General features: G+C 36.7%; 7 protein-coding genes and 1 pseudogene across 9 annotated transcripts; 5 read left to right on the top strand and 3 right to left on the bottom strand.

Annotated features, from left to right (window-relative positions):
• Positions 1-8,691: 8,691 nt before the first annotated feature.
• Positions 8,692-19,394, top strand: LOC114517702. The gene is made up of 11 exons (XM_028537498.1): positions 8,692-9,199; positions 9,756-10,035; positions 11,416-11,686; positions 11,840-12,052; positions 12,121-12,231; positions 13,461-13,707; positions 13,781-14,126; positions 14,566-14,773; positions 16,058-16,344; positions 17,642-17,825; positions 18,471-19,394. Exons 1-11 carry the CDS (start codon positions 8,755-8,757, stop codon positions 18,861-18,863), a joined length of 2,985 nt encoding a protein of 994 aa, XP_028393299.1. The 5' UTR covers positions 8,692-8,754; the 3' UTR covers positions 18,864-19,394.
• Positions 19,395-22,187: 2,793 nt separating this feature from the next.
• On the top strand, positions 22,188-25,870 carry LOC114517588 (neurexin-4-like). The gene is made up of 3 exons (XM_028537376.1): positions 22,188-22,628; positions 23,697-23,754; positions 24,149-25,870. Exons 1-3 carry the CDS (start codon positions 22,305-22,307, stop codon positions 24,763-24,765), a joined length of 999 nt encoding a protein of 332 aa, XP_028393177.1. The 5' UTR covers positions 22,188-22,304; the 3' UTR covers positions 24,766-25,870.
• Positions 25,871-30,052: 4,182 nt separating this feature from the next.
• On the top strand, positions 30,053-30,551 carry LOC114517605 (contactin-associated protein-like 2). The gene has a single exon (XM_028537393.1). It carries the CDS (start codon positions 30,054-30,056, stop codon positions 30,549-30,551), a length of 498 nt encoding a protein of 165 aa, XP_028393194.1. The 5' UTR covers position 30,053.
• Positions 30,552-34,297: 3,746 nt separating this feature from the next.
• Positions 34,298-35,828, bottom strand: LOC114517715 (annotated as a pseudogene).
• Positions 35,829-49,197: 13,369 nt separating this feature from the next.
• Positions 49,198-53,772, top strand: LOC114517675 (TNF receptor-associated factor 3-like). 2 transcript variants are annotated; one of them, XM_028537461.1, is made up of 7 exons: positions 49,198-49,468; positions 49,615-49,663; positions 49,754-49,855; positions 50,477-50,602; positions 51,302-51,376; positions 52,298-52,330; positions 52,815-53,772. In XM_028537461.1, the coding sequence occupies exons 1-7, from the start codon at positions 49,302-49,304 to the stop codon at positions 53,376-53,378; spliced, it is 1,116 nt and encodes a 371-aa protein (XP_028393262.1). In that variant the 5' UTR covers positions 49,198-49,301; the 3' UTR covers positions 53,379-53,772. The 2 variants fall into 2 exon arrangements, with proteins under 2 accessions (XP_028393262.1, XP_028393263.1); XM_028537462.1 differs by lacking the exon at positions 52,298-52,330.
• A 7,721-nt stretch (positions 53,773-61,493) lies between these two features.
• LOC114517677 lies at positions 61,494-63,014 on the top strand. Of its 2 annotated transcripts, XM_028537467.1 has the most exons (3): positions 61,494-61,718; positions 61,921-62,454; positions 62,528-63,014. In XM_028537467.1, the coding sequence occupies exons 1-3, from the start codon at positions 61,549-61,551 to the stop codon at positions 62,571-62,573; spliced, it is 750 nt and encodes a 249-aa protein (XP_028393268.1). In that variant the 5' UTR covers positions 61,494-61,548; the 3' UTR covers positions 62,574-63,014. The 2 variants fall into 2 exon arrangements, with proteins under 2 accessions (XP_028393268.1, XP_028393267.1); XM_028537466.1 differs by having other exon boundaries at positions 61,921-63,014.
• A 118-nt stretch (positions 63,015-63,132) lies between these two features.
• On the bottom strand, positions 63,133-63,872 carry LOC114517606 (protein ALP1-like). Its single transcript, XM_028537394.1, is given in 3 exon segments — positions 63,133-63,696; positions 63,698-63,725; positions 63,727-63,872. Coding segments are annotated over 3 exon segments (738 nt in total).
• Positions 63,873-65,579: 1,707 nt separating this feature from the next.
• LOC114517607 lies at positions 65,580-66,707 on the bottom strand. Its single transcript, XM_028537395.1, has one exon. The coding sequence runs from the start codon at positions 66,705-66,707 to the stop codon at positions 65,580-65,582; it is 1,128 nt and encodes a 375-aa protein (XP_028393196.1).
• Between the last annotated feature and the right edge of the window lie 5,111 nt (positions 66,708-71,818).

Consider the following 71,818-nt stretch of genomic DNA (forward strand, 5'->3'; position numbering starts at 1 on the left):
AATATTTATAAAGGAGTGGAGTGTAATTCTTCTGCAAATCATAAAGCTACAGTACTTGGCCTTTGACTCTCAGGTTTACTACATTTCTCAATTATTCTACTTTAAATAGCACATGATGTGATTGAGCCTAATAAGCCAAAAAAGTGTTTTGTCATATTTTGCTTTGAAAACAGTAATTGCTACAACCTGCAAACAACATGCAAGTAAATGTGGGTATCATTATTCCAATTTTTTTGGGAATTATGTATATTATATGAAAACCAGTACCAGTAGCTAATCAAAATAAGTGTTTTAGTGCATTGCTGGGAAGTTTAGAAACATTTCTGCTCAGGCTCTGCATGAGTCGGCATGACTATTTACTTCAGAGCAGATCATCATTTCATTTTTATAATTTTTCAAACAAATACCTAACAAGACGCCTGTTCTGGCGTTAACTCCGGCGTCCTTTGCACGTGCCAGTTTTCAATATAAAGCTTGAAGCTTCTGAAGATAAACAATGTTCATATTCATTTAGATGCATTGCGAACCTAAAATCTAAATGTTGTTCGAAAAATGGTTCAAAAAACCATCCAACTAGGCTCTTTAAAGACTGAAATCGTAAAGAAATAAAATCTTACCAATCATAGGAATACTCCATGTCAAAGAAGAGTAAAAACTGAAATGGTAAATTTCAAATAAACACTGCATCATTGGCGTCATATTCAGCTGAACGAGCAATGTTAAGATTGTAATAGGAGATACGAGAGAAGCGACTTTATCAGTTTCAAAGTCTCAACGTGTCTTGAGGTAATTTAAAACAATTCTGATGTCCGAATTAAGTGGAGAGCTGAAACTGACTTCTCAAACTCAAACAGCAAAGACGCGCCTTCGAAATAATAACTTGTGTCATTTCAATATCTCATAACCATAGCCTACTACCTGCTAGAATTCATGGATTTTACAACATCGATTGGGGTAATTTCCTTTGTTTGGAGTCACGAATTATATTAATGCGTTAATTTAGAATACAACCTAAAATTGCCTAACTGTTTAAGAAATCAAAACGTAATAGAACTAATAAAAAGCAAACTTATTTTTCAATTGATAATGAAAAATTTTTTACCTCAGAATACTTCGATACTTGAGACGCGTTTGCGTAGTCAAATGAACACCGGACACTACCAGCACTAAAAAAGGTTTTTTGTATTAATGTATGGGACTTGAAGTGGTAAAAGTCTGTAACCTCACCAAATAAAAGAACAGGTTGATTCAGAAGGTAAATCAATTACGTTTATATAAAGTTTTATAGTACGTATAATATATTAAGTTCTACTCATGCATCCCAAATTCAAGCCAGGAATAGTCGAGAAAAAAAGTTGTCGACGTAATGTAAAATTGGGTCCGTAACGTGGCAAAAACCGGCTTCATAACCTTAGTGAATATTCTAGGACTACTAGATAAACCCATAGGTAAACAAGTAAAACAATAAAGTGTTTCCTTCCAAATAAATTTCAGGTATTTTTGACATTCAGGTGCAATCGGAATAGAATAATAAGCATCCTTTAGATCAATGGAAGTCATGAAACAACCCAGTCTCATGAGCTTAATAGCAGTGTCCAAAGTATCCATCTTAAAATGATGATAGGACACATATTCATTTAAACCTTTAAGATTGAAGATGACTCTAGAAGATCCATCTTTCTTGGGGGTAATAAAGATAGGTGAAACAACTTGGTCAGGTTCTGAAAAGGACTGCTTAATTATCCCTTTCTGTAAGAACTTGGCAATCTCAGAATCAATTAGTTCTTGCTCCGTTAAATTAAAAGTAAAATAAGGTCTAGATTTACTAATGGCTGAGTCAGGTAAAGAATAAATTCAATGTGGCAATGTGTAACAGCATCCAAAACAAATGGATCTGAAGTAATTTCTGTCCATGCCTTGACACAATGCTTTAAACCCCAGCTGAAAAAGTGGGTTGATTGGTAATGATAGAAGAAATAGAACGTTGACCTACCTGTTTTGTCACTCCTACTGACTCTTGCTGGTCTTGGACATTGAGGATGGGGGACGGGTGAGCCCCCGGCCGCCGCCTAAAAAAGACCTCGCTCTTCCGCGTCCTGCACTCTGATGAAATCGACTACGTCCACGTATACCTCGTCCACTGGACACTTTATAGGGCTCAAAACGTGGTGCGGAAGTGACTTTACTGCCAAGCTTATAAGATTTGCTCACCTCCTCTACTTCCTTGCTAAGATCATCGCCCAATAAGTTGGTAGAAATGGCGACAGATGGGTTACACAATGATCCATATTGTTTGTTCAAATCAGGGCGAATTAAATCGCGGCGCTTTAAGTTAATTTCTCGATTGGCTGCCAGCAGCAAAACAGCTGCATGAGTTAGCACGCGTATTCTTTGCGCTAAGCTGCCATATTTTAGTATGGTTTGGATTTCCACTCTTAAATCAAATATAAAAACGTCCAGTTTACTTCCTCGCTTTCGAAAGTGAACTAAATTCTCTTCCTTCCAAAACACAAGCAGAACTGTGGAAACACGTTTCTCCCTTTATATTTTATATATTAAGCCACTTAATAATACGCAAAATAAACTAAGACAAAAAAATATATGTAATAAACCACAGTGTTTTTACCCGAAATCGTAAAATCTTAAAATATACTTACATATTTTCTCGATAATTTCAATATAGAATATTCAACCACAATATAACAACGCGCTTTTGAAAACAATTTGCAACGAACTATTCGCGAAATGTGAGCCTCTCGAAAAATTTCGACAAGTGAGCGGTCTTTTGTTGACGTGGATAATTAATACTTTTGCGCACGCGAGTTTTGGTGAGCAAGCGAGACATTGAGTCAGCGACCTGGTTTGGGGGTGCAAGGACTAATCATGATTATAACAGTTTAGATATTGACAGTTTAGACATTCATTATTTAAGAAAATGAGACTGAAAAGTCACGTTTTCACTGAAGACGTCCCTCCCACAAAATATTAAAAGTTTAATTTACCCTGAAGCAGTCAACGGATATGGGTAGCCTTATTTTGCTCAATAGAAATACAAGCTGTTTACATGTTTTATAATAAAAATCTTGTTCGCCCCAACAGGTCAAAGTCTGACTACTGGAAACGCATTTTAGATGTGAAGTCCGATGGAAATTCGTTGAACAAAATAAGGCTACTGTACCCGTAGACCAGAAGCTGGGTATCAGATTAGAACGGATATGCAGGGTCATTTGGCAGAGTTTTCGGTAATGGACCACTTGCATAATAGACTAACTTCAGATCTAGGTGACAAGCAGGAAATAAATAACCACAGCTAAAAAGAGCATACCAAAGTTAGTTAAATTGCCAAGTTTGGTTGCAAAATCTCAAGTAGTACGAAATATATAGCCATCCGAAGTTGCCAATTTTGTATACATTTCTACTACGGCCGGAAGCGTGTAACTAATTTAGTTACACACGTTCGGTCGTAATACAAAAGTATACAAAATTCACCAACTTCGCATGGCTATATCTTCGGTACTTTACAATATTTCACAGCCAAACTTGGCAATCTTACTAAGTTTTGTATGCACTTTTCGGAAATTCCTTTTTTGTCACATAAATCAAAAGTTGGTCTATTATGTAATTGGTCCATTCTCATCCAAAGTTTGTTGGACCATGTTAAAGTTTAAGAAACACACCTCTCGTCACAAAAGAGTATGGCTCCATAATCTTCTTTATGACGTAATGCACGACCGATGGCTTGATCGACAGCTCGAGATGCCTGCTGACCATACCATTGTTGACCATTTAATCCCTGAAAATACAAGATTATGAGTGAAATAGTACCTACATTTGTTCCTGACTCAGAAGAAGTTTATCAAACTATTGTGGTAGTGATGGTATAAACAATGATATATGACTTTGAGATTACAAGCACGATTTGAATTGATAGAGCTTCAGATAAAATTCTCAGCACAAAAGTTTCCTTATTTGAATACGGGCTAAATTGAATTATGGAGTCCGGAATTGCCACTTATCCTCGTTTCGTATAGGATTGTAAAGCCACAAAGCAATTTTAATAGTTTATTTCTTAAATAAATTATGATGATTAGAACCACTTTATAACCAACCTTAAATTCTCTTTTGTTTACCACCTCATCATCCGTTCAAGCATCAAATTTTATACAGTGAACGTGAAACACATACGGCAAAGCTGAATAGCTGCTTTTCTAAATACATCAGAAATAGCCTATTGCGCGCGAAATTGTTGCACACTTAAATATAGTCGAGTTAAAACACGAACTTTGGCTTTTGCCGTTAATAACGTCAAACTAAAGGCCGGTCTCTAATAATTGTGTTTAGTTTCGTTCAGAAAATAAAAAAAACAAAAAAACTTTACGGGGTCTACTTAAAAACGTCTCAAATTTATAAATCTCAACTTACTGAATACAAATATGCTTGTTGGCACCTCTGAAACTCTGCTGTTATTTTGTTCATCCATTACTTTTGGTTTGTTGTGGCACTCTGAGCAGGAACACACTTCTGTACATTTGAGTTCAGATTTTAAACAAGAGCATCTTTTGGTCTTACATCCCATCTTACATTCGCTCTGCACAAATTCTAGTGAGTCTGGAGCAGATGGTCGGGTCATTCATAAAACTTGTAATTGCCCATCTGATTCTAATTGCCATCCGTTGCCTACAGCAGGAGGAAGCAGCAACATTGGCGATAAACAACGATTCCAAAAAGCAGCTTGGTAGTTCGATCTTGCAATATGATGGTCTAGGCAGTCACTATTTGGTGGAAGGTCTTCATCAGAGCACTTGCCCGCTTTGAAAAGGTTGTACCTACACTCATCAACACTGTTTGAGACGTCATCGCCATATGGTAAGCATACAAATTTATTAAATAGTTTTACCAGGTCACCATCGATGGGCAGGTGACCACGCCTAGAGAATGCTGCACTAAATTCTAGATGTTCCATGAGAATCTTTCATGGTTTCAGCTTCCCTTTGCCAAGGAACGCACTTGTTGTGTCACACCTGCGTATACAAAAAATATTTTTTAAAAGCTCTCTTCGCTCATATCAATAAAGATAAAATACCTGAAAATGCGTGGAATCCCAGCAGGGATGTACGTAAGTCCTCTCCAAGTGAGTCTGAGATAACAGTAATATCTATAACACGAAATGTGTTCGCATTTCCTGTCATCAGGTAGAGCTTCTTGTCAATAGTTTTTTGCATTGCTACACAGAGTACAATTACATCAGTATTTGGCGACTTGATTCTAATGTGATTATGTGCGTCGGCTGCATGCCTTGAGTGAAGTAGTAGTCGTGTATCGGCTTCCTCGTGATCAGATGTAAGGTCTGCAACCTCTTTTCTTTGAATGGTATCGCTTTAGGATGGGCCAGAGAGAAGCAAATAACATTTGTCTGTTAAAGTTACGTAAAAGGACTCCAAACTCTTCATTAGGGACGAGCAGTAGGTACTCCAGTCAGTCCAGTGCTCGCGCAAAAACACGACCAATGACTCCTTATTGTCCCCACAGCTCAAGAACTTTTTCCATTGCTTTGGAATACTCTGGTCTTTACTGTAGATGTGAACTTTTTGAACACCCTGAGTTGCTCTTTTCACTCTCTCTGCGTTTTTGATACTTAATGTTGGAAAGCCCCGCTGTGGGTAGCTCCATATCTCGTATTTACACACACTTCGAGCTACTTTGTAAACTCATTCCTGTTTTTAAAAAACAAGGGAAGTTTGTCAGATTTTTCCCCCAAAATGACGCGGATATGGAGGACAAATATCATTTATGTGCAAATGAGGGAAAAAAGAGAAATTCTAGGTATTTTGTCTTGCTGCATGGAGGGCCAAATAAGAAGTCTTGCACAAATAGTGGCGACACACGAGGTATTAGCATGCATTGTTTTTCTAAAGATCCGTCAGCACGAAAACAGCGGGTCCGATTTGTTCGAGTACATCGGTCTGACTTCGAAGTATTTTATGTACTACCACACTGAAAAAAGGCTACATACTAGAAATCGACTTTATCATTTTGATCATATCTAGCCTCTTTTAACTCAATTTTGAATGACGAGGATCACTGATAAACTTCGTAATTGACTACCTCCTAAGGTGACATCGAAATATAATCTTAGAAACGACATTCTTTTTAACACTCCAAAATACCGTATACTAATAGATTTAGAGATACATTTATAATATCTAGTCTGATAAATTTATACGTAGTTGATATTTTTTACTTGTATGTACTAATTGTTATTGAAAAACCTGTAACGTTTAATAATGTTGTAAATAGTTGTTAGAATATCTTTTGTGTACATAATCATGCAATTCAGCCTTATGGCTGCTAGATGATTTTAACCGGTTTCAAGCCATCGCCATCGACATCCCTCGTTAATATCAACCATTATGTCGCCTCCCTGGTTCGCCTTCATAGGGCATGTACTGTATTGAGAATAGAATACATACTCGCTTGAATCGCTTGCATTTGAATTAGCGTCAGAATTACACTTTTGCGTAACCGAAATTATCTTTCGTACTAACTTACATTATTATCAATCCATTCTTTGAAGACGAACAAAACAATCGTATAACCTAACATTAGCATTGTTCACCATGAAAACCTAAGAAAAACTTAAATGAATTACATAACTGCAAATATTGCAGATGTATAAAGTTACGGGTATAACACAACGATTAACATGCATACAAACTCTAACAATTACATTGTTACGGTTGATTTCAATAGTTTTCGTTTTTTTTGAGACACCCTGTATAGCCTATAATATTATGTAGAATTAAAAGTCTCCAGTCTCATCTATAAGACCGGTGTCCCAGGAAATCCCCCCCCTAAAATTTGCCCCCCCCTGGCCATATTTCCTAGGAAATTTCCCCCCCCCGGGGGTAATATTTCCTAGGAAATATGAGAATCGCGAAGCTTCTTCTAAAAGCAAGATCGTAAAATAATGCTTGTTTGTATTCATACTTAGTTTGCTTCATTTATTTGTGTAAAAGCTTTTCATCTCAGCGAAGAGCTATGACTAATAATGGTTAATCAGTTTAAACGTCAGTACAATGAGTAAATCACAGTTAAAACATAGATTAAATAAAAATATATTGAAAATAAAGTGCCTCTAAGAAATTTTGCTAATGCATAACCTACCACTGGCGTAAAATCGTTCTTCTAGGTAAGTTGATAAGAGTTTTTATTTTCATGTCTGTCGTTTTAAGGACTTAAGGGCCTCTGAAGAACTTGGTGACAGACATGTCTCAAGGGCCCAATGAGTTTGGCTAATTGTCGTATGAAAATTCGTGCGTCTTGGGTAAAGTACTGTAGTGCACGTTTGTGCACGTATGTAAGAAAATTTCGGTATTAAGTCGCTGATCATCGTCGACTCGTAAAGTTTTCTGCTTTAAGACATATTATTTACATTAGATTTCTAGTAAGTTGCTCAGAATGATTGCTATAGGGAAAAATTGAAGAAGTTTAGAAAAATTCTCATTAAGCCGAATTTTTTTTAAAATAAAAAACGTGATTTTTCGTGTTATTAAAATATTTCGAATAACTCGTTCAAAAAAAAGGTTGTAAGAAAACGTTTAATAAAATGAAAATACGGGTAACCTAACTTGAGTAAAATGCGTGAATAATTAAAATGTCGGCTAAATTGAATCGGCATTTATATATATATATATATACAGCCCGAGGCCGAAGGCCTAGAGGGATGTCTATGAGACCGAGGGTAAGCGTTCTGAACAGTCCTTCAGTTTCTATCGCAAAAAATCTACTAGCTTAATCCAAGACACGGAAAGAGCTCACTAGACGAAATATAATTTAGCGGTTCAGCCCTTAGGTATACCAATTTGCTGTGATACCACAAAAACTTTCTGCCGGTATTCGATGATTTCATCTCAATGATTCACGTAAATTCTTTGACATGGTACCATTCTACAAACCACGTCATGAACTTGTAAAGAATAGTCTATTGATAAAGATTTCAACAGCGGCTGAGAAACAAGTTCAATCAACAATTTGTCATTTCTTGCCACTTCTTGAAAGACAACCACCTTGTACAGGGACTTTTTCATTACTGTAAACCAGTAGTTAGACCAGGTTTACACTATCAAATTTTCTGTGATCACAGTAGTAATTTTCAAACAACAAACCCCAAGTTTTAAAGGATTTATTGAAATTACTGGAGGGAACTGTAACACTAATTAACACTAACTTGTTAATATTCAGTACAAAATTTGGTATTCAGTATTAAAACTTTGGACCTAACGATGCAAAATTGCAACTGTGATCACAGAACTTTGACGCGTGCGGCGTGTAAACTGTAAACCGGGCCGTAGTAAAAGTCACGGTGAAAATCTACATGTTTTTCCTGTAGCAAGTCGATCTTGCTGTTACAAGTCTTGCATCTGTCCTGTTTATTATCGTGTAGTTGTCATATAACATTCCAGCCACTGTGTGTTCTTTGTATGTCTCTACACTGTATGCCCTTAGTTTTTGTATTATGTCACATGTTTGTGACAAAGTTAAATGAATGAATAGGTGTTGTTGATCTCACTTAAAGACCATAATTATTAACTCTTGGAAATATGATACTCCAAATATCCAAAAAGTATTCTCAATTAACAACGATGCCTTTTAAGATAAATGCTATCTGCAATTTTCGTCCACGACCTTACCCACGACGCACGACATTTTACCACGAAACGACAACCAGAAGTGGCAGGACAGAAAATCGAAAAGATGAAAGTTTATATCGGAATTGATGTTGGTGGCACAAATACTGACGCAGTCGTAATTTGTGATCGAAAAATTATCGCAAAAAGCAAACAACCTACGACATCTTCGATCACGGATGGCGTTAAAAAAGCCCTGAGTACCGTTCTTCAACAGTTATCTTACAACTTCAAAGGCGGAAGTATTCGAGTTTGTCGTGTTAATATTGGCACAACGCACTTTTTAAACGCCGTGTTACAACGCAAAAATTTGGCCGCCGTTGCAGTCGTAAGACTGTGTGGCCCAGCAACAAGAGCGCTGCCTCCGTTTTGTGATTTTCCAGACGATCTACGCACTGTTGTTGATGGCGGTTATTATTATATTGACGGTGGATACGAATTCAGCGGCGAGGAAATAAGGCCAATAAATCGCGATGAAGTGCGAGAAATTGTAACTCGCATAAAACAAACAGGTACGCACATATCAGTCGTATTAATGCCAAAATAATGTTTATGCAGAATAATCCTCAAAAATGCATAGAAATGCTAATCTTCGGTACTGTTGTTCCTTCAGGGTTGTGCTTAGACATACCTCAATGAATTATCACATGACTCTATAGTCTACATATATAAACAAACCATTATTAATTAACAACATGTTGTTCCAGGCTTTGTGGGTAACTTAACACTCTTAACATAAGCATGGTATGCCCAAAAAGCTTGGTCTGGCATCGCATGAAGATATTCTATGAATTACAAGCAATGATTGTATACAGGTTCTAAAAATCAATCTGATGTTAAATATGATAATCCTATTAATTGAATCTGCAACTGAATACCAATATTTACCCCCCCCCCCCTTTCACTACATACAAATATTTTACTTAGCAATTTTATATGGTAATGGCAATTATTGTAGCTATAGCTAGAACCCTCCATATGGATAAGCTCTGATGGTCAAGAATTAATTGCATGGTCTTCAATAGTGCTGATGCACAACTGAATGTTTTAATTTATATACACTTATAGGCAGTAAGAACATTGTGGTATCTGGAGTATTTTCTTCAATTTGTGAAGACCAAGAGGTTGCTGTTGGCGAGCTTATCAAAAGTGAATATCCTCAGGCAAGTCTTACCTTATCTCATCAGGTTGCCAACTTTGGACTTTTGGAGAGGGAGAATTCTTCAATTTTGAACGAAAGTTTAAAGCCATTGAGTAAAACAGCCATCGCAGCTTTCACTCAAGCAATTCAGGATGCTGGTCTCAACTGTCCAATATTTTTTACCCAGAATGATGGGACAATTATAAGGTAATTAAAAGAGTGTAGATTTCCATTTGATCACTCTTACACTTCCTCTCTTACACTTCATAAGATATAATGTCATTTTCCCAATCTCACTGAGCACTGCATGATCTGCAAGTCTGCAATCAAATGGAAGATTACACATATTCCCAAATGAATATATCTTTGAAATGGAAATTTAGTACCATATACATTTGTATATACATATTCAGTGCAATGAATAAGAGGATAGACTATTACACATATTGCAAATGAATATATCTTTCAAGTTTGAAATAAAAAGTTAGTTCTATATACATTAGAATATGGATTTGTCAAACTTGCACCGGCCATCACTCTGCAAATACAGTATTGTATACTCAATGCAAATAATAAAAGAATACACTATTACACATATATTGCCCAATGAATATATCTTTGAAACTTGAAATAGGAATTTAGTACTATATATATTTGTATATATTTATATGGACATTTGCCAAACTCACTCTGTAAGATTAAAGGATGATTATACAGCTTTAGAGTAATTGTCACTTAAAAATACAAGGCCTAAATTTCTTGATTACTGATATGCTACTGAGTTAAAAAGAAACATGTTCATATACAGACATATACAGGCATTCAAACAATGATGGGTTGTTGCAGTTAAAGTCACTAAATCCTCTTTGGAGCAAGTAGGATCCCTGCTGTGAGTCCTAGATATTATTCTAGGGATTATATTGCCAAGCAAAATTCCTAAACTGGGAGATTATTGCCAAGCAAAATTCCTAAACTGCGGAGTTTAGTTTAGGAATTTTGCTTATCAATATAATCCCAGAATAATATCTAGGACTCACTGCAGGGATCCTACTTGCTCCACTCATATATTCATGTTGATCTACCGCAGGAACAATAGCGTAGAGACGATTTTCAGTGATTTACCGTGATTGACTATCAGACTGCTCATGCAACCTCTAAAGCCCTAATTCCACGGGCTAAATTTTCAAGCGAAATGCGAAATATTTCGCCTGCTTCTTTTGAATTGTGAGCAATGAAGCAGAATTAATTTATTCAAGTGGTCGAAATTCAAAAGAAACAGGCGAAATATTTCGCATTTCGCCGAGAAAAAGCGCATGTGGAATTAGGCCCTAATGCGAAATTCTTGTTCAGTTAAACTCTCACGTAATTAACTTATGTATAGCCTACGGCTACACTGTAAAGAGTACCAATGGGTAGCTACATCAGATTCATTTATTGGACGTTTTTGTTAAAATAACTAAAAACCTTTTTAACCAATTTTTAGATTGTTTTTCCAAATAGAATTCATCAAAAAGTGATGAATAGCCAATTTAAAATTGGTCCTTTTAACAATTGTTTTCACATAAAGTGTGCTTCTTTATGTTATAGTGCGGAGAAAAGTTCTCAATTTCCAGTTTTGACATTCTCTTCTGGCCCGACGAACAGTATGCGTGGTGCTGCGTTCTTATCTGGAAACGAAGACGCCATTGTTGTTGATATAGGCGGTACCACTACAGATGTCGGCGTTTTGATGAACGGTTTTCCAAGACCTGCTTCGACCAGAGTGAGATGTGGTGGTGTTGTGACTAATTTTCGCATGCCCGATGTGTTTAGTTTCGCGCTTGGTGGTGGATCAATTGTTTCGGGTGAAAAACTGAAGGTAGGATCCTTCCTACAATTTTGGTATTCGTCCACAGTAAGTTTTAATGCAGAATGAAGCGAAGTGAAGTGAAAGTGGGGGTTGAAGTGAAGTGGAAGTGAAGTGAAATGAAGACTTCACTCAGTCATGATTGCTACTTAACATTTTTCACAGCCTAAAATTGGGCCTGAAAGTGTCGGTTATGAACTGCTAACAAAATCGTTGGTGTATGGTGGGACGACCTGCACAACAACTGACTTTGCAGTCGCTGCAGGGTTGTGTTGTATCGGAGACTCCAGTAAAGTGGCTCATCTTGATAGTTCCTCGGTTACAGCTGTTGTTGCTGCCATAAGGGAACTGTTGGAGGACAGTATTGACCAAGTCAAGGTACACAGCAATGTAATCTTAATGCCCTCCCGACAGTGCTTTTTGTTGAGGGTGATTTTGCTCCTTAGGTAAAAGCAGAAAGTCAGCCGGTGATTCTTGTCGGAGGTGGCAGTGTGCTCGTTGATGTCAGTAAGTCACTGGAAGGATCGTCAACTGTAGCGAAGCCGCAACATTTTGAGGTACGTTTTTAGTCGAATGTGCGATAGGAAAAGATAGCTCTTTTAAACTACCAACATCATCAGTTTATCGTGTATGCAAGATCAAATTTGTGTGTCCTGGACTTTTTGTTACAATCGAAAAAAAATCCTTCGTATATACAAAGGCGGTTTTCTACAAGATGAATTTCTCGAAAGAAGATTTTTTTCGGCTAATCCAATTATTAATTATGAGAATTCGACCGAATCTCTCATCATAGTGACGTTATGACTTAATCTTATAGGGTTGCTTTCACTGGGCTATACTAAAATTCCTTTAGGGAGTGCTCCTCGAATTTCAGTAACTTCGCCGCCATCTTTTTCAAGCAAAAAACACGGCGGACTTCGCCTTCTGCGCAGTGCGCAGAAGCTCTGCTAACGTCACATGGTCCTAAACATTGGTCCTAAATGGCCATGGTAGTTACCACTGGCCAGGCTCAAATCTGAGCCCGTTTCGAAAACATTCCCTCCTGGATTTTTGGGACTTCAATGTTTAGTACATATTGAGTCTTGTATTTCAGAAATTATAGTTGCTAAGTTACCAACTGGTGTAGGTTTTCTTTTACTGCAGTTACAATGATTTCATGTTCCAAAGGAACTTTCACAACGGGACTTATTCACTCTCAATTATAAATCCTGAATTATCCCCATTAAACAGCCCTTTTGGGGGAATGGTTTTAGAAATTAACAAAGGCTGTTATCGATTTGAGACACAATGTTTAGTCACTATTTGTATTCATTTATTTGAATAACTATTAAACCGTAAGAAAAAAAGGTTAAAATCAAGTCAATATGGCATAATCGATAATCAATGAGCAGCTCATGTGTATGATGCATTGCATTTTGCTCTAATTCAATATTTCAGAACAAAGGAATGAAAGGATGCAAGCCATCTCTTGCTTTTTTCCAATTGGCATCTTATTCCTGCAAAATAAGAGAATCGGATAAGTCTCACTGTACTATATAACACAGTGTAACATTGTAACTAATGCATTAGGTTCTAAAGTCTTGGTTCGATTCGGCACATGAAAAGTTCGACGTCTGAAACGGGCCTTAATTAAACCCTTAAATCGTTTGAAAGAAATCCCACTTTGAGTGCCACGAAATACTAACTGATTCACCCTCAGTTTTTTCGCTGTTTGCATTTTTCCATATCTGAAGGCCAAAATTAAGTGTTGAATTTGATTGTGGAATCGTTATATTATTTTTTTCAGGTTGCCAATGCTGTTGGTGCAGCATTAAGTCAGGTAAGTGGTGTAGTCGACCATGTTGTTGACATAACCAAAAAAACTCGTGAAAAGGCTTTGGAGGAAGCGCAATCTCTTGCCATCGCTAGAGCAATCGAGAACGGCGCCTTAGCTGAAACTGTCGAAATAGTAGAGAAATCTGAAAGTCAGTTAACGTACCTCAAAGGTGGAGCAGCTCGTGTCCAAGTCAAGGCTGTGGGAGATTTAGCTGCAGGTAAAAAAAAAAATTCTGTCTTTGTTGATTTTCTGCATACGTAATTTAAATTTCATAAATTTCTGTTTTTTAGACTCTGTTGATGATAACTTAAGTTCCGACCTGTTAGTGTGTTCTGGCGATACTGATTTCAAGCACGTTGCTGCAGAAGGCGATCCTGTCCAACCTCTTTTGGGAGACATAGTTGAGAAGGGAGAAGGTGCCAGTGCCGCACCATCTTCAAGCGCAGCTGATACCGATGTGAATCCGTTTATCGAATCTAGTGGGGCGTGGTTATTGAATGAGTTTGATGTTGATTGCATCGCAACAGGAGCGGGTATACTGGGTTGTGGTGGCGGTGGGAATCCCTATCTTGGAAAATTGAGCGCCACTTCGATATTAAAATCTGGAAAGGAAATTCGAGTGATTCATCCAGACAGGTATGAAGCTGTTGCACTAATATCTTATATAAAGATGTAATGATAACCCAAACGTTAGTGTATTTATGTTCTAAAATAATTCCTTCGAACAAGGTGGAATTTCGTTTTAAACTAGTTGGATAGTTCCAAACTGAACTAATGTACCTTTTTCCGGAAGTAGTCAAAATTTATGCTTACTGGTTGGGTAACTGAAAATGTAAACAACCTTGTGATTGGTTAAAACGAAACCTTCCTTGTTGTTCCTTGGTATAATTTTCCTGATATAGTTACATGCAGGTAATTAAAAAAATAAAGGTCGTGAAACGAATAAGCCGTTATAATCAGGGAGCAATGCTCCTATTCTGCTCATGCCTGATGACGTTTTCGCTCAATGTATATTTTTAATGTACCCATACTTATCTCTGCGTTAAATCAACTAATTATTTTTTTCTTTTTCGAGTTTACCAAAGAATGCCCTGATACTGCCAGTGGCTTTCATGGGAGCTCCATCGGTTGTGATTGAAAAATTAATTAGCGGTTGTGAACTGGAAACAGCCGCCGAAAAAGTGCAAGCTTTAGTCATTTCTGATGAAAAGGATGTCGAGGTTTCAACTTCAAAACGGGGAGTAAAGTACGTGAAGCACATGCCTGAGTTTAGTTCACAAGCGGTAAGAGACGTATGCTTAATTTAAAACCTGGGAGACTCAGTCACGCACGCTATTTAGCCTAGAAGGCTACAATTAGAAAACAAATAGTGCTCTCCCCTACAATTGAAAAAAAAATAGTGCTCTCCCCTCCTCTATTGCTCCTGATTCTGATTGTTTTTAGCACTGACAGGGGGGAGCGCTGTTACTAAGCGACGTCGAGTGCCCATATAAGTACCATCAAAATGTGGGAAATCCTGTTTCATATATATAACAGTCCTAAATAATATAGGGTATTAAAATTTCTTAACTTCGAGTGGTATTATACACACTTCAAATTCGAGCCAGGAACAGCAGTTGATGCAAAAATAAGTCAATTATCGGTCCTCCGGCAGGAATCGAACCTACGCTTTTGCGATGCCGCTACAATGCTCTTGCCACTGAGCTACAGAGGTAACTGACAAGATGGTAATGCTGGGAATAGGTGAGGGTAAATTGAGAAGAGAAAATTTAATTGATTTTGAAATTAATAAGACGTCTCCAGACAGTTTAGGTAAACTAAATAATTCAATATTTTGTTTTTGTCTTATCAAATCCGTACCAGGCTACTAATACGAATTCATGCATTTCTTGTTTGTTTCAAGCGCAAATAGGCTACATGCCTTATACCATATAATAAACACGCTTATCGAGCTCGGTCTGTACAAAAAGACCTTGGTCCGATATTTCTCGGAAAAGACCTCGCGCTCGGTTGATAAAAAGTTATTAATTTCGAGTAGAATTATACACACTTCAAATTCAAGCCAGGAACTGTTGAAGGAAAAATGAGTCATCTATAGGTTCGATTCCTGCCGAAGGACCTATAGTGGAAGTGACGCTTGCCATCATTTTTCCTTCGACAGTTCCTGGCTTGAATTTGAAGTGTCAAGTGTGTATAATTCCACTCAAAATTTAAGACCCTTTAAACCTCTAGAGTTTACCAACATCGAGTGAAGTGCCAAAAATCATAGTCGATTTACCCTTACCTATTAAAATTTCTATTTATTTCTCTCGATTCAGTATATATCTCGAAATTAAGTATATGTCTGCTTTTAAACGGGATGTGAATTAGGAATTCCCAAGGGGGAAAAAATGGTCCCAAGGGGGCTTTATTTTGGATGAAATTGAGCATATTATTTGCCTGGGGGTTCTTTTGCGAAAATTCTGTCCTGATTATAAGCTTACATTTAGAGCTGACGTGATCTTTTTGTCATCTGATGAAGCACCTGGTTATAAGAGAAGCTTGAGCATTTTTTCATTTGTTTTAAGATCCCGGCCGATAAGAAAATTGTTGCAGTCATGAGTGCGGAAATTGGTGGCATGAATTCGATCGAGCCTCTTATACTTGGAGCAAAACTTGGGTTACCTGTTGTGGATTGTGATGGCATGGGTCGGGCTTTTCCTGAGTTGGATATGTTTATTCCGTACATCCACGGTTTGCAGGCTTGTCCTTCCGCGATTGTTGGGTCCAGTACTTCATTTGATGCAATGACGTATGCCCCGACAGCAAAAGATCTGGAAAACGATTTAAGAGAGTTACTCGTAACGAAAATGGGGTAAGTTTCTCTGGGGTAAGTGTTAAGGTTATACCATGCATCATCACAGTTTTCGAAATCAGCCAATTTGTCATTTTGATCGAATTATTTTTAAAAGGGTTTCTTGGCAGAGCTAGTAAACAATGTATTCCATTTATATTTAGTAATAATAATAATATCACTAAATATAATCCAACTTTGCTGTTATTAAGGCATGGATTATAATCTCAACTTGGTCTTTCGTCAAGTATTTCCGGATTCTAGAGACGTTCCGCAAATGAAAGAACGATGATTTGCAAATTTGTTTGATATGCTCATCAAAAGAGAATGTTTCATCTAGCATGACACCAAGACTATAGTAGCAGTAACAACACAGGGAATCAATTCATCTCCAACTTTGATTTGATCAAGTAGAGGGCGTTGTTATTACAATATTTTAGTTTTTGTCTGGTGATGAATAGTTGTTTCTAGTTCAATACCTAGACAAATATAAATACGGCTAATTAAAAGTATTTCCATTTTTTTTATCATCGAGATTTCGAAGTTATCATGTTTTGAAACCAGCCGTTTTCTATATAGTTGGGTGTGCCTTTCACTGGTAACTATGGTAATAAAACCCACTGTTCTTTTTTCGCTCAGAATAACTTGCGTATCATGAAAACGTTTTGATCGAATTCAAATAAGTGAAAAGCAAGTGACTATTTTGTATAAGACAACCTTTAAGATAATAATTGAAAAGTAAATCAACTCAGTGTCTTCAAGAGGCGGAAGTTTTTATTGTGAAATCAAGCGACATGGCAACTATAGTGATGTACGATTACGTTTATAAGAAACGGAAATTAATAACTTCGTATTAACCGATCGCGAGGTCTTTACCGCGAAATATCGGACCGAGGTCTTTTTGAACAGACCGAGGTCAAAGAGCGAGGTTTATACAAGAAGATCGAGGTCCGATATTTCTCGTTAAAGACCGAGCAAGCGAGGTTAATAAAAGGTTTATTATATGGTATAAGGCATGTATTTACACTTGAAACAAACACGAAATGCATTAATTCGTGGTAGCCTGGTACGCATTTGATAAAAACAAAAACAAAATATTTAATTCTTTAGTTTTCCCAAACTGTCTGGAGACGTCTTATTAATTTCAAAAGCAATCAAATCTTCTCTTGAGCACTTATTTGTGCCTTTTTCATTCAGAATATCCCCGCTGAAATTGGGCCACTGAAAATTCGTCTCAGCCAATCACTGCACGAGCTCCATTTCACCGGAAGTGACGCTTGCCATATAATAATAACCAATATTATTGCTATATTTGTAGCTGCTTTGCAGGTCTAGCAGTTGCGCCACTAAAAGCTGAAGATCTACCGGAAAATACTGTTAGGTTCTCAATGAGTCGTGCATGGCGTCTTGGGAAAGCTGTAAAGCAGGCTCGGAGGGATAAGCGGTGTCCGATCGAAGCTGTTCTGGAAGCACAAAACGGAAAAATGCTCATATCTGGAAAGGTGAGCTAAATTGATCACGGCAAACTTATAAATAAATGCCCGTACTTTATATGCTTAAAAAGCTTAGCTTCGCTTGGCTTTTTTGTGATATTCATCGGGTGATAGAACAAGTTTTGCAATATTTAAATTAGTATGTGTTATATATACCTTAAATTTATGTGCTTTTTAATCGCAATGAAAAATTATATAAGCAAGAAACTTATATACGTGAGTTTTAAATTTTAAAAGGTGAGGGTGGGGGGGGGGGGGGGTGATCGGGGAGTGAAGACGTCAAATTGTTCTGGACCCAAGATAATGAAGGTAGATTTGCGAATTTGAATGACAGGTAAAAACTGTGCCCAGATACTCCCTCCTAAACTGATTTGGGTAAAGTTTGCCTTCTCGAAGTTCACCATTCTTATTTGTATAGTAGTATCTACTGGCCTTATTTTTAATGTCAGCTATATTTTTTCACCCATCGATTATATTGAAATGTATTCCTAACAATATTATATTTAAAAAATATAATATTTTTAGAAAATATTTTTAGAAATAATGAAGTACAAAAAGTAGTCTCCTCCATGCTGTAGCTATAGTCTCATCTTGGCAATTTTTCATGGATTCATCATTTTTTATCATATGACTCATCGTTATGACATTTCGTAGGTAGTTGATGTTGAAAGGAAAACGGATGGTGGATTTAATAAAGGGACAGTTCGTGTGGAAGGTCTATCTCAATATACTGGCTTATCCGCGCGCGTCTTTGTTCAAAATGAAAATATCATAGTAGAGAATATATCGTCTGGTGATAAGAAAGAAATATTAGCCACAGTCCCGGATCTTATTTCCATCCTTGATACGGAAACTGGCGAAAGCATACCTACCGAAGAAATACGTTATGGTCTTCGAGTTTCTGTTGTGGTTTTGCCCAGTCCGCCATTGCTTTGCAGTGAAAGAGCTCTAAAAGTTGTTGGACCTGAAGCCTTTGGCTATGCCGGTTATCGTTATCAACCGTGTCTAGCTTACGAGGAAACAGACCCCATTCCTTTAATACCCTGATTATACATGGATCTTTTTCCCATTAAGGATTGAAATTGACTCATTGAAATAGATAGGTGCATGTAATTTTATTAAGCTTTTAGCTTTTAGATTTTCAGACTTGCCTTGCACACTTCGAGCTGAAATCTTTAAAAATGTTAATTAAAACTGTTAAATTAAAGATTATTATCGATGATTAAACTATATGTCAGCATGGGTTGATTGCTTGATTAAATGGATCTAGGACACATAGTAATGACAGTAATTATGAATGTATAAGGATACATTATTGAAATCTTCGCTTTCGCAAATGCTTTTAGACTTGCCTCTGGAAATTTGAGGTGAAAAACAACAACTTTAGTAAATGCTGTAAAACAGTACCAAAGATTAAGTTATAGTATATATGGTTATTTAATGAAGGAATATATAGATTATTTAGTAGCTAGGTTTAATTAAACATAGAACACATATTGACAACAGTAAATTACTGAAATGATTATCCTCGGTAACGATTTTAAGATACAAATGTAATAGAATACAAATACACCTCTTCACGATGCGAGTTTGAGATTTCATTCATATACTGTATTAAATCAACATTGCGACTTCTTTTTAGCGATAATTCACTGGCCCATTTTAATTATCGTAATGCACTGTGCGTCGACATACCTCAAAGAAATAAAGTGGGTGGGTATAGACTATAGTTGGTTTTTTTTCCGAATGAAGGAAAACTGCGGAAGGAAAACTAAGCATAAGAGAAAACATACTCCGAAAATAAACATCTTGTAAACTCAAGATATGAGTTGTTAAAAAACAAGACACAATATTCAAGGTTGTTTTTTAACAACTCATATCTTGAGTTTACAAGATGTTTATTTTCGGAGTATGTTTTCTCTTATATTTCGCTAAATTGTCTGCTGGAAAAGGTTCTTAAAACTAAGCATGCAGTGACGGCTTTACGCAATTGATTTTGCACAAGAATCAAAGGAAATGGATGAGACAGGCCTAGCGCAAACATTTAAAAATATATACATACAATTACAAGTTCTTGGGTCCAACTATATATGTTTGCAAAACAACCAGTCAATCAGCAATGCAAAAACGATAGATTAACAGGTGGCCATGCATCACTGCACGCACATTCTTGAAGGTTGGCAAAGCTTGGGGTAGAATTTTTTTTGTCCTGGACCTAGAGCAAGATATAAATGAGCCAGGCCTAGCGCAAAAATTTAAAAATATAAAATTACAAGTTTTTGACCAGAATTATACGTTTGCAGAGAACCCAGTCAATCAGCTGCAGCAATGCAAAAAACAAACACCGTTCTCCATTATGTTGTAGATTAACAGGTGGCCATGCATCACTGCACGCACATTCTCGCAGGTTGGAAAAGCTTTGGGTGGATTTTTTTTATCGTCAACTTTTGAGGGAAATTTTATTCGCAGAAGGAATATATATCGTAGTATGTTCGTAAATACAATTATTTCATGCCCGATGTTACAATTTTTCGATGGCAGGCGCCTTTCCTTTGTCTTTGATCATACATTGACATAAATTATGAATTGTTGTCAGTCAACCATATGCATGTCCTAGTCAGATGATTTTTCATGCTGCATGCTGTAAAAATGAATTAATCTTTTAGTTAGGGTTTTTTTATTAATTTTTGTTAGGGCCTGTTTCAAACGTCGTATTTTGCATGCGTCGAATACAATTCCCATTAGATTCGACCCTAAAACAATAATCCGTCCGTCTTTTCAAGTGTCGCATGTCGCATGTGCTGAATTCAAATAGTTGCGGGCTCTATTCCTTATGATCAGCGATAAAAAATGTCATATTTAATTCTAGAAATCCCTTTCTTGCTATAATTTTTCTCATATTCTTGCCTAAATATATTGCACTTCATTCAATATCAAACTGCTTCCCAGCCGCATCCAGCAAGCCAGCCTTGGGGTTCTTCGTTTTGTTCGTGTACTGCGCAACGATTACAAACAGACGCGGTAGGCAACTGTATTTTGTTAACTTTCTTGTACACGTAACACAATACGATTGTTCTGGCTCATTTCTTTTGTCTACGGCCCGCATATTTCCATACGAGTGCCTCTCAATATCATAACATGCATGACGTTCTTTGCCTTTCTCTTCAAGCGAATTGAATTCGACACGTGCAAAATGCGACGTTTAAAACAGGCCTTCATCTGCATAAATTAAAATATCATGTAACATACATATTTTTCTTCTTCATATTAGTACTCAATTTCAAAAGTATAAAATGAAACGATAAATTATCAATTATGAATAGATTAAACTACAGAAAATACTGGCCGATAAATTATCAAGAAAGTTAGCTCACGAATAGATGAAATTACAGAAAATATATTATAGTCTATCAAGAAAGATAGCTCATGAATTTAACTTAAACTTATTATTATTATTATTATTATTATTATTTTCTAAAAGTAGATAAAAACTTCAGTTTCTACATAATATTTATACATGCAATAAAATACAGTGCGACAACTGTTATCAACGTTTGTCCTGTACACCTAGCTATATCTCTAATTATAATAAACTAATAAAAAAGTATAAAATATCAGTAGTACAATATAACAAATTAATTTATAGAGTTGAAATGTTCCTTCAAACTTTCCCTAAATTTTCCCAGAGTTCCCACAAATCTTAAATTTAATGGCAAGGCATTGTATAATTTTGCTCCACCAAAATAAAAACTTTGTTTCGCTACCTCTAGTTTTACCCAAGGTAATCTCAACATGCATGTTATTGTTATTTCTGGTTCTCTTCTCATGACTCATGATTGTAAAATACTCGTCAAATATTGGGTTGTGTAGTTCCTTCTCTAAACACTTCCTCACGAGCGGGCAAGATCTAGATTCGCTTCTGCTGACGTCAATGATGTTTGGTACACTTTTACCTATGACGCTTTTTGCGCGATTTTGAAGGGATGTTATCGCGCAAATAGCGTCATAGGTAAAAGTGTACCAAACATCATTGACGTCTTAAATCTCAACTAAATGGTTCTTCAACGTTCGCTCAACGTTTTTCCGCACATAAAGTCACAAACCAAAACTTGATGTAATATAAAATGTAATATATGCTGTTTAATATTCCGTTTACCGGCTAGCTTCTCCGCATAAGCAAAGATATCTTAACTCAAAATTTGGGTTATGAGACAAGACGCAATTATTCAATTAGTGATATTTCGATTCTATTTCAGCCGAGTCATTGTCGAACAAGCCTGCCATCATGTCTGGTGAAATTTTAGCTCTGTATACTTGGCAGTTATATTGTTTTGTTAAATGTGCATTATAGTGCATATACAGGTGGTCCGGGCGTCTCTGCACGTCATAATGTACAAATATATGCGTGGGTCGGTCACGATATGCCGAATGATTTAATGGACGGTCAATTTAAAACCCGTCTCAACTATCTATACTGTCAGTGTCAGAATGGCCGTCTTGCTGTACTTTTGTGTAATAGTTTTCATTTTGAAATTGCCTCAGTCAGGCAAATGCCTAACTGTGCAAGCCTTTTTTCGGATCCAAGATGGCAAATATTTGGCGAATCATGTCTTCGAAACAAAACACGCAGGAACTGCGTTAGAATGCAGTAGGCACTGCGTTGCTCATGGATCATGTGTGTCGGTTAACTACAAAACCTCTGGAGTCGGTAAAGGTCGATGTGAGCTCAACAACAAGACTCTTCAAGACACAACTGACGATCATGAAAATACGAGTAACTTTGAGTTCAAACACATTTCTGTTGTCAAAAAGGTAGGGTAAAAATTCTGAAAACGTACACTCTTCTGTTAGTAAATATCGATTCTTTTTTGTTTAACTGAGACTTTTCAGATCTATGAATTTTTATTCCTCTAAGGGCTGTTTTCCAGGCACTGTTGCGTTTTTTTTGTACCTAACTCACGTAAAAGCTTAAAATAATTTAAATGTACTATGTAATCAACGATTGAATAGATGCATATAAGATTGGATTCTGTTGATGATTTGGTGTGTTGTTTCTATGGGGCTCAAAATTAAATGGACAACAACTTGGGAGGTCCAAGCTTTTACGTGCGTGTACTTAAGTGCAAAAAACGCGACAGCTGAAACACATATCGTTCAGATGCCTTCCTTCTTGTTTCACGAATTGCCGAGTAACGATTGCTTTATTCCACAATCATAATAGCCTTTCTCAGGGGTGGATCTAGCACTAGTGCACTAATATTCATGACACAAGAAAACCACTCAAAATAGCTATTTTGTTTTCTAACAATTAAATAATACGAATTGCGCGTACGTAGCGAAATTTTGATTTGATTTAAAAACGAGGGCTAAATAGTACGTATAAGAACGCACTCCATACGCTCGAGTGAAAAGGCAAAAATCATTGGGAGTATGTGACCTAGTTTCGATGTTGCCGATCTCTTTGGGGGCCCCATGCACAACGCACACACACACACACCCACGTACGCACGCACGCACGCACGCACGCACGCACGCACGCACGCACGCACGCACGCACGCACGCACGCACGCACGCACGCACAAAGGTCTATATGAGAGTCACCTGTGTAGCAAGCACTGCTTGTTGTACGAAACAAATTCGTAGTGAATAAAATCATATAGTTAATTGGTAAAATATTAGGACAAATAGGAAAGGCAATCCGGCAAAAAAGGGCAATTTTTTATTCTCTCGTTCAGTACATAATATCTATTTCTAAAAACGAGAGTGCACATTAGCAATATTTTCTTTAGAAACTCCACAAATGCAATTTAAAGTATTTGTTTTGGAAAGAAAAATCGTATCAAAGACAATGTTAAGGACATACATTATTCTTCTTATAGTTTCCTCCGAAATCAAACCCACCAAGCAGCAAAGAAATAACAGGAGAAACTTCTACAGGTAAATTTTAGGAAACTATAGGTAAATCTTAAAGCTTAATAATTGAAGATAAAGCTGAGAAGAAGATGTTTATAGAAACCTTCAGCAAAATCATAATAGGCAGCCTTGCAAGCAATGTGGCATATTATATTATATATTATATTATATCGGTGTATTATAACTGATATATACTGGAATAATTGGGTTGGTATTTGGTGGAATAATTGGGTTGCGGGGGCACCCCTACTACCAATGACGTAACCTTACGAACCAACATCGTTTGCCTATATATAGCAAAATTGTGCCAGAAGCTATCGTTTGTGCCAAAAGCTAAAATCTGATATGTTGCATAAATGTCATAATTAAAATCACTCTTAATCGACATGCTGTTTAACAAAGAACGTTATTTTTGCAGGTGATTTGAATCATGATGAATCTTGCACGAGTTTGCGGAGAAAAAACCCTTCATCTGACAGTCGTGTGTATTTTATAAAACCAAAAGGGATTAACGTCTCGGTTCAAGTTTTTTGTGATATGACTTCAAAGAATGGTGTTGGTGTGACAGTGATTGGACACAACAGTGAAACGAGAACATATGTGACAGGTTATGGTCCTCCAGGTTCTTACCAGAGAAAGATAAGTTATGAAACTTCCATGGAAGCTATTGTTGCAATTATCAATCAGTCCAAGAATTGTGAGCAGTTCATAAAATACGAATGTCATCATAGCGTCTTTCGGTACGGCTCAAAAGGTACGTACTATAGTTGGTGGGTATCAAGACAAGGTGCAAAGATGAATTACTGGGGAGGAGCGGCAATCGATAGTGAAAAATGTGCCTGTGGAATGACCAACAGCTGTGCAGGTGGATACAAATGTAATTGTGACAAGAATGATGCAACATGGCGTGAAGACAGTGGATACCTGACAGACAAGAACACACTTCCTGTTACTGAACTGAGATTCGGAGATACTGCGACCTCTACAACGGAGAAGGGGTATCATACATTGGGAAAGTTGCTCTGTTGGGATTGATATCAAGCAGAAAACTACTAAAACTGGCATTAATATTTTCATTACCAGAAATTCAGGACATTAATTATCATAATGCCAGGATTTCGCAATCAAAGATGGCTGCCTTGTTATAATGGAATTATAGGAACGAAAAAAAATTTGAAATTAAAGCAACTTCTATCTTACATATTGCAGTTGCGGACTTCGATATAAAACGAGCAGTAACTCAGTACTTTTATGAATTTTTTTTACATATTTTTACATTACTTTTAACAGGTTCCCCAGTAACATCATTTCAGCAACTAACCATTATATCGCAAGTATATAATTATAATTGTTAGTTGTTAAATGACATTACTTGGGAACATGTTAAAAGGTAATATAGCTAAATATAAGAAAAAATTTTCATAAAAGTACTTAATTTCTGCCCGTCTTAAATTAAAGTCCGCAACTGCAATATGTAAGATAGAAGTTGCTTTAATCTCAAATTTTGTCTCGTGCCTTAAATATATAATTCTATATATTATGACGAGGCAGCCATCTTTGATTGCGAAATCCTGGCATTATGAACTTTTAATTAATGGCCTGAATTCCTGGTTATGTGTTTATTGTGACTGGACAATATGTTTTCGCATGCTCTTACTTATCTCCAGTTTGACGTCAATCTGTGACTCTCTCCTATATCCCTTTACAATTTAACATAGATCCTGCCGTGTACTGCTTGCAAACCTCATTCATAGAAACCTGTGAAGTGCAATGGAAGCGAAATATGAACAGTTTACATTGACTGCCAGAAAAAAACACATTATTAGCATGAAATGCATGAAAGAAAATTAAGAGCATAAAATGCATGCATCATTGAATACTGTAAATAATTTTGAGGAAAGTAATCCTCAAGCTAACTGATAATATTCTAACACAGGATAACGCAAGCATCTACTATAGTAATTAAAACACCCACGACGTCCATGTTAGATTGCACTTCCTGTAAAACTTCTATTTAATACGTCATCAGACATCAGGAATAGTTTAGTTCTTTTTCTTTCTTAAATGTATATTTAGTAGGTTATAGGGGGTGTGCACAACTATTGCACGCGGTATAATATTAGGATTTACTTTTTTGACACTGACTGGAAATTAATTTAATAAATTATTTAACATGCCTACTATGTTAGGCAATGTTCTATAGGGCAATAATATCGATTTCTCCACACATTTAAATATTAGAGCAGAGCCTCTCGGTCAGTTCACTTAATATTTTAAATATTTCATCATCATCATCATCTAGGCCTATTGCGCCAATGAGGCGCATATAGGGCCTGATTTTTTTATTTGTTTTTATTAATTATTTTAAATATTTGCCATTTTGCCTAACCTTTTTTTGCGTCATTAAAGATTTGTTAATGAATAGACATTAACTGCACGATACATGAGGTCTGTACTGTGAAATATCAGACTGGGAGTTTTTAGATATGCGCGGAACGACGAAGGAGCGAGGTACATGCAAAAACCTGGGTCTGATATTTCACAGTACAGACAGAACAAGCGAGGTCTGTTTATTATAATTATGGCTGAACTGCAATAGACACCTGGGATACTGGTCCAGATACGGAATATACGGGCCACGGTCCGGGAACGGAATATACAGACCGCTCGTCGACCAATCAGAATACAAGATTTTTAGAAGCTATATAATAAATATATGTCATTTACCTGCTGCGAGGTCCGGAGAGACGTGAAGCCGAGGGACGTTTTTGAGCCAGAGGAAATGTTTTTCTATCCGGACCGACGAAAACGGTAAATAACGTATTTATTTTTTTACAAAAAGCTGCGTTTAGTCGTATTATTATTGTGTAGTCAGATGCAGCAATGGCGACAAAAACATAAACAATCAAAACCTCATTTATTTAATTAATTTACTAAAATTCACTTCAATTTGTCGTGATAATAATTCTGTCCAAATATTTTAAAATAATTTTAAAATAAAAAAGTCAAAGGTTTGCGATCAGTCCGCTGGTTGTAAAATTAAAATTATCTTGACTTATGGTCTTTTAAGCTGTGTAAATTTTACAGGTCATCACGCGCTACAGTTTACCTAAAAACGACAGCTCAAACAAAATGCTTGTCACTAAAGCAAATACAACTCTCTAATTCTTCGCTAAAGCCGTCATGCTTGAAAGGAAAAGTAATTATTAATTGCAAATGGCCGAAATTTATATTTACCCATATATTTTTGTGGATGAAATCAATTACTTATCCACGTCATGCATGCAAAGTAATGTTCCTCTATTCCATTTTATAGACTTTTCTATTTTTATATAATTCTATTATGAATAATGTAGCTATAACTTATACAAGAAGTGTTGGGTAAAAAAAATATATAATCTTATTTTTCCTCATGAACTCCGTGTTATTAGCGCGTGGTCTGCATTTCGAATAATATATATCTATATACGCCCATGCATGATGATGAGAAGGTAATGTTGTAGGAATACTCGTTCATACTACGAGTTTCATACCAAATCAATTATATGCAGTGTGTCCATAATTGATTCATGCCAGCAATTTTTGACACGCGTAAATACTTTCGTAGCGTTTATATCTTGCATCTTTTTGTACACAAAATCTAAGAAAAAATTATTAAATATACTGCCATTTGTTTATTTTTCCTCACGCTGCGCCGTCCATGTGATTTAGGTGCGTTCTGGGTATATTGTCATATAATAATATGAAAAAGCAAAATGGAGGGTTTTACGCCTGCGTAGAAAGAGTGCTATCATCCTAAATTTCTAAACTTGACAATTGTTAGGGCTGGACTTTTCAAGGCGTCTGAAAATATTGCCATTATCATATTTCGAGTTTACATATAAGCGGTGATGCTGCACGAACAAATACAGTCACACCCATGCAGGTGGGTGTTTGACGGGCAATAAATATCTATGTCAAAGTTCTGTGTATTCAGTGTTACAATGGTCGTCTCACTATGCATTGGTGCGCTATTTTTCATCACAGGTTTCGTCAAGCAGGGAAAATGCTTAACCGTGCAAGCGTTTTTTCGCAACCGAAATGGCAAATACTTGGCGAATCATGTCATCGAAACAAAACACGCTGAAACTGAGTTAGAATGCAGTAGGTATTGCATTCGACATGGATCATGTTGGTCGGTTAATTTCAAAACCTCTGGAATCGGTAAAGGTCGATGTGAGCTCAACAACAAGACCCTTCAAGACACATCTGACAAGGAAAAAAGCATGGATAACCCGGAGTTCAAGCACATGTATGTAATCCAAAAGGTAAAAAAACATTTTTGTGGTACTGAAGGAGACTTATCTCTAGATCTCTCGAAGCAGAATTTTCATAGCTCTATACAACTGATACGCATATATAATCCCACAAAGGGATTACCCTTGTTATATGATTGGGGTCCTCGAGAAAGGTGGACATTTGGTCCCCACCATTCCAGTCCCCAAATTCGAGATTCGCCAGTCTTTGTGTGGTTTTGTCACTGTCGTGTAATATGTAGTCAGTATGTTGGACTATGAAACGATTTGCTTGACTATAGAGACCGTAGCTAAATACGTAAACACACTCGCTCAGGTGATGTCATGCATGAATACCCCAAAAGGATATGAAACAGTTTTTTAGACTTCATGATCACGATCAGTGGCGTATATAGCCACCCAACGATTCAGTCTCGCTATGTTAATATTTTAGTGTTTATTGACTTTGAAAACGATGAATTAATATATAAAAAAAGGAGTAATTATACTAACCTGATATTTGCATGGCAGGGCTAAATTGTTAGGCTGGGCTACGCTACTGCTTACGATTATTCCCTCAAATTATACATCTATATAATAATTATAGCCTTACTTGAGACATCTGTATAATATAGCCTCACTTCTATAGGCAGTGCAAAGTTCTCGGGTCGATCGTTTGAACACTTAGTATTCTTTAATTGCGGATTTTTTTTCACTATAATTTTTAGTTTACAATATCCAGTTTTCATTTCTTTTCAAGCATTTTACAATTGTTGAAAAAACCGCTCAAAAGCGCGATGCAGCTTTCATACAACCGGCGAGTGTTATCTGAGTAAATAATTTTTTCTTTTATCCTACGAGGATGTCATGAAATGCGTAACAAACTAAAATCAGGGACGTTCTACATGGGAGAATCAGCAAAGATTTATTGAATTTTTTCTCTCGTTTATGTTATTTTGACTGTAGCTGTGATGTTTAAAGTTGGAGTAACCGTATTTTAAGATATATTTAAAAAAAGGATACTTTTCAAATTTCATGCAGATTTTAACGACTCAAACCTTTTAAGAGAATCACTCAAATACTAATAATTATATAACCAGTAATTAACATGGGCTCCTAAAGACGCCTGCATGCTAATTTTTTATACACTCAGACACTGCAAATGAGAGGGGTCTGTTTTTCCGGACGACATTAGAGTTGTTGTCCAACTTATAACTTCTCCAGGTGGCATTTAATTTACTGAAATGTAATTTATACAAAAAAAATTTCTGATTAAGAAATTAATTAAAAGTGACAATCATAGAACCCAATGAATGGGAGATGCTTTGGAGAGGCAAATTTGGGAACAAAGAGTTGCATTCAGTATTTTCGCGACATGATTTTTCTTAATTCTTTTTATATAGTTACCTTTTAAACCATATCCAATAAGTAATCCCCTGATGTCGAGAAAAACTTCTACAGTAACTAAATATTTTATGCTGAGATGTTTTCCTTTTGTGTTTTGTTGTAAAGTCTCCTTTCGCGGTTAAAGTTGTAGCGGAAATGCACTTTACCCATGCACTAATAGACTTTCGTATAGCCAGAAGGACGGTCGCTAAAAGCTTAATTTGGGGGGGGGGGGTATATTCATAATTATATTCATGTTCCAACAACCGTATAGAAACAATAGCTAATAAAAGAAATCAGTCGGGCATAAAGGCGGATTTCAGTCACTGCAAAATGTCTGTCTAAGGGTAAAACGCGGAAGCGGAATAGCGAAGACGGAAAAGGGGTAAAACGCGGCAAAAAGCCTTGTCCTACGAATGGACCTGTATGAAACTCGATAGTAGAAATCTGTCCTTATTAGCAAAACTAATTAAAAGCTGCAAAGATTTCCTTTTTTGTCAACACTAATCTTTTTTAATAAAGATGACTGTATTTTTTGCAGGCATTTCACGTCACACCTACAAATCCTGCACCAGTTTACGAGCAGCAAATTCTTCAGCAAATAGCGGTATATATTCAATAAAACCTCAAAGTCTTGACTACTCGGTTCAAGTATTGTGTGATATGACACTAAAAGGACGTTCTGGTGTGACAGTGATTGGACATGATAGTGAATCGAGAACTCGTGTTAAGGGATATAACCCTGCTGGATCATACAAGAGAAAAATCACGTATGAAATTCCCATGGAATCGATTGTTGCCATTGCGAAGCAGTCAAAGCGTTGTGAACAATACATAAAATACGAATGTCATCATAGCGTGTTTAGGTTCAGCTCGAAAGGGTTATATTATGGATGGTGGGTATCACGTCAAGGTTCAAAGATGAATTACCGGGGTGGAGCGGCAGTCGACAGCGGAAAATGTGCCTGTGGAATGATCAACAGCTGTGCAGGTGGAAAAAAGTGTAATTGTGACATGAATGACAAAACATGGCGCGAAGACAGTGGATACCTGACAGACAAGACTGCACTTCCAGTAATTGAACTAAGATTTGGAGATACTTCTAATGGAACAAGTGAGGAAGGATATCATACATTGCGAAAGTTGCGCTGTTGGGGCTAAAATCAAGGAAAAGAACTATATCTATATTCTGGCGTGAACATACAAACTGACAAGATTAAAAAATTTTGCACTTGCACACTCTTTAGTAGACGTATATCGAAGAAGATAATAGACGAAGGTTGTCAGTGCTTTCAAGAGAAAACATTGCAATATACGACGAATATTCACAATGTTGTGTAGTAGTAAAGTAGAATGAATAGTGGAATGTATGTAATGTGCAATGTAACTATGAGCAATAGTATTGCTATATAAAATCTGAATAAACGTTCCAATTCCGTCGAAATTTGCTCAATTTGCCAGCTTTTACACTATATATAGGATAATATTTGATTCGCCGAGCACGAAAACATACTTTTAAAATCTGAAAACAGATTTCAAAATGAATCAAGAACCTTAAGAGTTCTGCCAGGTCATTTGGCATATGTAATGTAGTGGTCAAGAATTGATCCTATTACATATATGTATAACTAAAATTTTTCCATCCCGTTTTTGATCATAAGATTATTATTGTAACCATTATGGCGGCGTGTTGTTTTTACCAAAGTGATAGATTAAGAAATACGTTATTTCAACGAAAAATACTGTACCTGCGAAAAATTGTTAAATGATTTACAGTCTGCTTTCACTGCGGTTATCATCAATTCAATAATAGGGAGGTTAAGATCTACTTCCACCACCAGCACCAATACGAAAAGACATAACGAATTACTGTTTGGCAGCGCGGAAATTTTCCGTAACGTGTAAATAAACAGGACGGAGTATAGCGGCTATATAGCTACTCACATCAAAAACGTCAATCACAATCCTTAAGTCTCACCAAACAAAGCAGAAACATTATACAATTTTGAAAACTAAATAATATTATTAGAAAACTACCGCAGAAAATGACAATATTACAATAAATATGATTCGGTATTCGCCTACCTATCCACTTCCATTTTCATCCCCAAAATGGCACTCGCGACTTACAACGTTCATCACATTTTGGACGATTGTCACGTCTGCGCATGCGGTATCGTCTGCGCATGAGGCATATTGGTAACGGTACTCGTAGGCGGAAGTCGATCTTAACCTTCCTAATGCTGCCATGACGGATCTTAAGCTATAAGGCTTAGAGTGCGGTATTTTTGGCTTTTTAACGATGGAACGATGAAGTCAAAATTTAAAATATTTATGTTATTCAATCGTATTATTCAAATTAAAGATGCTTTAAGTGTCGTCGAGTAATCACCGGAAACATTAATTACAAATGAATGAATTTCACCTTGAAGAGTCAACTATGTTTAAACGAGTTTAAGCAAATGCAGAAAATGTACTTCTGCCAGACGACATTCTGTATATCTACTCATTACCAGAAATTTGCGACATGATAATTTGCATTTATACTAATTTGCATTTAACTTTCAGCATAATGGCCTTCAACTTTTACTATTAAATACATATAGTAAATACACAAAACCTTAAAATGTCGTTGCCCTAGACCTTGCCCACTGTTTGCCGACCTCTGGGTCAATAGAATAGCAGTTTCCCAACGTTTTAATGATCGAATTACTTACCTTAGGTATTTCTACGTTCGGCCAACTGATTGTGAACAAATGTGTATATAGCCTTCGTATTGTTCAAGTTCCTGATAAGACTGATAATATTTTTTAAAGTGATTGCAGTGAAAATCCGAGCCGTACAGAAAAGTTTATACACAAATACGAAAGACATTATCTTTAACAACTTTTTTTGGTATATTATACGTCAATTCATCAACTACCTGAATCGAAATATTCGAATCAATATGAGCGATTTTATAAGTTCGTTGACAGAACACGGACAAAACTTTGAGCAATATATTTTTAAATTTGGCAGATTACAGAAATGCCCAAGCAAAAAAATTCGGCCACCAAAACGTTTCTAAACAGCTGCTTTACCGATCTAGAGGTCGGCAAACAGTATCTAGGTCAACGGCATTTTAAGTTTTGTATATATATATATTTTATAGTAAATGTAAATTATGCTGAAAGTTAAATGCAAATTAGTATACATGCAAATTATCATGTCGCAAATTTCTGGTAATGTCTTTAGAGACCTTACGTTGAGCCAGAAAATTGTTATTAAAATTTCATTTCAACCCGCTGGGAACTGAAAAAAAACAAATTACCTTTTCTTTATATGGTGAGTCCATTTCTGAAAAGTTTCCACTCCTACCGCCAGCAGTTTTTTTAAAAAATGCGTTTGAAGTTTCTCTCATTTCAAACTTTTCTGTCAATATTTACGCCATTTTGAATAATCGGCTAAAGTCATATCAAAATTATTTTCCATCCCTCAGAATACTGATTTACTCGACCCTAGTTCCCTCATTTTAGCTTGCGCTGCGTTTTGAAATATGTAAATGTTTTCTCAAAGTTTCGCGCGATTTTTTGTGTTTTGCTCGGGCGTTTTATCAAAAGAGATTTTAGAGTTCTACTGTAACTGAAAAGTCTTCCAAATTTACAGTTATTTCTAAGGTTCTACAAAGAGTCAGTAATTATAGACCTATCAAGGCGGTTTTGGCTCTAAACATAGGGCTGGTTTTTCTAAAAGGTTAATGCAATTCTGGTTTATGATACGTCTATATGTTTTTTATAATTTAGATCCGTTTCCCACCAAGGACTTTTTATGTGACGAATCTAATGTTAATAATTAAGCTAAACATTCGATTCGGCACATGAAAAGTTCGATTCGACGACGTCTGAAACCGGTTTTATTCATCGAATTAGGTATCATTTTTTAACATTATTAAAGATGAAGTTGTTTGAAGTTTATGGTACACTTTTTCACGAGAATTAAATCAAGGATATTAACTTCTCTTTATGTGAAAACTAATATGAACATTGGACGGACCAGTATTACTAATGAGTCCACATGAATGTGCACGCATATTTAATAACTTAGAAAAATTATATCAGTCTCATTGACTGATATCGCGTGCATTGCCACTAGTCAGCCACATGTGTTTACCTTTCATATTTTTGTGTTTTCAAAGCACTATTGTTTTTTTCAGTTCTACATATGAAGCTACATGCAATAATGCTTTTAACATAGCTACAATAATCCGTAACATAGTTAAGTTTAATAGTGAGCATTTAATGACGTTTTACTTGAATAACTTGTATACTTTAGCTGTATGATGTGTGCATTACAAATTTTTAACATACAGTCTTCGTACACTGGCCTAAATGTTCGTGTTTTGTTTACAAATGAACGCACTGGCGAACAAACAATGAACTCGAAATTTAAATTTTTGAAATTTCTCGTTCATTGTATGGTAAGCATTACTTGTGAAAAAATAACTGATGAGATCAATCAATAATATGTGTTTTATTATATAGCAAGTTTCAAAGGAAACAAGGGGTGAAAATACGCGACAAAAACGTAGGTAAACCTAACAGAGAAACTTTTCATTTTAAAAAGAATTCGGCTGAGGTTCAAAGGCCATATGTCGCTTACTATAACTCCTGCATGAGGCTGGTTATTCGAAAGCTGGTTAACGCTATCCCAGGGTTAAAAATGATTGCGGTAACTATTTGGATTTTCCGCCTTACACGTGACGTATTTTTAACCAATCAGATTCTGGAACAGATGAACGTTTATAACACGAGTGACAAATATTCACCTGAACACGACAAGTAAGCCGCGAAAGACCATTAAAGAATATTTTTAGATAAAAGCATAAACATACAAGTATATATAATAAATTTTACTCATATAAAGATGTCTTTTGTTGTATTTCCAACATCATGCAACGTCGTTATACATGCGAACCAAAGACCATTAATTTTTTATTAATTTTCACAACAACAACATTCTGAATTAAAATATGAGACAAAAAGGGGTTTTCAATATAAAATTATTTCAATTGGAAAGTGAAAAGTTTTTACCAGATGTGGCCAATTTTGTACGATAGATGTGGCCAATTTTATACGATCAAGTCATTTAGTAGTGGCCTGATGTGAAACGTCAGTCAACCAGAGTACTACCGAAATGTTCGGCACCAGTAAAAAATAAAAATAAAATATTGCAACACAATTAATTATTTTAGACTTAAAGTATCTAAATGCATGACCATGCTTTTAGCTGTGAATTTCAAAGAAAAATTTTAGAACTCACATATCTACTAACGGATTATTCCAAACTATTATAAAAATGTAGATATATTAAAAGCCCCGTTTATACTACATGCATTCGATTTGCATGCCCATGCGTTAAAAGTGCCGTGCCAATAAATTCAGTGTAGTGAAAATGGCGCTCAAATATTGACTGAAGTTTGCTGTTTTCTAGTATCTCGCTAACAAGCAACTCAAAACATAAAGAATACCAAGACAAAAATTTAGCTTTGCTGTCCGTTTTGGCATGTCCAACTTCTTTTCTCGAAAGCGTTTTGCCAAGTCAAATGGAATTTGGATCGTTACAAATGGCAGCAGAAAGATCCAACTGTAGCTGACAGCCATGAATGCAATTATGACATAAGGCGTGAAGATGAGGAAGAGATAGAAAATATGCGATCCTCGCTCTCCGAGTATTATAGCCAGTGTTATGATTCCGCTCTCTTTATCATCTTTCAAATCTCTGGCGTTGTTGCTATGGAGCATACCTTCCGTGATTAAGACCAGAGGGATTGTGTAATATGCAGGCGTAATTGAAAAAGTTCCGCACTGAGCTACATATGAAATCAGGACTGTCAAGGGGCCAAACGTTACGAGGATGACCACATCGCCAAACCCATGGTATTTTAAGGATAATCCGCCAGTGTAGAAAAATGAGAAAAATATGCCGCCACAAAAGAACCATATAAGTTGATCTACAGTAGCTGAAGATGCGGCCACAAGCGCTACAAAGCCAAGTGATCCCAGAACATAGCCGAAAGCGGCAAGGCCAATAACATCTTTCTGCGTCAAAACCTTTTCAACGAGTGTTTTGTCAGTTGCACCTTTGCTGTCGACTCCCTGGATGTAGTCGTAGTAAGTGTTGACCAAGTTCCCGGCTGCTTGAATGCTAATCACTGTTATGCAAGTGAGGACATAAACAAGGGGATCGAAATAGCCGGACCCCTTGTAGCACAGAACGGAACCGAGAGTTACCGGCGTTATTGTGGCGGCAAATGCCCATGGTCGAGGAGCCGTGAGATAGGCCAACAACGATGGTGCTTGCGGCTTCGTCGACATATTGATAGTATACGTAGCAGTATTTCTCCTCCTTGTATTCGATAAAGCTGCTTCGTCAAGCTTCAGTGCTGCAGCAAATTATGCGCGGAATTCCTGATGGTCAATAACAACATAAAACACCGGAAACATTAAAAAAATGAATAATGAATTTGCTTTTATAAGGCAGCGACTTTGTTAGTATTGTTACTGTGTTTTGGTTATTCTTGACTATAGGACTTATATGCAAATTTTGATAAAACGTTTCTTTCTTAGCAATATACAGGGTGTATCAAAAAAAAGGAGACCTTTAGAAATCAAGCTATTGTTAAAATTTGAATGCCTTTTCAATTGCATTTGCACATATGCTGAACCGTAGTGCGTGAAATATTGATGGCGTGCATGCATACATTAGAAAAAGGAGACCTTTAGAAAATGAATTGACGTTTGTACACAAGATTGTCTGCTCCTGAGAATTTGAAAATAACTTTAATAGCATAAAGAAAATTAACGACCCAAAAATATTCAAATGACTAAGCACAAAATTACTAAGCACAAAAGCGATAACAGTATGCATGGTAGATTGTTTTAAGCTGTTCCTTCAAAACATGAACAAATATTTGCCATTAATTTTTAACACTGCGTGCGAGTATTAGGGCTGTTCACATGAGTTAGAATTGACTTTGAATCCGGAATGGCTCAGCATTCCATTTTACAAACCCTAGCTATTAAAATGTTTACATGAGTCAGGAATGAGTTACAACCTGATCTGACACAGATTCACTTGACATTTCGATCCGGATTGAAAATTACTGATAAATTGAACATCAAAAGAACTGAATGTCATGGACCATGTCCTTCAACGTGGCCTCCATTTCTCTCAACACAAACTATCGTACGCTTGTGCATATCGCGAACTGCTTTTCTGATGACGGCAGGCTGCCCTCGTATAATGCATTAACACTGTTCAATTATTACACTCGTTGCTTCATTCGAGTATTTTCGCACGTTTTTAAAAATTGTACTTTTTACCAGGGGTGGATCCAGCACTAGTGCACTAATTTACATGACACAAGAGAACTGCTCAAAATAGCCATATTGTTTTGTAATGCAAATTAGTGCACTAGTGCTGGATCCACCTCTGCTTTTTACTGGTGGATTGCGATCACGAAACCTTTCTCGAAAAGCGTTTTGGACCTCAGCTATACTGCGAGTCTGGGTATAAGTTAAGACTACAAAAACTCATTGCTCCGAAGTCAGTTGAATTAACCATTTTTGTACTGGTAGTGTGCTTAGTCATTTGAATCTTTTTGGGTCGTTATTTTTCCTTATGCTATTAAAGTTATTTTCAAATCCCCAGGAGCAGACAATCTTGTGTACAAACGTCAATTCATTTTCTAAAGGTCTCCTTTTTCTAATGTATGCATCAATATTTCACGCACTACGGTTCAGCATATGTGAAAATGCGATTGAAAAGGCATTCAAATTTTAACAATATCTAAAGGTCTCCCTTTTTTTGATACACCCTGTAGAACACACATTGCCTTTCAAAAATAAATTCGTGCACTAGTTACAGCCGCAACTTCAGTTTGTAAATATTAAGTGAGCATACATGCATCCTTTAGTTGAGTAATTGCCGTCAGAAGACTGGAGCATAGAAACCCACGGCCAGATTACATGTAACATGTTCACAAGAGCCATTATACAGGGTGTCTCAAAAAACCCGAAAACTATTGAAATGACCCATAACAATGTAATTGTTAGAGTTTGAGACGATGCCGTGCAGTATTTATTATATATGTACCAATATTGATTACGTATACATTTTTAAAGCTTTCGTATATGTTCCTCCCACTTCTAGTGTATGCTGTATTTCAAGTATCACTTGAATACCCGCTCCCCGCGGAATGTCGTAGTATTGGAACCCGGATTAATTTATCCTTGTATGATATCCTTGTATGAATTCTTCCGTTTGCAGTATTCGACCGTATTTAATGTGGTGCTATAAATACATAAGGGACGCATGCACAGGAACAAGTGACAGTTCTTGAACTGTTCAGGATCACGGCATCCAACTCCCATGATGACTTTTGTTCCATATAAATGTCGAACGACGAAAGGTATCGCCGGTTAGCATTATTTTACTGAACGTCGAAATTGGCACAATTATAATGCGTTGTAAAATGTCGTACATCTTTCGATAGTATCCAGTTTCCATCTTTCTGGAAACCTAAATGGGTCGCTTTAAAGAAACGAGGAGGAGCAGTCCCAAAGTCCTTCTTTAAGTAGATGTAGTAGTCAGCTAGTTTGCTGACTCCAACACTACCAGCAAAGTTAAACGTTCCTTCACCAAATTTTTTGCGCAGCTCTTGAAGGAAGCGGCACTTCGTGTCAAACGATCCAGCTGACAACACAACAGTCCTATATAAATAGATATATTTTACTATTTCACAACTGGAATTTTCTAAGGAAAACGAAATAGTCTGTATATAGCCTGCAAGACGCAACGAAAACACGTGTCTGAATGGGATGTTACTAATGTTCGGGGCCGCGAACAACAAAAAGATTGAGACGAAGCGACACTAACATTTTAATAGTACGTACCTATATGCAAAAAATGCCCAAACGCCAAAATTCCATATATAGCAATTTTAAGTACATCTTAATTGTTTTTTGGAGCATGCATGCCATTACAGCAATCAGGAATAACATTCCTTTAAGACAAGCTGCTTTATTGGCGATACCCTGTAGAAATCAACCAACATTTATTGTTCTGATTTGAGAAAGAGTGGTTTCTTTGGGGAAATTCCGGGTTTCACGTGTGTTTTTAGACCCTAGCTAGGCTAAACTGAGTGGCTATTCTGCAGGTGAAATGGATGAAACTCTTCATTATTCCGTCGGGCAGAACTGAATAAAGGAATATTCAGCCGCCCCTCCCGAATTATAGCTCTAATAACGCCCCGGGTTGCTGCACCACCTTCATGCAATTCTACTGGTAGTATACCTTCCCGTTATTATCTGTCATAGCCAATTTAGTCAAAACCCGTGGCCTTAAAATCGTGCACCAAAATATACAAAGTTTAACTAAGAAAATTAACGAATTGCAGTTGATTTGTTCTTCTGTTCAGTATGGAATACATCGTCTGACTCTTAGGGGCTGTTTACATGAGCCCGATTACCCGAGATTCAGCGAAGCGTGAGATGATTTTGAGGCATTGAAACGAGCAGATAACATGATCCTGGCAGTCGTATAATCACCACAACAATAGCATGTGCTTGTTTGGTGTCATAAAGACTTATTTCAATACCTCAAAGTCCTCTCATGCTTCGTTAAATCTCGGGTAACCGGGCTCATGTAAACAGCCCCTTAGTGAAACATGCTTAACCAAACAAATCTTCGACTCTGAAATTTCCATTGAGGTTACAATGTTTTTAGATCAGTCAGGGCAAATAGCAAATAAAGGCGATGGAGTAGCTGTATATGCGAAGAATGAATTCTCTTTAGTGAGAAGAGACGATCTATGGGTCTATGGATGGAGTTGGGTCTCCCCAAATCGGAATCTTAATGGTGACGTTCTATAGACCCTCCAACTCATCGTGTTATTACGATAAAGAGTTTATTCCAAAACCTGAAGTTATGTTGGATTTGGCCACCGCCGATTGGAAAGAAGTAAGCTTACTTGGCGATTCTAATTATGATTCTTTGAACTTTGGTGACATTTTAAAGATGAATTCATAGCTGTTCCTCATTTGCATGCAACGTTTATGGAAAAACGAGTCCGCGGTAATGCGGCTAACAGGCAAAATAAAGAGTGATATCCGTTCTTTATCCGACAACGCAATTATTTGTTGCGAAAAGCAAAACGGTCGAATACGACAGAAGATAGGTCAGTTTATAAATCATATCGGAACCCTGTAACAAAATAAATTAGAATTGCGAAGAATTAATGGATATAATATAAAGACCATTAAAGAATGCAGACATAACCTAAAAGCGTTCTGGCAAACTACTAAAAAAACCATACCCGGAGAAACAAAAACTGTCTCCTCGATCAAATTTTAAAATTGAGGGAAGTTAATCAGCGATAATGAACCATTGTTAAGAGTTTCAATAAGTTTTTTCTGGGAACTGTGGGCCGACTTGTTGAAACAATGAACAGGGCAGCCATAGTATTTAATGGTCGTACGGGTGTTGCATCTGCGGGACGGACACTCAGAACAGCTTCTACTTTACGTTTGAAGAAATATCAAAACAGTTCATATTCATTCAATTACGAAAAGCTGTTGGGTTAGACCAGATTCCGTCCCGTTTATTGAAAGATTCAGCAAGAGTAATTTCGAAACTTCTTACTCTTTTTTATGAATTTATCGCTCTTGCAAGGCTGTTTACCTCGTGACTGGAAAATTGCCAAAGTTATACCACTGTTCAAAGGTGGTAGTAAAACCGAAATGGACAATTATCGTCCTATCTCTATTCTTCCAACGCTGCCTAAAATTCTTGAGAGGGCAATGCAATTTATGCACAGCTGCGCAGGTTCCTTACAACGAATAACCTTATTAGCTCCTCTCAGTCAGGATTGCGAAAAGGATGTTCCCCAGAACACGCTGCTGCTGCCTTAACTGACCATGTTCGTCGCAACATGGATAAAGGGTTGATGACGGGCTCTGTCATTATAGACTTACGCAAGTCTTTTGACATTGTTCACCATCAAGTGCGTTTTATTGGAATAATTACGGAGCTATGAGGTAACCGACAAAGAATGCGAATGGTTTTATGATTATTTGAAAAATCGTGAGCAGTTTGTTCAATTTGGGAGTGCATTCTCAGAGCCTGGCTCTATTTCAGTTGGGGTACCTCAAGACTCTTCACCCTAGCTGTTTATCAACGATTTACCACGTACGATTCGTTGCAATTTATTCATGTATGCTGATGACACGGTGGTATTTTTCTCGGCAAACAAAGTGAGTGATATTGAAGATGTCTTAAAAACGGAATTGGAATTAATCCATACGTGGCTCCAGGAGAATAAATTATTTCTTTACACCACTAAGACTGAAGTTGTTCTCTTTGGAACTGGACCTAAGTTAGCACGAGTTGAGGATTTCCGCATCACCATTGGACATTAACAACTAAACCGAGTGATGCAGTATAAATATTTAGGAGTAGTCCTTGATGCATACGATAGCCTAAAAAAACCAGAAGTAGGCAAGAAAGTTGGGAATTGCGCTCTCACTACATTCAGAAATTAGAGTAGTGAACACTGAACACTGCCTTAAGGTCTGGTTAAACATCTTTTCCTTTATCCGCACATTTGTCTTCTAAGAATTGTAAAAGCTTTTACAAACATTATGATATTTCATGTGTGATAACAAGAAACTGCTGGTATGTGAGCTGGATATACCAGGGCAATTAACAGCAGCTAAACACTCAAAACTACTTGACGTGACTTCCATACCTGCAAACACAATCGACAAAATTGCCAGGAATATCACAAGATAATCTGTAATAACATCCCAAACCGGTTTGAAGATCTTGCCTGACGTGACCTTTTCGGAATTCTCGCCTTCGCCTTCGAATCTCACAATATCGCCGAGAGCAAACATTCTTCTTTGAAATGATTAGTTTTAATACACAAAGTCAAAGACGGCTAGCAGAACGTTTAACGGTTTGGTTTGACGCTTCAAGGCTTCAGTCATCACATGCATGAGCTGTGGTTATAAACAAACACTCATTAGCGCAAAAGGCGGAAACAGAAAGGTAACATGGATAACATGGAGTCGGAGTTCCGGAGCCGGAGTCCCGGAGTCAAAATTACGTAGTCTGACGTAATATTATTGGAAAACACGGAGTCAAAAATTATGGAAAACACGTAGTCTGCCAAAAACATGGAAAACACGGAGTATAAATGTTTGGAAAACACTGAGTCAACGTAAATTATACATATATTCATGAATGAAGGATCGCTCATAAGTCTATACTAATTTTCTATACCACAGTAATAGTATAAAAGAAAGAATACAGTACACAATAACAAAAGATTATAGTTATAATGCCTCTTGCTCAAAGGCATAGAATTATTATTGTAGCTAACTACATTACGTGTCCTTATATCACCTTAAATCAAACAAAAACTGCCACATCCAATCTCTTTGTCTACAATATCCTCCCATTTAAATCGATGAATATTACTTATGTTTAAGGATAAGTTTTTCGGTCGTTTATTAACCATTTGCGGAATAGCAAAAACGTTACGCGAATTTGACGCCATGTTGTTTGAAACACGCTATCAAATTTGCATAATTCACGTTGAGTCATTGACCACTGAGCTTGGCAGACTTCCAAACATTTATACTCCGTATTTCCCATATTTTTAACAGACTCCGTTTTTTTTCCGTGTTTCCCATGTTTTTCAACAGACTCCGTGTGTTTTCCATAATTTGTGACTCCGTGTTTTCCAATATTATTACGTCAGACTCCGTAATTTTGACTCCGGGACTCCAACTCCGAAACTCCGGCTCCGGAACTCCGACTCCGTGTTATCCATGTTACCTAAAAACAAACATTGAATGAGTCAGGTATTAAAGGAGATGTAACGAAGTACGAACTTACTCTGTTCATTTACCTCATTACCTAAAAGATGAGACGGATGGAATCTCGCATTAAAGTATTAGAAAACAATAACTTCGAATACTGAAGTATTAATAAATAATGATCGCACATCTGAAAATTGTCAGAAAGCTTTGTCATATAGTTAATAAAAATCCTCATTAGGTCGATAATAGTAATCTGTATCTACACTACAATGGCCACGGGGTTTGGGAGGCAGGCAAGACTTGAAACAGGAAATCAGATTACCTTTCGACTAAATGAAAAAGCATTTTTCATCATTTTTTACTTTTTGACTAATTGTGGCTAAATCAAATTGCTAAATTCATATCCCTGCATTATTTTTTATTAAATTCATGTCCATTATCAAAGTTTTTCAATTCAAGACAATGTACTTAACATCCATCGACAATCAACTAGCGACTGATTGAGGATTTCCAACAGGTTTTTTTATTATTATTATTATTATTATTAAACGAATATTTACACAGGATAAACACTTCAGACAATATTGTAGATACAAGAAGTCTGTTATCAATGTGGGTCCTGCTAATAAAATTCATTAGAATGATATTAAGAAGCTAAAAAGTTAAAAATTGTTTATCAATATTATTAAGGAATCAGACTGATAAAAGATTGATAAAAGTTAAAAATTTTTTATCAAAAGTTGTCAAAAGAATCATAGTTATCGGTTTTACGTATCTGTAAAGGCAACTCATTATAAAGTTTAGCTCCCATATAATAAAAGGAGCCTCTACTGTATTCTAATCTAATTTTGGGTAGTTCCAACTGGTAACCATGATTTCTGGTTGCACAGTCTATTTACAAAATCAAACGACATCCGTTTTGAGACGTTATAATCTGTGGGGCAACAGACAATAGTGCAACCACCTTATTACGAGCTTCAAGGATCCGGTGTTACCATACGTAGTAGTGAATTAAAGTTATTAAACCACGCTCTTTGATGGAGACTGACTTAATAAGTTAATTTATTACATTATTATTAACGTGCATGCCAATAGAGGAAGGGAAGTGTCAATTAAAAAAGCACGAGGTTGTACATTTTGGAGGAGAGAGAGAGAATTTGAGATTTTGTGTTGCCGGAATTGAGATTTGCGAGTGTTGTAAATACTGATTTGGAGGCGAGTTTACGACACTCTTACGCCTGTATTCTAAAAGCTCACTCACACTCAAACTCATTGAGTGGAAGATCTTAATCTTCTCATAAAGTTTCAATGGCGGTATTTCCAGCCGAATAGGGGCTTGATTTTCAGTGATTTACCTTATATCTTTCCATCTATTTAGAAAAAACTTTCTCATTGACCAGCATTAACGAAATTTATATGTCACACTCGATGAGTATAAGTGTGAGTGAGCTTTTTGAATACAGGCGTTATACACTTATACCATGTCCACAAACACTTCTCACGTCTCGAACTTATCTTACACTAATAAAACACTGCATGTTGTGTTGAAGGTTTGTGTTATTGTACCATGATATCCTAAACTCTTCAGAATTAACTTGGGCTGCATGACAGATTTCGTCCAGGAAGACTAGCATGGCAGTAACAGAGATCGTGAAATTAAGAAATAAGTAATAATAACCCAGTAACCGTGTGTACAAAAGTCTGCTTCCATTAGACCATTATGTTTTCTATTCTGACGGCGTTTTACGTCAGACATTAAAGTCTACTGGGTTGCGAAAATATTCTAAACTTCTTATCGAGTATAACCAGACATACCAATTATGCGGATATAAATTGTCAACAGAAATGTTTAGCTTTCATGCAATTTTACTCGTGAAAAGTTCAATTTTCGTATGGAAAACCAACCGTAAACACGGTTCCGAACACACGGACACTGTTTTTTTACGAGGGAAACCAGAGTGCCTGGAGAAAAACCCTCACCGAAAGCCGGAATTAAACACAAAGTACACAAAAGCTTGAGATTTTATTAAAACAAAGTCATGTATTACAACAAAGTGTGTGTGTGTTAAAGATATTGAAATCAAGAGAGAGGAGACGGACAATTTCGGTCCTATTTTTATTAATACTTCACTAAACATGTATTACAAAGCGTGTGTGTTTTCTTTACCTATAGTACATCATTAATATACGAAAACATTAAACTATTATATCTAAAACCGGTTACAAAGTAGGTGCGTTTAAGATCATGACATTAATTTTGAGTTTATGAAACAGTGCAGGTTAAATGTTTGGCATATTTTAGTATAGAATTGTGCATGTCTTTTTACAGTGTACTATTGTGTTTCTTAATGCTCAAGTCTAATCAGTAAAGCATGCATTCATGTAATTAAATGTTTCTAAGTTATCGTGTATTTTTTTTGTTCTATTAGACCTAACCCACTAACTCTGGGAGAGAGCTGAATAAAGCTTATGGAGATCGACGACCTAATATAGTGATACATAGAAATACCTGAGTTCAGAGCATTTAGATTCAAGTTACGTTCGTTCAAAAACTGAAATTATTCTGCTGACAAATCATAGGCAGTGTTCCTAATAGTTTCGTTTTAAGCTGTCAAACTGTGCATTTTCAAGGATCGAGTTAACTTGAAGATATTTCATGAGCCCTTATAGAAACAGCATGAAGGTATACACAATTGTCCATGAAAACTTCATTGTACATTTTAGAGCTGAGGCATATAGCCAGAGCATGCTGCCCTTGTAGAAACAAGGTTTGGGAAAAATACAAGAAATTGACTTTATATTTTTGAGGCTGAGGCATATAGCCAAAGCAACAAACTGTCGAAACCAAGTGCAACATCGAATGTAAATATTTTTTTCTTAAAAAAATCAGTCAACATTCTTTAAACCAAGGGATATTCCCAAAGCAAGCTGCCCTTATAGAAACAGCACCAAGAGTACAATTTTTTTTTCAGAGAAACTGGACTAACACTTTCAAAGCCAAGACATATAGCCAAAGCAAGCTGCTCTTATAGAAACAGCCGCAGGAGTACATTTTTTTCTTCGAAAAACTGGTTTAAAAACTTTTAGAGCTAAGGCATAAAGCCAAAGCAAGCTGCTCTTATAGAAACAGCAATGAAAATAACACTGCAACGTTATTAGATATCCTAAGATACCTGCTAACACTTCGAACCACATAGCAAAGTCAAACAGTACAGACAAAAAGTGGCGCCTTACTTTTCATAAGCACTGTTCGACGAAGCTAAATGATTGGAAATCTCACAGAGACCTTGGAAAAAGAATAAAGCTACAATGCCACTGCCAATGTTTGTCTCGTAATTGGTTTCTAACTATTGCAGAAATAAGGCATATATCGTTTTAAGATAACAGCATGCATCCCCCCCCCCACCCATTCCTTATTTTCTTCAAGTAAATTCAAATTCATTAATTGAGAGCATGTTTTGTATATTGTTATAAAGTGCATGTGTGTGTTAACTTTGATTGCATAAATTCATGTATTTCAGAATAGCAAGATATTATAAGATATGCCGTAATTGAATACTAACTGTAGCCTTAAGTGAATGCAAGAGATAAGAGAGATATAAACTAGAAGCCATTATATAGGCCATGGTTTGCATCAATGTATTTACTCGTGTGCGTGTCTATTTTACAGCTACAAGATCATGAGGTATAGTGCATGATGTTTTGTATCTGTTCATATTTTGATATAAATCATGTTTTTTCATAAATACATACACAATATTATAGGTTCAATTACAAAGTATAGTAAGGCAAGATATAATCGTATATTTACAATGTTTGCTGAGAAATCAGAAACGTAATTACATTCGAATAATTTTACAACCAGACCGAATAGTGACCCTATAGTTATCATTTTACAATGTTAATTCCGCGAAAGCCGCAATTGACCGGATTTCAAGAGCCGAAGATGATTTCAATCAGGACAAGATAGAAATAATATAGAAGAAAGAACCTATGGGATTATGTCTGCCATTTGTGGCTGTGAGTTGTGTTAGCATGTACATGGCTTTTTAGCCATTTCTTATGTGAAATATGGGTATAACATATATATATGTTTTTAGTTTTAACAGGCAAATTATCAACCTAAACCTTAGCACAGTCCTAAGCACAAGCGAGCAGTCCTAAGCGCAAAACCGATTCAAATATTTAAAACCCCTATAAAACCCCTCTGGGATTTCAAATATTTCCTTTCTTGCCATTATTAATATTCATATTTAATTATCATGCGGCCGTTGTCGTTCTCTACCTGAATCATAAACTCCCTATTGTTCGGTTTATCTAAAAATGTTCAATTGCTTAATACTCACGTTTTATTATGAACAGGTTTTGACGTCGTTTCAAATGGCTTGACCCGCTAAGTCGCTACCTGCAATAAAACCAAAGGAATGCTTGTTATAGACAGCGATTTCAAGGATTTACCTTCGATGAAGGGAGCTCAAATATCGGGAGAAAACGTGCGGTGACTATTCAGTTGAGAGAATGCATGATGCCTGATCAAGCGTTTCAAGTTTTCCCATCCTATTTTGAATAAAATAGACCCAAAATTACCTGTTCATTTTAGCAACAAGTGTTGAAGAGCAGCTTTGGACTTGCTGTCTCTTTAAATGCGAGTCATCTCCGGGAATTTCAGCAATGGGTTTTCTTTCTTTTTTTTCTATATTCGGTTTGGTTTTAGCTTTTAAACTCCACCTGGAAAAACAAAAGGCAATGTTAGTTTACTGGTTTGGTCTTTAATTTGGTAATTGCTTGCGATTGGAGCAAAGGTTAGCGGCCCACACATGCAAGATTTAGCGTATATTACCTTTCTCATATCATCAACAACTCCCAAGAAAATGCGCAGACGTGCTCTCATTCAAAGACGAGCTATCTTGAGCCATTTCAGCCACAATTTATCGCGTTAAATGCGAGTCGTCTCGGGTAATTTCAGCTACGGTAACGGGCTTCCTGCCCACTTCACTTCATTCAGTTTTGTTTTAAGCTCTCAAACTCCAGACCTGGAAGAATAAAAGGCACCATTAGTTCACTGCTTAGATCTTTAGAACTCAATCCAAACGTAATTTGTGCGCGATTAGAGCGAAGGTTAGCGGCTCAACGGTAAGATTTAGCGTATATTACCTTTCTCATATCATCAACAAGTCACCAGAAAAAGCCTAGACGTGCTTTCTCTTCAAAGGCGAGTTATCTTGAGCCAGTTCAGCCACCATTCATCGGTCGCCAATCTCTTGTTCACAAATTTTTACCGTTTAGCTTTAATTCGTCAAAATTCTGCATGAAAAGTATAAAAAGCAACGTTAGTTTTATGCAGGTTTGTATTTGAAGCTGAACACAACACGAACACTACGAGAAAGGCATTACAAGACGTGAACTAAAGACACTTGGAACCTCTGCCCAAAAGCTCACGATGAAACAAGCTGATAAAACACGCAAAGGGAAAGGCATATTACCTGGTATTATACCAACGACAGACAGTATGTCAGATATAGTAAACTTCTATTAAACTTCTCTTCTGCTGAAGACGATAGCAATCTGATAGAAATTTCTGTTGAAATTTTTTTGGCATGGTGTAGACTCATCTTTATTCTTCGAAGACCAGCGCTGAAGTGATGTCTCATTAACTGGAATCAAAAGCACATATTCATTTCACCCGCTCCTCGTGTCTGCAAAATAAAGTCACCCTATTGGCTGAACACTCCCAGCCTGACTGCTCAACAACGCTTTTGATTGGATGTTCATAGTAATTTAAATAATATTATTAATTCTCTTCTCCTGAGCCTGGACATGAGAAATGAAAGGAAAGAATTAATCAAATTACTACGCTCGTCCAATCAGAAGCAATGTTGAGCTGTCAGGCCGGGAGTGTTCGGCCAATAGGATGACTTTATTTTGCAACACGAGGAGCGGGTGAAATAAATATCTAGCTTTGATTCAACGTTGCCACATCACAACATGGATAACACGGAGTCGGAGTTCCGGAGCCGGAGTTTCAGAGCCGGAGTCCCGGGGTCAAAATTACAGAGTCTGACGTAATAATAGCGAGGTTCAGATTTGACTACCACTACGACTACCACAACCTTTGAGGGAATATAAACCAATCAAATGCGATAGGTCTATCAGACTAACCAATCACGAGCTTAATAGATTAGCGAGAGGTAGCGGTAGTGGTAGTGGAAGCCAAATCTGAACCTCGCTAATATTGGAAAACACGGAGTCAAAAATTATGGAAAACACGTAGTCTGTCAAAAACATGGAAAACACGGAGTATAAATTTTGGAAAACACAGAGTCAACGTAAATTATACATATATTCATAAATGAAGGATCGCTCATAAGTCTATACTAATTTTTTATACCACAGTAATAGTATAAAACAAAGAATACACAATAACAAAAGATTATAGTTATCATGCCTCTTGCTCAAAGTCATAGAATTATTGTTGTAGCTAACTACATTACGTGTCCTTATATCACCTTAAATCACACCAAAACTGCCACATCCAATTTCCTCTTTTTCTACAATATCCTCCCATTTAAATTGAGGAATATTATTTATGTTTAAGGATAAGTTTTTCGGTCGTTTATTTACCATTTGCGGAATAGCAAAAACGTTACGCGAATTTGACGCCATGTTGTTTAAAACACGCTATCAAATTTGCATAATTTACGTTGAGTCATTGACCACTGAGCTTGGCAGACTTCCAAACATTTATACTCCGTGTTTTCCATAGTTTTAACAGACTCCGTGTTTTCCATAATTTGTGACTCCGTGTTTTCCAATATTATCACGTCAGACACCGTAATTTTAACTCCGGGACTCCAACTCCGAAACTCCGGCTCCGGAACTCCGTGTTATACAGGCCCGGATTTCGGGATCATGTTGACCGCCTGACATGCAGGCTTGCGCGCAAAGGAATTACGACCACGACTAGGCTCTATAGTTAAAATATGTTTTTCGCTTTATAGGTCGTGTATTTTTACCGATTACTTCTCTGCCGCTCTTCTTCAGCATACAAATGGCAACAAACGGTCATTCAGGCTACCCACTGAAGTGGTTTAAAGAACAGAATGCAGCGAGGAGTTCCTTCGAATGTTCAATATGTCTGGAGGTTTTGAAAGATGCCGTGCAAGTTGGGGATTGTGGACACCAATTTTGCGCACAATGTATTGAGGATATTTTAAAGTAAGGAGTATATGTAGCAGACACTCAAAATTAGTTCCTGTGTGTGCGGCGCACACAGCTAAAATGTAAACCTACATGAAAAGTGCAATTTTTAATTGACCAAGGTTTTACATGTTAACACATATGACACATTATTACCTCAACAGAAGTGATCCTCGTTGTCCATCATGCAGAATTAGAATATCGAAACAAAATGTAAGCGGCGTCTGTTAACCTTAATATTATTAATTGATCATTGAAAATTTTTAGCTTTGATGCCTTCTGATATAGTTATTCGTTTTCAAGGTGTTTAAAGATCATGCAGCAAGAAGATTGATCAAAAAGTTGGATGTAAATTGCTGCAATGATGGGTGTAGTTGGATTGGAAGTTTAGGGTCCCTTCTTGAGGTACATTTTACTTATTTATTATTATTTAGGCAAGGTATGTGTGTATCCTCCAAATTTATGATCACATAACAATATATCACAGATGAATATAATTAGTTTCAAGCAACTCATTGAACTGCTTGCTAATTAAAACATTATTTCAGTTTTAAATGTCTAATGTCTTGAGTCTTGACTGAACACCCCTTGTTAGAAACATCATTTGCTAAGCCTAAATTATCACAAAAAGTCTTACAGTTGGAACAATAAACCTATTCAATATAATCCCAAGTAACAGTGCACAAGACACTAGTTTTTATTATGCAACCAAATTCAGGACTTCCAGGATATCCAGGAAAAGTCCAGCTGGATCATCAGACCAAATACCAGATATTAATTTCATTTAATTTCCAAGCAAGTATAAAAATGTATTCATTTTTTTGAGTCATAACAGCAAGTATGTATATCATACATTCGCTGTATAATATATTATGTGAAACAATATTGTTAGTAGTTTTACCATAATTCAGGAATAAGTAAAAGTTTAAGATTGTAAAATGTAAAATAATATATCTATTGCTCTTCTAGTTTTGAAGTTCTACTAATATCACATAGGATGATAAATTGATAAATTACCCAATCTAGGCTCACATGAATAGCTGCAGGTTTCTAGTTGGCAACAAAAATAATGCTAATCAATCAGATGCTATAGCTGAGCTTCAAGCAAGATTTGAAAGTCTTGTGTTGAAAGTTTCATCATTAGAAAAAGTGGTAAGTATATTAATTATGCATATGCAGGGCCGTAGCTAAAAGCTTAATTGGGGGATGCATATTCATATATTCGTCTTTTGCCCGACTGATTTCTTTCGTACCCTATTGTTCCTACACAAATCAAGTGGTCTAACTACGCCTGTACAATTGACAGAATTGTTTTGTTAAATACAGTAAAATAAATGCTCATTAATTGGAACTTAAAACTTGTCTTTGATATAAATCTAGTATCCAAAACATTGAGGGCACATTTTAGAGTGGAATTGTTAGACATAAAAACTGCCAATTATCAATTGTATATGTATACTTTTTCAACACAGTCACAGAAAAAGTGCAATCTTGTACATGTACAGGAGGGAACTGTAGACACCACCAAAACAACATTAAGCAAGTCAATTCATCTAGGGTTAGGCAGAATAATAAGATATTTATTATTAATAATTTAATTTTAAATTCACAATACCTTAATAACAACGCTATAGCTAATGAATTTCTAAAGAAAATTTTTAAATAAAATCTACCAATGTGATTACGATTTTGAGCTGCAGTAATGTATTCGCTAACCCTGAATCCGCCACTTATTCAAAGGTTTGTCAGCTGTGTCAATTGGAATTCTATTGACCAAAACCTGTTTAATAACTATTTTTTCTACGTTACCCTGTTCATATTATCAAAATGTAACCTTACTTTTCATTGCAGCACAAAAATGAAATGGAAGAAGTTAACTCAAAAGTTTTGCAGCGTGAAAATGAACTCAAGCAACTTAAACTTAAGGTTTGTAAAAGCAGAGTACAAAAAAAAATCATTGCCCATTGGCAATGGTGAATGGTTTATTCGAAATAAAAATGCACTTAAACATTAAAAATTTGAACAAAACATGAGTTGAAAACATTTTCCGTGTTTCTATAAGTTATAGGAACACGCGTGGGAATTTGGGATAAGGAGAAATAATCAGTGGGAAAACGAACCTGTAGGGTGAGTTTTTCCACGTTTCGAATTCTCCCACACTCCCACAAGTGTTTCTATAACTGTATAGAAATACAGGAAAAATGTTTTCTATTTCTTTTATAATATAACTCAATAAAAGGATTTTTTCAAATATTATAATTCAATCAATTACAAATTCACATTACATCGCTTCGCTTATCAAGTTCGGCGGGAAAATTCCCGTGTTTCTATACATTTATAGGAACATGCTTTTCGACCAATCAGCACAGCCGCGTACTATAAATGTTATATTAAAATTATTTTTACTAAACACTTGCCAAGTACGTGCACACTCCATTGCGGGCCACATCCTCGAGGAAAATTGTGAGAGTAAAACCTAAGTGCCCGTCATTGGGCGTCGAACTTTTCTTACGCCAAATATTATTTCAACAAGCTAAAGTCTTATTTCAACAAGCTTAAAGTCTTAGGTTTATTTGTATATTTACACGTAAAAAGTTAAAGCTAAAACGGGCGTAAGTAGCTTTGTGGCTTTTTGGTCACCAGTGCCCAATTAAGCGTCGCTGGGTAAATTAGGAGCTTGCCTTATGCTAGGCACGTGACGGACACCGATGTAACTAATGCGATTTTCAGCGTTTTAGTGGTTTTTCGCAACTTCTTTGCTTACCTTTAGCTCTGTTGTAGAAATAGTTTGCAAAAGATATTCTGGTCGGGGTGTGTTTTAGAATTTTCTTCTTATTTTCCTTACAGCACGAAACTGACTTGCACAACCTCAAGAGTGAAGTAAGTGAATTTTACTTTGAATGAGCATATTTTTTTCAGCTTTAGCTACGTTAAGCAGCAATGACTACGCATGCGCAGGGGGAATATATCCCCCCAGTCCTTTGTGTTGTAAACACTCATAAGGTTGTTTAACACCTATTTAAGCAGCTTGGTTTCCTTGCGGATGACAATGACGCTGTTTTATCGCGATTTAGAAGGTTTCAATGATTATAAAGTTTCTAAATCGGATTCAAGATGGCGATTTCATTTTGTAACAGAATTGCAGCGTTTTTTTGTACGAAAAATCTTCATAAAGAGTGCTTTAAAATAACACTTACCATGGCGGGTGCACGTAAAAACGCAATATTCAGTAAGTCAGCAAAAAAACCTAATCCTTGATACAAAGATCTAAAGCGCCATATCAGTATTGCGTTATGTCAACAATTTTATGAAAAGTTCACGTAGTGACCGGGAATTTTTTATTGCATGTGTCTCATTATTTTAGCACGATGAAGAAGTTAAGGAACTTAAGGATCAAATCTTGTTTTTCGGGAGATACACTTCGCTACCAGCGACCTCAGGGCAGTCACTAGAACAGCTCAGGCAAAACCTAACGGTATCGATAGCTTTAACGATACCGAATTTTACACACAAGTTAAATCAAGCTCGATCGAGTAACCAGCTCGGTGAAATTCATGGTGATCCATTTAACAATTATCATGGATACAGAATGAAGATTGCAGTTCACGTCAATGAAGCCCCCCGTGGCAGCACGGGATATATGGGGGTATACCTGTACTTATTGCAAGGGGATAATGACGATAAGTTAGAATGGCCTTTTAACAAAAGAGTTACATTTATTGTTGTTGATCAGCAAAATAATGAAGCTTTCGTTCACAATCACGAGAAGGATCTACATCCAGGGGGAGAAGAACAATTTGAAAAACCGATGTTCGGAAGGATTAATCAGGGTCGTGGTTTTTCACAGTTCGTGTTACACTCCACTCTGCGCAAACGACAGTATGTAAGGAACCATACCCTATACATCGCAGTGTCAATACGGCCTTGATGCTTTCGAAGTGAATGTGCCGTATGTTTTGGATATATTGAGACTTCATAAACGTTCTGTCACATAGACATTTGATGGCGGTAGAGACGTGCATAGTTTATAAATATTCGCGCTAAGGGCTTCGATACACACACGGAAATGTTGGAAAAAGGGAAACACTCGGTATGTTTTATGCCGAATGTAGCAATTTATATACAAACTCGTTGTTCACTTTCAGATAGATGAAAGCTCGTTGTTGTTAGACTTTCACAACAGACTTAGTTTACATATACTTATGCAATGATTGCACTGTCCTGTATGTTCTTCATGGCAAATATAGTTAACTTTCAGTTGAGTTCAAATGTCAAGTTGTAGTTTCAAAAGCAAGTTGATCAAAGCCTTGTTAGATTGCAAAAGCGAAGATCAAAGATTTGTTATAGATTTTCAAAAGTTTGACTTCAAAGTTAGATCTCAAAAGCTAGATCAAAATTTGGTTAAATATCAAAAACATCGTCTGATTATCATATAATAACAATAACCTAAATCATAATAAGTTTGTTGGAACACCACCTGACAGTGTATTTATTATAGCTACCTATATATTTATGGAGAGCTTTCGCTCTGTTAACCTTGGCCGTCATCAAATCTTCATCGCGTTTTCTATGACTATGGCCTAATTTATATTGGAATTTGCCCGGATTAACCAAAAGCTCTTTGACATTCTTAAAAAAAGGTTTGTTCCCCCTCTCCCAAAAAAAGACTGCGAACGTGTGTTATACACGTTCAATATTTGAAATATTTCGCTAAATTTTGAAGGTAGGAAATTATGAATGTTTATTGAATCGCTAACATCGACCAGCATCGCATATTCGAACGCTTTCAAAACCGTGTTTAAGAACACTAATAATGCTTATATAACAGTAATAAGAATCCGGAGATTTTTTATGGAATTAACTCTATTTTCTATCTTTTACATGCATCTTGTCAGCGTAAGGCCTATTTAAACACTATAATTTTTTATTATATTGTTCCAGCTCGTCGATCGATCAAGATACGGGTGACTGATTAAGCCTGTTGTTTTATACTGATTTTTAGTTTGACGTTTACGGCAAACGCGAAACCGCTAACAAAGTTTGTGTTTTAAGAACGGATAGCATAAAACCGTGAACTTAATTAGTTTTACAAAGCAGTTGAATAATTATTATATGGTTAGTAGATGATCAGTGAATGAACAGTTTTTGACGTTAATAAGAGATAAGTGTAAGTTAGTCAATAGTAATGCAGTGGTGTCGAATACAAAACTATCCTAGAAATACATGCATGCAGCAACCTCTCGCTATTTCAAACCAAGTACAGAACTTCCTGAGCTAACCTGACCAAAACTCATAAAATCTAATCAGGCGATATTATATTCTATCGACTATAATTATTATAGGCTTTATAGCTAATGTTTCCATCATTTGGTACAAAAATAATCATAAAGCTAGTATAAAACATTGGCCGTTCAAAATTTGCTGGATTATGCTATGGCGGCAAATAAAGTAATGGTTTAAGATTGAAGTTTCAAACGATTAAAACAGTACAAAATCTTCAGTGAAAAAGAAAAAACCTCAAATGTTATTATACTCTGTGATTGCAGTCGACGACTAAAAGTTTTATAGTGTATAGTGATATTTGTCATATCAAAATTCAAATTACACTTTCAAAAACATTTTTTGAAGTTAATTAATTGCCTTTCACAGTTGGTTATAAACAAAGTGAACACTTATAAGCTTGCAGATTATGAATTAGTTCTCTTACACCGCTTTTCTTGAACTGTATATACTTGCTCTTCTTAGTTATCTGTCATTCTTTATCTTGTTTCTTCTCGTTTTATTTTGCACAAACTTTATGAAACAGCAGACTGAACGCTTTAACCATAGCACGGAATCCATCTCTTCTCTGTTACCATAGTCTAGACCGAGTTCACTGCCATAGACCAGTGAAATGAATATAACTGGAACGCTACCTTCTGACAGGAAGTTGAAGCTAAGTCACCCCCAGTCTTTACACGCAAAAACAAACACGGCCAAAACAAAATGTTTTTTTTGTGATTTCGTAAATTTGATAAAAACTCCCCGAAAAATTTTTTTAGGGAGGTAAATAACTGATTTTGTTAGTGCTTACAGCCGGCTGAGACATTCTTGATGTTGGTAGAATGCATTTTATGGACCTATTATTGGAAATGCAGAGTAAGACGGTTCTTTGGTAGGAAAAAGCGTAGAGCCTAGCCATAGGAAGCCCAGACAAATGAGTCGGCCATTTGACTATACAACTAGTGACGTAACTTACTATTTTATTGGGAAGGAAGGAAACTCTCGCCTCATTTTTCAACATATTCACAAATTAAAACACAAATTACTATAGTAAAACGGCACGTCGGCTGCTAAATGCCTACCGTAGGTTTAAGTTGAATAATCAAACTATACTTTCATAATAGAAATAGTGCTGAATCCAAAGGAAAGCGCTGGAAAAACGTACACAAACTTTGTAAATTTGCCGAGATTTTCGTGAATACAGAATACATGCGGGATGTAAGTACCTACCCAAAATGGCGGCTGGCAGAAGAATCTCATTGGTCGATCATTCTTTGTTTACCTTTCTCGACGAATCAGATTGGTTTATCATACTTATCATACCCTACGGGGTCGTGAAAGTTAATCTTTGTGTGGTGATTACTTTCATTTACTAAAACCAGAGTAGCGAGAATTACGATGGATTATACAGGGTGTCTCAAAAAAAACGCAACCACTTAATATTCTAAAATTCATATTGTTTATAAGCTCAATAGATTTTATGCCCCTGGGATTTTAAAATGGCTTCTAATCGTACAGTTTAACTGCTAATAGTCAAATCAGCTAAACTAATAATGGTGCAGCTAACAACCGAACAACGAGTTTTTATTGTCAACCTTATAAAATAAGTTGTAAGTAAAATTTTACTCGTTAAATACTTTCAATTCAGCTCGTTGGTTTACGCACCTGACTTTGTTTACCGACGATTGTGCCGCTAGAATATGATTACAAGCTTTCTCGCATTCCAGGGGCCAAACGTCTTTTGTGTTGTAGAACAAAGAGGATTTGATACACCCTGTATACCTGGTTGCCGTGAACTCATAAACTTCAATTCGTTATCATACTTTGTTTACCTTTATCGACCAATCAGATTCTTCCGCCGCCGCCATTTTGGGTAGGTACTTACATTCCGCATGTATTCACGAAAATTTCGGCAAATTTACAAAGTTTGTGTACGTTTTTCCAGCGCTTTCCTTTGGATTCACCACTATTTTCATTATGAAAGTATAGTTTGATTATTCAACTTAAACCTACGGTAGGCATTTAGCAGCCGACGTGCCGTTTTACTATAGTAATTTGTGTTTTAATTTGTCAACATGTTGAAAATTGAGGCGAGAGTTTTCTTCCTTCCCCATAATATAGTAAGTTACGTCACTAGTTGTATAAGTCTTTAATACTTTATTGGGTAAATATGAACATGATTATTTACAAAAAGACGTACTAATAATATGCATGCACAGAACATATACAGTATTACCCAAAGCCAAATGGAAGAGGTGCGAACGGAACGTAAATTTGTGCTATCCATGCGAGGCACCTTGCCAACAAAATACATATGAATATAGTTGCGTTCGACGAAGGAGAACGCTTCCTAATCGTGACGTCACGGCTGGATGCTATGTCATTTCGAGATTTTTGGATGTAACATTTGCCTCGGTTTCGTGTTTTTGCGTATGCTCTGATTTCCGGGTTTTGTGCCGTGTCCTAATGTCACGTGCTTTCCGTATTTTGCGATAATACGCTGTTGTTTATAGGACCGGGCATTTGGCTTTCATATTCGCCTGTTTATTAAGAAGTTATGGGAATTGTACACTCGATTATTTTGATTTGAAGTGTCTGCAATATGACTGAGAATTCTCGTCAAAGCATCAGGAAGCTATCTTCCGTTGGTTTAACCATGCAAAATCCGGAATTTTATTTGCTCATAAAGTAAACAAACCGCGTTTACTTGATTACTTCTTTGAAGATTCACAGCAGACTTTAATTCGCATTGCCTTAAGATTTAGATCCACATCAAGGATATCTATAGAAGACCACCGAACGCACTTGCTAATCTTTGATTACTTCTAGTTTACTTAATAAACACACTAATAACAAGTTTATACAACGAGACAATTAACTCCTATGACAAGGACAGACACGTGACATGGACCAGGTACATAACAAGTTTACGTCGAATACAGTCGATACTGACATAGAATAATGATTACAGAGGTAGTATTTAAATGTTTTGAAACTGGAGAATGTATTTGGTGGGCCTCTTTACAAACGCTATTCCATAATTTCACGATCCTGTTGAAATACGAGTTCTGGTATGTTGTGGTTTTGCACAGTGGAATCTTAAGCAACAGGTTGGGATTACGACATAGACGAGAGTGGTTATGGGTTACAAACGAGACATACTCATGAACATTGACATCATCACACCCTTCCTAGCTTTCAATATCCATCTAGTGGCTCGCCTCTGCACTCGCTCTATCTTTATCCTCTGTGAGCAAACATATGGTGACCAAACTTCACAGGCATAAGTTAGATTGGATCTCACTAAGGAAAGGTACAGAGTACGGCGAACACTGACGTCAGTCAAGAAAGGGCATGTCCTCTTCAATAAACCGAGCAGTTTGTTCGCTTTAGCTGTAATCTCATAGATATGAGAATCCCATGAAAGATTCCAAGTCATTGTAACTCCGAGATCTTTCTCTTTCTCAACATGAGAAAGAGTAGTTGAGCCCAGTTGATATGGGAAATCCACCGGTTGTTTCTTTCGCGACACAGTCAACACTTTGTATAGTCAAATGGCCGACTCATTTGTCTGGGCTTCTTATGCTCCGACTACATTGTTTACGTGCGCGGTCAGTTTTACTCTCTGTACTAATTACTGTTTTATTCTGTTTTATATATACAAAGAGGAGAGGCGAGTAGGCCAGTAGGCGTGTAGGCCAGTGGATGTGTAGGCTAATAGGCGAGAAACTAAGTGTGTAGGGCTGCTGGCACATAGGCTAAAATGTTTGTGTAAAAGGGGCGTAGGCTGTAGGCTTTTTAGATCAAAGGCATTGCTTCGATGGCGGGGTATTCTATAGTAAATTTATTCACATTATTAGTTCTAGGGAAATTTACAATAATCAATAGTTTCTATAGTTATTCCCTAGCATTACTTGTTTGATCGGAATGAAACTTGGCACAATTATTCTAAGCAATATCGATTGACGGAGTTCGAATTTTTACTTTTGACCTTTGAAGCAAGTTACAAGCAATTCTTGATATATTTGCAGCAAATTATATATATACATATCATTAATATTCAGCCTATATATAAGTAAACGCAAACGATTAGAATTTCATTGTCCTCTCCATTGTTATAAATACAATGCAGTTCAGAAATTAAACTCGGTTACGCAGTTCCTGGTCCACTATAGTACGATCGTACTTGTAAATGCAATTTAAAAAAATTTAATCGCTTTGACTAAAATGTTCCAAACGTTTTTTGTATTGTAAGGTTGTAAGAGCTAAAATGTATTTTTTTAGAGAGCCCAGGGATAATATGCTTGGTGAAAATTTGATCAAAAAAAGTTTAAAATGACTGAAAAAGTATGTAATCGAACAGCAACTCTGCTTATGAAGTAAAGATACATAATTATGAATGTTTTCAGTGAATGTTTGTATCATCAAATGGTACTAATTATTAAAAAACTGATATCCTCTGCGAGTTAAAGCTATATAACGCCAAAAACTCTGTTTTGCTTTGAAATGTTTTGCAATGTATTTTCTTGATATTTCAAAATTAAAACGCGAATTTAGAAGTATTCTTTGAAATTCGTCCTATATTGTTACTCCACAAATATGCAAACATTCTGCCTGCTAGTTGAAAAACAATAAAAAATCAGCTCTGACAACGTTTCACTTTGGCAAACACAATTTGACAATTCGGGTATAAATATGGCAGCCGACAAGGGTAATCAGAACTCACTTACAAAACAAGGATTTTAATACTGCTTTTAAAAACAGCACGATAATTTAAAATTTAAACCCAAACAAAATTTAAACCCAAACAAAACAAACAACTTACCGTTACCGTAATTATTCGAATAAACGCCGCGGCGTTTATTAAATTTTTAGCAATTAAGATGCGGCGTTTTTTCGAGGGCGGCGTTTATTCAAGGGAGGCGTTTATTGCAAACTCATAACAACTCTGCATTTCAGTGTGTAATTTAAACGCCAATTTAACCAATACAATCAATCCCCAAAAAAACTAAGTATAAAAGTTATGTGTCTTTTCTATTTATATAATTATATAGGAAAATTGAACTGTGGTTATAAATAAATGCTTCGAATAAACGCCGCAATGACGAAAAGGTGGCGGCGTTTATTTGAGGGCGGCGTTTAATGATATTTTTGCTTGTCCCTGCGGCGTTAATTCGAGGGCGGCGTTTATTCGAGGGAGGCGTAATCTCCAAAATTTTAGTCCAAAAATGAAGATAATCCGACCCAGTTAAAAAAAAGTCAATTTTTTATATTTCGAACAGCGTTTTTTCTATACTTTTGTCCTGACTTTTGTATTGAAATTTGGCCGAAAGAGCTTACCAGAAGAGAATCGGGTGGTAGCGTGGCGCGTGGAAATGACGTGCATTTGGCAAAAGGGACACTCAGCGATAAAAATAGACAACTTGCATTATAGGATTCGCGCCGCTAAGCATGATGGTAGGAGGCTGTAAGACTGTAAGTTGCTTTCGATTTTCGAACGAAATGAATGGCCGGCGCTGGAGCGGGCAATTTCATTCGGAGGAATATATGGCAGTTTTTAGACTATTTATTGCTTCAATCGACATTCGTTTTCCTATGGGAAATAACAAGGGTGCTATGCTCTATATTTTGAGAGAATTTGAGGAGTTTTTATCCATTAGCAACCGAGAAAATACTCCGAGAGTGACACGCTTTGAAAACTTACTTTGCAGAATTTACTAGGGGATATTTCGATCTCCGCAACAAAAGCAGGTGAGTTGGCCTTTCATTATGCGATCGGCTGAATTTTATTTCAAAATATGATGCTCGGATAGTGCCTTGCATTCGATCTCACAGTTGTTTTGCATGGTCGCGCATTAAAATGGCATTTTTGACCTCCTGAAATTTACAACCTCTGTCGCATTTGTGTTCGAATTTGCTATTGAACCCATAGAGACTTCACTAAATGTTTTTAGTATAATTTCAGTATTGAAAAATGACCTTTGAGCATTCTGATTGGCTCCCTCGGCAGTAACTATGAGGCAATAGTTACTGCTCAGAGCAGTCTGAGCAGTAACTATTGCTTTTCCCCAAAAAACATGGCTGAAAATACTCAAAATCGTTTTGGAAAAATTTCGGAAGCAGAAATTGAGAACATAAATCAGTTGTATTTATAAATAAAACTTTTTCAATACTGAAATTATACTAAAACCATTAGTCGCCTCAGGCTCGGTGATTGCAAGCCTATATTCACTTCGCCTTCGGCTCAGTGAATATAGGCTTGTAATCACCTCGCCTTCGGCGACTAATTGTTAAATATTTGTTTTGGCGCGAAAATACACTAAATTCATATTCAAGTCGTCTTCTTGTGGCACAAAAATTGAAAGATAGACGTTTTCTGGGTTTTCTGCTGTTATTTATCCTTTAGCTGAAGTGTAACTGTTCTCCTCTCCTCCGGTACTAAATTTTGTATATAAGGCCCGTTTCATACGCCGTACTTTACATGTGCCGAATTAAATTCAGGAATTAGGCACGGCAAAAGTTCGACGTCTGAATCAACCAAATTAATTTAGTGCGGCAAAATAAATAAATTCGACACGTTTAGTCGCATAATGCGACTTTGGTGCGGCAGCTGATTTAGACGGCGTATCTCACATGTGCCGAACTTAAAGCATAAATTATAAATAATTAAAAATAATAATTTTTCCCATAATACACTTGTTTTTGCACTAAACATGGCGAACAAAGCGTGCTCTTCGTGCTCTCTTGATACAAAGTATGCTTGTATCAAGTGTAAAAAGCCAATATGCAACCTTTGTGGAACTCCAGAGATAGACGAAAATACGAATGGTTGGATCATGGGAAAACAAGTGGCTTATTGCTATTCATGCGAACGGAAAACAAACCTTTCAAAACGAAAGTTGATTATTGATGGGGCTGTACCTCGTGATAAAACTGATAATTTGGAAACGCAGACTCTTGTCACAGATAATCGCACCAAAAGTGTGAAAGATTCATTTCTTACCAGGTATAAGATCGGTTCTATCATCTTTTTCAAGGTTTTTTGCCAGGTTTTTATGCACTATAAAATTATATGAGTGTCGATCTTGTCATAAATTTTATAGTATATGACAACACCCAAGTATAGATTAATATTTATGAAATATGTAACAACTAGATGTTAATTATGAACACATTCAGGTCACCTAACCCTTTAGCCCTTGATTTAGTGATCTTAATGATGATCTCGATTCATCAGCAAGTGAAGATGATCCCATCATACCACAGGAGGAGTGCAAAAAGAAGAAAAGAGGTAGAAAGGCTAAATGGAGCCAATCAATACTTGATGATCTGGTAGACATAATCATTTCAAGTGAGCAGTATAAAAAGAAATTGATTTTTACCAATCAAAAAAACCAAAGAAATGGTGATATTTATGAAAAAGTGCTTGCAGAGCTAAAGAAACGTGTTGAATCAAGGGGAGAAGAAGTGCCATTTAATAGTAACCAAGTTCGAACAAAATTCAAAAAATGTGTTTCAGAATGTAAAAGTGTAGCCCTAACAATCAAAACTGCTACTGGAATCGACAGATTTATTGAGCAAAAGGACTATGGAAAATGGTTTAATGACTTGTTTGCAATAGTCAAAACTCGTGATGCTTGTAGGCCAGAACTTGCATTGGAACCGTCTGGTTCAGAAGAAAGCTTAACAATCCTGGAAGAAGATGAACCTTCAACATCAAGTTCATCTGGGAAGAAGGAAAAGTTAGTAATTAATAAACGCAGTAGAAAAAGAAGTAAACAGGACATGGTTAATGAAACTTTGAATCTTATTAAGAGTGCAATTGAAAAAGATCCAACAAAGGAGGTGTTGTCCTTTTTAAAGGAAGAGTCTGAAAAAACTCGAGAATATGAGTTAAAGATGATGCAAATGCTCAATCAAAGCTCAGCTTCAGCTTCTCAACCACCTCAGCAGTACAACATACAATATCCTGATAGAAACTGCTCAGTTTGGCAATACAATGGCCAATCAACACCATCAGCTAATCAAGAAAATGAATGGACACAGGGTTTCTTTCATGCACCACCATTCAGTTGAATGCATATGTGTACAGTTTACTAGTATATGTGCTACAGGTAACTTGTTGTAGTTTGTGTTTGAAGGGTTAAGCATGCAAGTGTACATTTTAAACATGTCACTAGTAGCATGCAATATTGTTTGATATTAACTTTAGAATGAGATCAGTATACATCTAACAATAACATTTATTTGATAGCCAGTAGAGTATCAAAGTATTGTTCTTATAATTTTGGCCTTATAAACAATAAATAGGTAACTTTGTGACAATATATGTTTTGAGATTATTTTACATTATTGTTGTTCTGTTATATAAAACTTGATTGTAAATAAACGAAATGGTCAAGTCAATTCAAACAGTTTCATCAGTTTAAAACTTCTCTCCACAGTTTGTCTGCAAGAGCATTTCTTACTTTATTTGCTTGTGCGTTGGAATTTCTTTGGTTTTTTCTACACTTGCTCATGTGTAATTCATCTCTAATTTTTTCACTTGATTTTCTGGCATTGGTAATTGGGTCAATGGTAAGGTCCAATGCAGAAGAAATTGCATCCCCCCTTGCAATACAAATATTATGCAACACCATGCATGATAGTGTATTTATGGTAACTTCTTCTGGAGTGCTTTCATTCTTTCTCATCAAGATTCTCCACCTTCCTTTAAGTTGTCCAAATGCTCCTTCTGTAACCATTCTAGCCCTGCTTAGTCTATAGTTAAAGTTTTTCATTTTGTCATTTAAAACAGCTTCTGTAAATGGCTTTAATAACCATGGTTGTAAAGGAAATGCTGAATCAGCTACAATTAATGGAGGAATAGTTATATCTGCTTCCTTCTTCCCAATATCTGGAACAGCTCCACGATTCTGAATTTTATCCCACATATCCGTAGCCTGGAAGATAATAGAGTCATGGGAGTTCCCTGGAAAACCACAAACTACCCCATATGAATCTATAATTGAATCAACCATAGCCATAAAACCACAGAATAAAAATTTTTAAAATTGTGGTACTCCTTACACGCCTCGGCTCCACCAGGTGGGCTTTTAATCGGTATGTGACATCCATCCGGCGCAGCCCAGCAGAATGGGAATTGCCACATAGTCCACATACTATCCATCATCTTCTGAAAGTCTGCCTTATCGGTAGGCATCATACTCGATATAAACTCTGTCCACAGGTTTTCCACAATAGATTTACATACTTCTGAAACTATCCCATGAATCGTCGACACACCCAAACCTGCCATCTCTGATATTGTGTAAAAATAATCGCCTCTTGCTAAGCGGTACAAGCAAATTCCAAGACGACATTCTGGGGATATTGGACATTCATTGACAGTATCCCGTTCAAGCTCATTGCGAATACGACTCAATATAAATATAAATGTACCTTTTGATACCCGAAATGTTCGCTTAAATATTTCGTCAGAATTTAAAAATTAAACGAGACTTACCTGAAGTTGAAGTTTAATTTGAATTCTGCAAGTCATCAGCGGGGAGTGGAAGAGTTGCATGAGAGAGCATACGCATGCGCACGATAGCCACATTTCAAAGTCAGCCTGAGTTCATTGTTGGAGTGGAAGAGTTGGGTGGGTATAAATTGTTGTAGGGTTCGGGCATGCAACTCTTCCACTCCCCGCTGATGACTTGCAGAATTCAAATTAAACTTCAACTTCAGGTAAGTCTCGTTTAATTTTTAAATTCTACTACGTCATCAGCTAAGGTCGTGTCAGAGTTGCATGAGATTTCACAGTAAACAATGGAATCAGGCTCCGAGGTTACAAAGTAACCCAGGCAGAAAATTCATTATCAATAGGTACTCATGTGTATATATTTGTATATATAATTTAACAAAACATATCAGCTACTTTCTAGTGTGTTCAATATCGTAGATCCGAGATTAAATGAAGTCTTGATAGGTTTATTGTAAAAAGTTTGGAAAGTCGTTGCATTCGACCAGCCAACCGACTCGATAATCTGAGTGATATCTCCTAGTTGGTTTGCTGCATATGATGTGGAGGCTGCTCGGGTACTGTGAGAACCAAATTCCTTCGTGTTAACACCAGCTAGGGATAGCACTGTCTTGCACCATCGTGATATGGTTTCACGAGAGACCGCTTTATGAGGTTTAGTGTAACTTATCAGAAGTTTTTTACAGTCATAGCTACGTAATTCTGTTGTTCGTGCGATATACTCCTTGAGGTGTTGAATAATACAAAGCGCTGGCTCATGTGGATAAGCATTAAAAGTAATTGGTTGAATATGACGTCCAACCCTGGTTTGTTTAACCTTCTCTTGAACTACAAACACACACTTCTCTGCAGAGAGGTCCATGTTGTCCATATTAAGAAGGTGGATTGTTTGGCCTCTTTCCCCGCTCAGTATTAAGAGGAGGAATGTTAGTTGGCATGTAAGATCTTTTAAGGACAAATCCTGTATCTTCGGTTGTTTCCGCAAATAATTGAATACGATATTAACATCCCAAATAGACTTATATCGTGGAAATTTGGGTCTCAGTTCGAAAATCCCTTTCATGAAACGTTTGACAAGGGGGTGCTGCCCAAAAGGTAGAGTTTGAGCACTGGTCTGGAACAAAGCCGATAAAGCACTGCGCGCTGAGTTAATGGCCGAGTACGATAAACCAGAATGGAAAAGATCGGACAGAAATTCAATAACTTTTGGAATAGGTGGGTTGAAAAATTCGCACCTTGTAGTACTACAAAAATGTCCCCATTTTTTGATATATGTTTGGTATTGGGATTTTGTCCCTGCCCTCCAAGAGGCGATTATTATCGTCGCTGACCTTTCCGACACACCTAACTGAGTGAGTTGTTGCTTGACACAAAACATATTTTCAGTTCCAGCTTCTTTACTAGAGGGTGCAACTCGTCTGGCGCAGCTGGTAGATGTAGGAGTGTTGGGGAAGGATGGCAAATGTAAGGTGGCTGTACTAGCAGTGGTGCAATCAGTGGATACCAAGGCTGTGTCGGCCAATTTGGGATGACCAGAATGCCCGTGGCTCGTTCTTGTGTAATTTTTCGGATTGTCTTTAAAATGCAGCTAAACGGAGGGAAGCAATAAAACTTTAGATTGTTCCATGGGATAGAGAATGCGTCAATGTATGTTGCCTCTGGGTCAGGCTTGTATGAACAGTATTTTGTGAATTGTTTGTTTAGTCGTGAAGCAAACAAGTCAATTTCCGGTTGAAATTTTAGCAGGTTTAATGCTGTTTGGAGATAGGATGGATTTAACATCCATTCACCTTCGCGATATATTTTCCTTGATTCCTTATCAGCGACTACATTGGTAGACCCAGGCAAGTGTGCTGCAGTGATTTCTATTTTGTTAGTCATGCAGAATTCCCAAATTTCCACTGCTATGGTGTTTAGAGTGTCATTATGGCTTGTCCCCATGTTGTTTATCACATAAACAGTTGTACTGTTATCCACCATAATTTTAACATGCTTCCCTGCTAATTTTGAAACAAATGATTTAAGTGCAAATAATGCAGCTTTCATTTCAAGGACGTTTATATGCTGTACGCCCTCCTGTTTGCACCAGTTCCCCCCTGTTGATTGGTCACCTAGAGCTGCCCCCCACCCAGTCAGAGAGGCATCTGAATAAAGGACAATGTCAATTGGGGTTGTGAGGATATTTTTGAATGACCCTTGTAAATTCTTTAGCCACCAATTTAATTCTGTCTTGGCTTTCTTAGATATAGTCATTGGAGCTTCAAAATTTCCTTTGTGTTTAGCTAATGCTACGGTTTTGTCTTTCTCAAGGTTGCGGTAGTAAAGTGGGCCGTATTTGACAGCCGGGAAACTTGATACCATATGACCAATAACTTGGGCAACAGATCTTATTTTAGTTGCTTCTGATGCCAAGATGGTTGTAATGAGACAAATGAGTTTTTCTTTTTTCACATCAGTAAGACGTATTGTCATTGTGCGGGAGTTAATTCGGAACCCAAGAAAAATTATTTCTTGTGTTGGGATAAATACAGACTTGTGTGATGGATAACAAAACCAAGTTTTTCCAATAAGGTCAATGTTGCAATGATAGTATTAATACAACTTTCATATGAATGGCCAATCAAAAGTAAGTCATCTATGTAGACTATAATAATGTGGCCTTTCAGCCTTAATGTGGCCAGGACTGGTTTGAATAATTTGGTAAACTTTCTTGGACAAGAAGAGAGGCCATTGGGGAAAGCTGTAAATTTAAATAATTTTCCCTTATATGAGAATTTTAGGAAGTTTTGGGATGCAGGATGGATTGGAACACTATAGTAAGCATCCTTTAAGTCTAATGATGCCATCCAACATCCCTTTGTTATAAGCGTAAGAGCGGTATGTATATTATCCATTTTAAAATGGTAATTTTCTACAGATTCATTCAATTTTTTAAGATTTAAAATTAATCTAAGGTTGCCATCTTTTTTCGGAGTGGTAAAAATAGGGGAAACAAATTCAACTAAGTCTGCATGACAAGGGATAATCACTTTCTTATTCAATAATTCCTCAATAGCAGCATCTATTTTATTCACCTCTGCATGTGGAAGCATATTTGGAGGGACTGGTGCTGAACAGGGCAAGTGCTATGAAAAGTAAGCTGAGCCCCTGAAACCATTTCTAAAATGTCTGAGTCTGAGGTTAATTTTTCCCATTCGCTAAGGGAATGTGAAATTTGACCCGCGTGAAAGGAGGCAACCTTTTCGGTTAAGTAAGGGATTAATTCCTTTATAACAAAGTCTGGAAAACTATATACCTGTTGTCTTAATTGTTCTAATTTTTTGTTGATGGCTTCCGGGTTTGGTAATTTTGGTTCCTCCTGGGAGGATACTGTGTCCTCCCTCGCTGGGATAAAAAAGGCCTGGTTGCCTGAGATTGTGATGGCCCAGATGAAAAACGTTTGGTAAAGTTGTTTTGCCCTGAATGGAAGGTTAAGCTAGATACAGTTTTGCTTGATTTTAATATCCTGAGCTTTCTTAGCTAGATCTTCCCCAAAGAGTAGAGGCCCAACTTTGTGGGTCCTTGAACAAAGTGGTTTGTAATCTGGGTGAAGAAGAGGTCGAATGGCATCTTTACGTTTATATGAAATCTCTTTGCATACATGTCCAATTAGGGCAGTAGTATCAAGCAATTGCGGGATGATAGTTTTGTAATTTGGAATGGTTTTACTTTCCCTACACTCTAACAATGTATTAATACCCTTCGCTAGACCTGAGAGCCCTTTTATCAAGGTGTCTTGTAAATTGGCCATTTTAATGTCAGCCTTTTTGGCAAATGGCTTCATTTTTTGCCATATCTCTTGGTTTACTTTGGGCACATACATCTGGTCACAGTTTTCAGGTCGTTTATATTGTTTAGGATTTCTTTCAATTTTGAAATATCGAAATCATCCGCAAGTTTTGAATTAATAATTTTGGCCAAAGGTTCAGTAATAGGAGGCCCAGTTTGTTCCTTAGCAGACAAATTTTGAGCTATATCTTCAAGGAGATTATCGTTGTTAACCTCGTCGTCATCCTCTCGAAAGTCTGGTCCTCCATACAAACTCAACGTGTCATCGCCCTCATTAGGTTGTTCGGCAGATTGTTCGTTCTCGTGACAATCTTCTACAGTACTTTGCTGGCTTGTTGTTAACGGGTCATTACCCTCGGACGTGTGCCCAGACTTTGGGGCAGATTTTGCTCTCTTTGGAGCTGGTTCTGTGCCGTTTTCGGGCTCATCTACGACTATGTATTCGGCTTCGGCGTCGCTAGCACGAGGCCGTTTCTCGACGGTCCTGTGTCCTTCGAATATACCTTTCAAATAGTCATTTGTTTGTGACATGCTAGCCTGCATAGCCGTGAGCACAGAAAGAAAGTTTTCCTCATTTCTTGAATGAGTGTTATAATCATTATTATCGGAGGCAGCGTGCTCAGAAGGTGCTGACTCTGGTTTATCTTGAGACATAATTTACATAACAAATAAACGCAAAGTTATACAAACAATTAGCTAATTTTGTATCAACTTATCTGTAAGAGTTGGATTTTGTTCTTTGGAAGTTTTGAATCAGCAATTTTCGTCTTGATGGATAGGATTGAAGTAGAAACTTTTTGAGATTCGAAAAAATTGTGGCTTCTCCGTGACAAAGGCGTATACAAGTGGCTATCGTGCGCATGCGTATGCTCTCTCATGCAACTCTGACACGACCTTAGCTGATGACGTAGTAGAATAAGCATTCCATACCAATTGCCACCATCCGGTGTTTCTTCTCAGCCGTCGACAGGAACGCTGTATTTCTTTTTGTTGCAGAAAATTCTGCATCAAAGCTAAAAGACTTAGTAAAACTTGCAGACGCCTTTTTTTCATTGCCATAAAGAGCAAAGACATGTTTTTCAGCTTTTGCCTTCGCCGTCTGGCATTCAGTATCAAAATTTTCATTAGATATCCAGATTTTCCAGGACGCGCCATAGTGAAATTGAATTTCGCGTCTTCGCGGGCAAATCGCTTATATCCAGACCCCTTTCCCCGCAAACATTTCAAATAAATTAAGTTCGACCGTGCCCAATTCACATTGAGCCGCACTCAATTCAATTTAATTCAGTCGGTACATGTAAAGTACGGCGTATGAAACGGGCCTAATACGTGAGTTCTATCGTAATTTTAGGCAAGATATAGTTCAATATAAATTTTTAAAGTCGCTTTAGATTTGTATATAAATTTTTTAATAAAATATTTAGTTAAATTATAAGTAGCTAGAAACAATTTAGGGTATCTATTAAATTTGTTCATATTTTAAATTAGTGTAGAATTGAATTAAATTTTAAATTTTTAGTCTAGGGCAGCTCAGTATTTAAATTTAAATTTCATATATAATATTATAATGGAGGTTGAACCACACACTTCACTTGAGGTAAATAACACTGAAATACCAACAATAAAAAGGTGGACAAGGGATTTAAATGGCCTTCCAGCCTTTAATTATGAGCTATTAACAAAACATTTGGAAACTGAACAATCTGGTGGTGCTCACAAACATAAAAAGTTGGGATATCAAATGTTCAAGGATAAATATGTTGGTCAAGTTGAAGTTAAAGGGAATGTAATCAAAGCTAGCTAACATGTCATGTTTTTTGGTTAAAGCTATTGTAAATGCTGCAATGAAAAACACAACATACACTGTATATGTTCATTTAAATGAAGCTAATGGGGAGGTTGTTTATAGCAACTGCACATGTAAAGCTGGCAAAGGTGGAAAATGCAAACACATTGTTGCATTGCTGTTTCAAATAATTGAATATAAACAATTAGACCTGACCGAAGTCCCGGATCACCTTACTTGCACACAATTATTACAGCAATGGCATGTACCAAAAAGAATGAGTCTGATGAGGCAGTCCTGTATGAAAGCATTATTTTTAAAAAGGCTGTCTATGAGAAGGATATTGAAAACAATAATAAGCGTAAAAGATCACAACTGCCCAATGAAGTGTACAATACCACCCCAGATTTTGCTAAGGTAATCCAACAAACTGAAATCAAGAAATTAGCATGCAGTTTGAATTCTCATCAGGAGGAAAGCTATCTAGGACAGTTGCTAGAGTCAAATGATTGTAAGCCATATGCATTTGAGGCTGCCCACCAGAATCTTCCATAAAAAAAGAGGCACACTGAATCCCTCACCATGAATCTTAATGACACTGCTATCCGTGATGAAGTTTTAGATAATTTACAGTCCATTTCAGTTGAAAAATCAAATAGCTACAGCGATACAGTAAAGGAATTAAAGCATGCTGCAAAAATTACACACTCAGAAGTACTCCAAATTGAAAGAAATACCAGGGATCAATCTTCCAGTGAGAAGTGGTTTGAGGAGCGCAGTAAGAGGCTCACATCATCAAATTTCGGTGCAGTAGTTAAGAGAAGAAAAACAATTTTCCCAACCTCGTTGCTTAACAAAATGAAAAACCAGTCCAAACAGGCTAAAAGTCCTGAACCCTGTCAATGGGGAAAAGATAAGGAAGAAAAGGCGATTACAGAATACTGTAAATTAAAAAAGAATGAAGGACTGGGTGTTAATGTGTGTTTAAGATGTGGTTTCGTTGTTAACATAGAATTTCCTTGGTTAGGAGCCAGTCCAGATTTCTTAGCTTTCGATCATTCTGAAGAAAAATCCTTCGGCATTGGTGAAGTTAAGTGCCCTTTCTCAAAAAAGGATGTTTGCATAGAGGAGGCATGCAAAGACAAACTTTTTCTTAGGCATAAATAATGGAAAAGTCCAACTGAAAAAGACACATAACTATTACTATCAAATCCAAGGCTGCATGGCAACGCTGAATGTGAGCTGGTGTTACTTTGTCGTTTTTACCAATGTTGATTTACATGTTGAGAGAATTCGTTTTGACAACGATTTCTGGCAGAGAATTGTGCCAGAGTTAAGCTGTTTTTATTCTCAATATTTGTTATAAGAATTTTGATTGATAAATCCTGAGCAGTTGATATATATAACATTGTACAAACGCTGTTTTTAGGATAACTTATGTGAGCACAAAGCAGAAAGTAAATTACTTGGACTTGCAATATTAGAAGTCAAGACTCAACTTTAAGATTGTTTTTCTTTAATAATCGGGGGCAAAAACAATGTTAAATAGGAGCAAACACCCCAGATTTGGTCAAGGCTATCAGCCAGTGTCAATGGTATTACTTGGTGTAATATTCTATAGTTTTTTATCCGTGCAATTGCACGCTCAACATGCACCCTAACTGATGCAATTTTTCTAGTTGTGGCTTCATCTTCCGCTGAAAGTTGAGGTTGTCCGTCAAGAAATGGTGGGATATTTAGGAGTACCCCATTTGGCATGTCAGAATCAATATCAAAACCCCTGTCTGCCATAAGTTCATCTCCTGGCTCTAGCAAATTTAGAATCCCACAGTCCCGAGTGATTTTTTTGTTGCTAGTTTTACCTGTGTATAAACTGGAAACAAAACTTGGATACCCATTTGGTGAAATTCCAATCAAACCCTTGGCAGTGTTGTGATTCTTATAGCTGGAAAATGTGATTGACTGGCTT

This window comes from Dendronephthya gigantea, unplaced genomic scaffold (assembly GCF_004324835.1).
Source record: "Dendronephthya gigantea isolate DGI-Jeju-01 unplaced genomic scaffold, DenGig_1.0 000009F, whole genome shotgun sequence".
In the NCBI taxonomy this organism is placed as follows: domain Eukaryota; kingdom Metazoa; phylum Cnidaria; class Anthozoa; order Malacalcyonacea; family Nephtheidae; genus Dendronephthya; species Dendronephthya gigantea.

Coding starts and splice junctions, on each gene's coding strand:
- LOC114517702 (XM_028537498.1), top strand. CDS start 8,755: ATGAAAGTTTATATCGGAATTGATGTTGGTGGCACAAATACTGACGCA. Junction 10,036..11,415: donor AATGATGGGACAATTATAAG/GTAATTAAAAGA, acceptor TTTATGTTATAG/TGCGGAGAAAAGTTCTCAAT. Junction 12,232..13,460: donor CGAAGCCGCAACATTTTGAG/GTACGTTTTTAG, acceptor TATTTTTTTCAG/GTTGCCAATGCTGTTGGTGC.
- LOC114517588 (XM_028537376.1), top strand. CDS start 22,305: ATGGCCGTCTTGCTGTACTTTTGTGTAATAGTTTTCATTTTGAAATTG. Junction 22,629..23,696: donor ACATTTCTGTTGTCAAAAAG/GTAGGGTAAAAA, acceptor TTCTTCTTATAG/TTTCCTCCGAAATCAAACCC. Junction 23,755..24,148: donor AACAGGAGAAACTTCTACAG/GTAAATTTTAGG, acceptor TTATTTTTGCAG/GTGATTTGAATCATGATGAA.
- LOC114517605 (XM_028537393.1), top strand. CDS start 30,054: ATGACACTAAAAGGACGTTCTGGTGTGACAGTGATTGGACATGATAGT.
- LOC114517675 (XM_028537461.1), top strand. CDS start 49,302: ATGGCAACAAACGGTCATTCAGGCTACCCACTGAAGTGGTTTAAAGAA. Junction 49,469..49,614: donor TGTATTGAGGATATTTTAAA/GTAAGGAGTATA, acceptor TTACCTCAACAG/AAGTGATCCTCGTTGTCCAT. Junction 52,331..52,814: donor TGCACAACCTCAAGAGTGAA/GTAAGTGAATTT, acceptor TCATTATTTTAG/CACGATGAAGAAGTTAAGGA.
- LOC114517677 (XM_028537466.1), top strand. CDS start 61,549: ATGGGAAAACAAGTGGCTTATTGCTATTCATGCGAACGGAAAACAAAC. Junction 61,719..61,920: donor AAAGATTCATTTCTTACCAG/GTATAAGATCGG, acceptor CCCTTGATTTAG/TGATCTTAATGATGATCTCG.
- LOC114517607 (XM_028537395.1), bottom strand. CDS start 66,707: ATGACAATACGTCTTACTGATGTGAAAAAAGAAAAACTCATTTGTCTC.